Below are 66,368 nucleotides of genomic sequence, written 5' to 3' on the forward strand. Positions count from 1 at the left end.
ACAGCATTGCATTTTAATTTTCTGCTGCCATCTTGTCTAACTTTTTTCCACATGTCAGAAGTAGTGTTCCTAAACATTCAAAAATTGAATACAATATTTTTTAATGATATAAATATTATAAAGAGAATGCATCAAATGCAAATACTCAATTAATTTTACTTGAAGAACTTACTTCACAAACAACAGCATATTTGTTTGGATCTTGTTTTAACCCTATATTTTTAATCCACACTTTCCGTCGTTCAGATTCTTTTGGGAAAGAATTCATTTTCACATTATTTTTCCCCAATCGACTTCGCAACCTTTTACCTTACAGGAAGGCATTTTTCAACCTGAATAATAGTAATAGTAATTTAATATTTCTCGATCTATCTAGTTAAGTGAGGTTAAACCACAGTAAACGAAAAATAAACAACTGATCATCTGTTTACCCCTTCCATATTATAGGTGCGTTCGCGGGTACAGTTGACAAATTGTCGCCGACAATTTCTAACCTCACTTAATATAAATAATACTGTTAATAGATAAATATACAAGGTATATTTACTTTTAATTAATATTAATAACTAATTATCAAGTTATACTAGGTAAATATATCTTGTATATTTATCTATTAACGATATTATTTATATCATTTTAAAGTGCGCATGCGTTTTGCTGCTAATTTGTCGCCGACTAGTCGTCGACAGGCACCCGCGAACGCACTTATCCGGAAATCTGAGCAAAAGATGGCGGAGCCAATCAGCTTTTACAGGTTTGTTCCAACTCGATACAAAACCGTTCTTGAACGGTTACGAGTATGCGCAGTAACGAAAAATGTGTTACTGCGCACAATTATTCGTTATTGCGCATGCGCATAACGATTCAAGAACGGTTTTGTATCGAGTTGGAACAAACCTAATAATGGCAACACTCTTCCAAGACGCACACTGAAAAGCCCCTGAATCCATCCATGTCTAAGGCCACAACAGCTGATCTGACCCTGACATAACCTTATTTTTCAACCACTTGTTTTGTTTGATTTTGATGGAGTTTGTTTAATATTTTACACTTTTCTTTTGCTTTTTAATTAATGTTTTGAAAACTTATATTAGTGTCTATCAGTCAAACTAAAGTAAAGCTTAAAGTATTATACCTACCAATACCATCCCTGGGTATACCAAGAGCCAAAAATGAGTTTACAAAAAGTTGCTGTGGTAAGATATTGTATATTTTATTGATCAAATATATTTTTTAGAATTTAAATGCCAAAAATAAATACATTTACAATTAGATTTTTCTTTTCTATTCCTAAACTGTATCATTATCTAGTTTAATTAAAAAATTCTTTAATTCATTAATGTAGGTGAAAGGTTGAGAGGTCTTCTCACTATTGTTTTTAGTATTCATTATTAACATATTACTCACATACTTATATTCACTGTGAGGCTGTTTCTTATATTCGCTGCCACTATACAGTTACTTTCATATGCATCCAATACGAAAAGAACCCTATTTAATTCCACATGTTATGAACTCCAAAAGGCCTTCAGTGGCACATGGCTCAAGTAGTCTTTTGGCTTCAGTGGTAGTGAATGTGTTTTCTAAGTAAATTTAATGTTTATTATTGTATAAATTTATTAAATCTGAATTTGGAAGTTATCTTAATACATTACCTGAAATGCAATACTTACAATGGTTTTAGTTAACCATGAATATCACTTAAAACCAAAGAGGGTTAGTTAATTTTAACACCTTAAGCACTTTGTGTATAAAATATATACAAAGTAGTCGGGTCCGGGGTGCCGTGTGTATAGATATTATTCACAGGCATAGCTCTATTCTGCCATCCCTATCCAAAACGCTGTATCTTCAGAGAGATCACATTTGAGTAAAATCGGTTTTTGTTTAAATGTCTAGCCGTTGAAAACTATTTAGAATTTTTTTTTGTTTTCTACTTTATATACATAATAAATTTCACAGAATTCATATTTATACATAAGATTTGCAAAAAATATCTTATTTACTCTAAAAACTCATGTTACTGAGTTCTTTCTAAGTACATATATACTCCATAATTTAACTTCTCCCTGCTTAGGAAGAATGCAGTACTGTGTTTGCAATAAGCATTTTCTTATTTTATAATATTCGCACCCTCAGTGCAAGACTGCAGTAACTCAAAATTTTATGAAAATGAAGTAATCATGGAATTCGATTGTAAACATGCATATCTATCCCCTGTAAAACTTTAGTAACTTTCAAATGCTTAATGGGCTAAATATTACAACAACAACAGTTTAACTATTTTGCATTTTTGAACATAAGTTATGTGCAAAACTGTTGTAACTCTAATGTAACACAGTTACAACAGTTTTGCATGGAACATTGCAACGGATTCGATAACAAGCAATTAAAAAAGTAAGATATTTGTTATTTTAATATCTATATCTGTGGTGCTTAATTTTAATATACAGCTCGTCTACGTAATCCATTAACGGCTGAGACAATAAACAAAGATTTTCGAGACCAATCTATTCATGTAAATTGTATGTCCTTTGTGTGATATTATATTTATTTTCCATAAGATGTGTGCGATGTCGTTTGACCATTTATTTGTTAGATTGGATTAAAACCACATAAATTAAGACTAATTATTTACGACCAAAAAGTATTTTTTCTCATGAAAGGAAAAACAGTTATCTTAAAACTTGTGTATTGACAATACTGACAGATCAACAATATCTATTCTCAGAAAACTTGCCAAAGAACAGCCAAAAATTCAAATGGCCAAAAAGAAAGATTTGGTATACTTATGCCATTCGGGTATGATACCAGAAGCCCACCATAGTTTTTATAAAAATATTTTGGCACAAGATGATGTACGAGAAGAGGACAACAACTACGGTAAAACCTGTCAGCAACTATGTTTGCAAATGCTTCATTTCTGAGATAGAGGGTGTTGACATTTTTCTTGTAAACTGACTATACTCCATCTAATTTACTTACCGTTGCACGTCATTCGCGTCATAGCTGGAGACGTCACATGATACCAACACGAAATATTTAGGCGGTAGGTGTGCTCTTTTTTAGAAGCACTTTGCCGAGTACACTGGCGTTACAGCCACTAGGCATAATTTATTATATACGCATAGAAATAATATTTAAAGATTTCTATTACTGTTAACTTAAAGAAATACACAATAATATGTTTCATTTAATTTGTATAAATGGATTATAAAGCGTTTTTATGAAGCACATTTGTTCGGAATACACTGTAACTATAATCGAACGAAGGTGATATTTTGGCATAAATTGGTAACATTTATTTGACAGTTGCGGTGATGACACTTTTTATTTGTTTATATTCTTTACTATAAGTATTTGTTTCACTATATTTTCTGTTTTTATTATGTACTTTAACGTAAGATTCTAACTTAATTCTTGTTTTCTATTTCTAAAGTTTTTATTTATTTACATTGAATATTAATTTGTTTTGCTGTATAATCCACTTCCGCAAATATTGTGTGATGTATTTGATTTAAAATAAATTCAAGAATTTTTTGTAATTGGGCAACAATGTCAACTTAGATCTCTAACGTAAATAATGACGTGCAACAGTAAGTAAATTAGACGGACTGTATTTATTTATTGCTTTAAGGCCATCGGTACATAATTCGCAATTATTTTACGGCTATCCCTACTTTTTCTGTCTTTACACGGCAAATTACGTGTAGTAAAATTCACACTGGTATGGATATGTATACATTACTAGAATGTCATTCTACTTGAAAATGTCATCATTAGTTTAAAGAGATGGCTTTTGAATGTTTTTGGACACCTGTTATTTTTATAATTGCAAATTATCAATTTAGTTAATAAATGTGATAATTTTTTCACTAAGTATGTATTCAGGTGATTGTAATAATTTATATGGACAACAAAAACTAATACTCAATCGAGAAAAGAGGAATAGTGTTTAAGTGATTTTTTAATAATATATTGTTACTATGGAACGCTTACAGTTATTTTGAACATCTTTAACAACAAAATACTTGGATCACAGAATATATTATCCTGATGTATTCTCTGCTTGTATCTTCCACATATAATACACAATTAATAACTTTTTATTAAGTACACGTCTTAAATCAATTATTTATCAAATACACTATATATCAATATTATTTAATCAACAACTCAAAATATTCCCGATGCCATGTCAAATATTTAAAATTGTCACTGATTGTCACTGTCTGACTGACAGTAAGCTGACAATATTCTATTTGAATAGGGCTTTTCATCGATTGTCAGTTGTTTCGAGCTTCTGTCATATGTTGCATAATCTGTGTAGAATATTAATATACACGGATTATACGACATATGACATAATGACTCGAAACAAATGACTGTGAATGAAAAGCCCTATGAGTGCGTTGTATGACAAAGATAGATTTGGAAATATTACCACGGACATTGTGTTCATTTTTTTCGAATCCTGAAAAAACCAATAAATATTTTTGAAAAATTTAAACGCAGAATGAAAGACTATATTATTACCGAGGGCCGAAAGTCCCTTAGAATAAATAAAAAGTTTATTTTGAATGAGATATTTTGAATTAAATATCACACTAAATTTTCTCTTAGTTTTTCACCCCTGTAACTTATTAAAATAAACATTATAGAAGTTCGAAATAACGTAATCTTTCATTCGGCGTTTAAATTTTTCAAAAATACTTATTAGTTTTTTCAGGATTCGAAAAAAATGAATCCCCATTTGAATAGCATTGCAGCCGAAAATACGTACCTATCCTCTTAAAACCGGTTAAGATATGCAAATGAAATTTGGTGGGTTTGTAGATATTGTACATTTTTTGACATACAAGTAAGAATTTAATATTCACCATTGGCGTACATGTTATGTTTGTATGTGCTCCCTAGATTGTAAATATAGTGGTCGATGCTTTTAGAAATAAACTCCTAATTCGTAATTTATACTTTATTCCAGTAATGTAATGTAATGTACACAAATTGTATAATATGCATGACACGATCTCGACAAGTGACAAAATGTCAGCAAGCAAGTGACAGAATGTCAGCGAGTGACATTCTGTGTTCCGTATATATAATCGGAAGGTATAACAGTACATATGGGTTATATGACCCGTAAAAATATGGCTAGTTGTTAAAGTACCTAACTTTTTTATGATCTAATGTACGCGAATGAATCAAAAAACGAAATGTTGAGAAAACATGAAGCTATAGTTGGATTTTAATTTCAATATTTTATAAGTGCTAGAATATTCCACAGGGTGATGCGAACTTTGAGAAAAAAACACAGTTTGATTGGTACACCCGGTATATAATAAAAATTACAGGGTTATTGTTAAAGAATAAATAATATAGGTACTAAAAAATCACTTAAATCGGACAACAGGTTTAGGAAATTCGAGACATCAAAAATGACCCATTTTTAAGGTGTCCGGTTAATTTTGCACCCCAGTGTAGTTCGGTGCTTAACGTGATGCAATAAGAACTTTATAATGTAGACAATTAGGAATGTGGATTGAATATCTTCTTAATACTTCTCTTCCATTACACATCAAATAGTCTAAGAGCTAGTGAACCCTCCGACTAACGGTCGTCCTGTAAGGCTAAAAATTTTTCTAGTGATAATTCATAGCACATCAAGGCTAAAAACCATGACCTGGCAGGCCTCAGCGGTGCACGTGTATCTACCAGGTGAATCGAAAAGTGCAAATTTAGGGGGTAAAATAAACTTTCTCCTGTAAGGTTTAAATTTAAGTATGTGTTTGAGTAAGTCATTTAGAAAAAATGTGTGCAATGACAGGCGATACTGAAGAGCATAAGACCTTGCCAGGCGAGGGGAAAGATTAGGGGTTTTTCCTAAAATTATTCTTTTTGCATCCAACAATTTTTTTTAGGTTTTTTGAATCATTTCAAACAGAAAACGTCTTTAGTGATTTTTCTCTTAAATTAATAGTTTTTGTTATATTTATGAGCTATTGAAAATTGAGAAATCGGCCATTTTTAACCCTAAATCGGTCATTTATCTACAAATTTCAATGTTTCCAAGGTACGTAGATATTCTTTAAACATTGATTGATGAAATCCCGAAGAGTTTTTTGCAATAAAATATCGAAAACCCCCTTTGTTTTTTTAATTGCTTATCAAGCGTGTGCGACACTGTAGTATAAGTGAGGACGTTTGAGTTTGCATAAATTCATTATCTCGAGAATGGGCAAATTTCAAGAGAAATCCTCAGACAGGTCGATTTTTATTTTTGAATTAGGACTTTTTGGCATATATATATAATAATAGTGACGTCATCCATCTGGGCGTGATGACGTAATCGATGATTTTTTTAAATAAGAGTAGGGGTTGTGTGATAGCTCATTTGAAAGGTTATTTAATTCTCTATTTAGTAATATAAACATTAACATAATTATTTATATAGGGTGTACAAAAAAATTTTTCTTCTATTTGTCAAACTTAATCAAAGTTAATTTAATAAAAAAAAATTTTTTGTACACCCTGTATAAATAATTATGTTAATGTTTATACTAGTGAATAGAAAATTCAATAACCTTTCAAATGAGCTATCACACAACCCCTACTCTCATTTAAAAAAATCATCGATTACGTCATCACGCTCAGATGGATGACGTCACTAGTATTATATATATGCCAAAAAGTCCTAATTTAAAAATAAAAATCGACCTGTCTGAGGATTTCTCTTGAAATTTGCCCATTCTCGAGATAATGAATTTATGCAAACTCAAACGTCCTCGCTTATACTACAGTGTCGTACCTGCTTGATTAGCAATTAAAAAAACAAAGGGGTTTTCGATATTTTATTGCAAAAAACTCTTCGGGATTTCATCAATGTTTAAAGAATATCTACGTATCTTGGCAACATTGAAATTTTTAGATAAATGTCCGATTTAGGGTTAAAACTGGCCGATTTCGCAATTTTCAAAACTTTCAATCGCTTATATAACAAAAACTATTAACTTAAGAGAAGAATCACTAAAGACGTTTTCTGTTTGGAATGATTCAAAAACCTAAAAAAAATTTGTTCGATGCAAAAAGAATAATTTTAGGAAAAACCCCTAATCTTTCCCCTCGCCTGGCGAGGTCTTATGCTCTTCAGAATCGCCTGTCATTGTACACATTTCTTCTGAATGACTTACTCAAACACATACTTAAATTTAAACCTTACAGGAGAAAGTTTATTTTACCCCCTAAATTTGCACTTTTCGATTCACCTGGTAGATACACGTGCACCACTGAGGCCTGCCAGGTCATGATTTTTAGCCTTGGTGTGCTATGAATTATCACTAGAAAAATTTCTAGCCTTACAGGACGACCGTTAGTCGGAGGGTTCACTAGCTCTTAGACTTTTGTACTTACCATTAATTCGGATTAATCATTATACATATAACAATTAAAATAAATCAACAATGTCTGATTTCTCTAACCTAGAACAAGGCATTTTTCAAAATTCACATCTTTTACCACTAATAATATACATTTGCAGATATGATTTTTTCTGTACATTTGGTAATGATGATAGTGCTTGGTTGGTGAGAATACATCTCGTACACTTCAGTTGAGTGACAATAACGTAGATAACAGTTTTACGAATTTATTTAAGAACTGACTACTGTACAATTTTACAAATGCGTGACAAAGAACGTGTTTATTCTTCACAGTCTCGAGGCCAGGTCATTATACATAAAAATAAAAATATATGAAAACCGGCTAGTTCGGCATTAGATTTTGGATCTATATGTTGTGACAAAAACATTCCAGGCCCGTCGCAGCGGGATTTAAATAAATATTAAATAAAATATAACAAATTAATTTAAATCGTAAACATGCCCCCCACCTTGAAAGGGAAAGCTTTCAATAAATTAAAGATGAAATTAACCGCAATATATTACAGTCAATAAATAATCACTGTCACCTGGCTACTTCTATTCACTTGGAAGGGGGCAAATGTTCACAACTGCTACACGAACGAGTCCTTTAGCTATTTTAAGTGTGACAACCCTTGAAATGTTGTCAGCCCCTGGATGCAACTGTTCCACACGTCCCAGGGACCACTGGAGACGAGGTGCGTCCTTACTTTTAATTAGGACAAGAGCACCAACCTTGATTTGGAATTGATTCACCTTCCACTTTTGTCTCTGCTGCATCTCCGAAACGTACTCCAAAGACCATCTTCGCCAAAAATGTTGACGGAGTTGCTGAAGATGTTCAAATCTTGATAAACGAAGAGGGTTGACATTAGAAACGTCTACTTCTGGTATGGAATTCATGGACCTCCCAATCAGAAAGTGAGCCGGGGTTATAGGTAAAAGGTCTGAAGGATCGGAGGACATAGGACTTAAAGGGCGTGAATTTAGTATACTTTCCACCTGAGTGAGCACAGTTGAAAAGTCTTCATAAGTTAAATGAGATCCCGTAACGATCCTTTTTAAATGCGATTTCATAGATTTTACTCCCGCCTCCCATATTCCGCCGAAATGAGGGGAATGCGAAGGAATAAATTGCCAATTGATTTCATCATTGCAGCATGATTCCGCGATTTGTTTTTCATTAGATTTGATAAACTTACCGAGATGCTTAAGCTCGTTACGACAACCTACGAAGTTCGTGCCATTATCGGACATCATTTGAACTGGCTTGCCTCTTCTAGCTATAAATCGTCTTAAAGCAGCGAGGAAGCAAGACGTAGTTAAGTCTGTGACCAGTTCCAAGTGTATCGCTTTAGTAGCTAGACAAATAAAAAGACTAACATAAGCCTTGTAAGTACCTGGGTTTCTGCCTTGTCTTGTTTTGAGAGTGAACTGGCCTGCATAGTCCACTCCCGGGATTGCAAACGGAAACGATGGATTTACTCTAGATGCAGGAAGATCTCCCATCATGGGTGTACATTGAGGAGGATTGGCACGAAAACAGCGTATACATTGACGAACAACCTGTTTCGCAATAGATCTACCTGAAATAGGCCAAAAACGTTCACGAACGACGGACAATAAGTGCTGAGGACCGGCATGCAACAACCTTAGATGCTCCGACCGAAAGATCATAGTCGTAACAGGATGATTTGCAGGAAGAAGTATTGGATGTCTTTTATTAAAATCATATTTAGAGTTGCGTAATCTACCACCAACTCTGATTACTCCATCACTATCCAGAAATGGATTTAAAGAAAGAATTTTACTTTTAGAAGACAGCGATTTTCCCTTGGAAAGGTTATGAAGTTCCTTTGGAAATATCTCTGCTTGAACCATCTTTGCAATACATATGACAGAGGCTTGAAGCTGTATGGTGGTGAGAGGATCGGAAACTCTGCATCTTGACCCTGAACTATTTCGGAAGAGACGCAAACAACGAGCAATGACTCTTGTGAGAAACGAGAAATTGCTGTAATTCTGGAATTGAAAGGATTGCACGAAGCTTGTGACCAAAGAATGAGTAACTTTCTTAGTCTCCGGAAGATCTTGCTCAGGCTGAATGATTAGGACCGGCCAACTACTAGGAGATTCCATGAGGAAGGGAGGACCGTGCCACCAAATTTTTGATGACACAAGTCGACTGGGTTCCACACCTCGGGACAATAAATCCGCAGGATTATCCTTGGTACCGACATGTCTCCAAGCGCTAGACGAAGTGCTGGATTGAATTTCAGACACTCTATTAGCCACGAATGTTTTAAGAATATGTGGCGAGGTTCTGATCCACCCTAAGACGATAGTGGAATCTGTCCAAAGAACAATATCATGAAATTGAAGACTGAGCGATTCTGTGACTTTCTTCACGAGCCGTGACAATATCAAGGCTCCACAAAGTTCCAATCGAGGAAGGCTAATTTTTTTTAAAGGAGATACTCTTGTCTTGGCACAAAAGAGACGCACCGATGTATTACCTTGGTGATCAATACTTCGAATATAAATAACGCCACCATATGCAGCTTCGCTAGCATCAGAGAAGCCATGCAGCTTAATAGTTGAAGCATTTGCAATGATAGCATGTCTAGGAATTCTTACATTGTTTAACTGGCAGAGCTGATCCCGAAATGAAAGCCACTTGGTTTGAATGTCTAGAGGTACAGCTTGATCCCACTCCAAGCCTTCCAACCACAGCCGTTGCATTAAAATTTTTACAATGATAATTGTGGCGCTAAGAAGACCAAGAGGATCGAATATATGGGCTATCCCAGAAAGTATAGACCTTTTAGTAGCCGTTCTAGGAAGAACGTCAGAGGATATATGATACTGAAGAAGGTCGGATTTTGGACACCACTGCAGTCCCAGAGTTCTCGTAATTTCAAAAGAACCTAGCGAGAAAGGAAGATCTGAAGGGACCAAAGAATCCTGAATATCTGTAAGAAGTGAAGGGTCGTTCGAAACCCACTTTCGAAGAGGGAAACAACCTTTTGATAATATATGATTAATTTCTTGACAATGTTGAAGAAGCTCTGAGGCTGAATCAGACCCCGTCAGGAGGTCATCCACGTAGAAATCATTTTTAATAATCTTTGCAGCTTGAGGATACTGCTCAGAATTTTCATAAGATAATTGAAGCAGGCATCTTGTAGCAAGAAAGCTGGCAGAGGCAGTGCCGTAAGTTACCGTGTTCAGAGAATAAGTTTGCAAAGGCTCCTGAGGATCCCGTCTCCATAGAATTAGCTGGAGGTTTCGTTGAGAAGGACAAACGAGAATTTGCCGATACATTTTGGCGATGTCAGCAGAAGCCACATAAGTGTGTTGCCTAAATCGAAATAGAATTGATATAAGATCATTTTGGACGACTGGTCCGACCATTTGAAGATCGTTAACTGAAACACCTGAAGTGGTAGGGCAAGAACCATCGAACACTACACGCAGCTGAGTAGTGAGACTATTCTCCTTAAGGACTCCATGGTGTGGAAGATAGAAGTGAGCTGGGTCTGTAGGCTCCTCAACCTTAGACATATGACCCATTGAAATATATTCATCCATAAATAAAACATACATATCCTTCATGATAGGATTATTCTGAAGTTTTCGTTCTAGATTAAATAATCTTTTTCTAGCTCTGCTCCTAGATTCACCCAGAGTATCAGTCGAATTCTTTAATGGAAGACTGACTACAAAACGACCATCCGAATTTCTTTTATGAGTCGATTTAAAGTGTTCCTCGCACTCTATTTCCTCCTTTGAAAGAGGTGGGAGAAGTGGACACTCTTCTATTTCCCAGAATCTTGATAGATGATGACATTCATTCTGCTGTGCGAAATTGCAAGTGACGATTTGATGATCGTACCTTTTGGGCAGTGGGCCAGAAATTACCCAGCCAAATTTGGTTTTTTGTAAAATGGGTTTCTGAGGACCCAATTTGATTTGTCCAACGCACAGAAGATCCCAGAAAAGCTCTACACCTATAAGAAGATCTATGCCGGAAGGAATATTGAAATTTGGATCAGACAAGCGAATATTCGATGGAATAGAGACAGAGTCTACGTCGATCGGAATACTTGGAACATGACCACAAATTGAAGAAGTAACAAGACAGTTTAAGGTTGTCGAAAAAGAAGAATATAACGAATATACTGACAACTTACTCTTGTGCTTTATCCTTGAAGATATTTGAGTGACACCGACCACTGAAATGTCGGCAGGTTCCTTGGAGAGACCCAATTTGGAAACCAGACTATACGTGACAAAATGTGACTGAGAACCACTGTCTAGAAGGGCTCTACAATTATGCTTTACTCCAGACCGATCTGGAATTTGGACTGTGACAGTTGACAGCAGTGCAAACGAATTCTGAACTGCATGACATGACAATGTTTGTGGAGTTTGATTATCCGAAGAAACGGATTGAGTATCATTTGGAGAATTGCTATTTTCTGCATTGACGTGGAGAAGCGTATGATGCTTCTTCCCACATTTCTTGCACTTACCATACTTGCAACTGGTATTTTGATGTCCTATAAATAAACAATTAAAACACGCTCGTACCCTTTTGACCTCATGCATGCGCGCATGCACATCTAAATTTTGAAAAAAAGTACAAGTTGACATTTTATGAGGACCATTACAATGTGGACACAGATCTGAAGAAGCTCCATTATTGATGAATGATTGACTTGTATGAGTTTTGGACCTATGAGATGAAGAATGAGAATGATCTTTGGAACTAGAACCTCCCTTGATAGATCTTGCTTCGAACTTTTCTAAAGTATCAGCTCGATGCTGCAAAAATTTTAGAAGATCGTCGAGAGTAGGCTTTACCGACGTAGGGGCATTACCTCGACTCTCCTTGTCCCAATCTTTGACAGTTTCAGGATCAAGTTTTTCTAGAATTATAAAAATTATTATTGAGTCCCAAGTGCTTACTGGCTCCCCTAAGGATTCTAGAGATCGCAGATTACTAGTTAATCCATCAATTAGATGTTGGAGACACTTAGAACTGTCACGATTAACTACCTTTAGATTAAAAATGGACGTGATGTGATTATGGATTAGTAAAGGCTCATTAGAATACCTGTCACAAAGAAGCTTCCACGCTACTGTAAAATTAGCTGCAGAAACCTTAATAGAATTTATTATCTTTTCAGCTGCCCCCGATAGGGATGATTTTAAATAATGAAATTTCTGAATGTCACTTATATCATTATTTTTAACGATTATTGTATCGAAGCAATCATGATAATCTAACCAGGTTGAATAGTTCCCGCTAAATTGACGCAAATGAAGGGTTGGGAGCTTTATCCCTGAACTGAATGAGCTATTACGATCAGAAACTGAACTTTGATTTGCATTTTCGTTGCTAGATATAATAGGCTTAGGCTGCAGAAGTTCTTTTGCCTTTGCTATAGTAGAAAAATAAACATTTTCAAAATCTTCACGATATTTTATTTCAACTGATACATCATCTACTAACGCGTCTATTTTACCCTGAACAACTTCAAATTCCTCTATTATCGTTTCAGCCCGATCTAATCTGACTGAAAGTTCGGTGACAGGCAAATTATCCGACGACCCCGGTATAGCTATTTTATCAATGTATTTTGCGAAGGTATGGAGACGATTTCTAACAGATTCCCTACTTTTACGCAACTTTTCGGATTCTTTCGTTTCTTTTGATTCCGGCATTTTATTTTAATTAAATGAATGAAATTTATGCTTAATATTAATCCTATTCCGAAATAATTCAAATACTATTAATTAAATGAAAGCAATTTATACCAAAAAAACCGATTCTAATTTTAAAATAATTCAGGTTTCAGTTTATTACAAATATAATTGGCAATCTCATTTAAAAATATAAAGTTCAAATATCATTAAATATAAATTTGAATAAAAACTGGCTCACACAAAGCGAAAGATAACGAAATATTTAGAAATATTGGTTAGAATAGGAATAAATCAATAAAAAGGAAAAACTCACATTTGTACAGCGGCAAACAAAGTTCTTCTAAAACCTGCTCGTTGTTGACGATCGAAGATTTCACTATTTTACCGTGATGATAATATGCCGTCTTGAACTGGCTGACTGAATTTAAGAGTAATAATAAAATTTAAACTGGTAATTTATTATTGACGCTGAATTTCAATAATCTTATGCACTATCCGGCTCGAAGGACCATTGGTTGGTGAGAATACATCTCGTACACTTCAGTTGAGTGACAATAACGTAGATAACAGTTTTACGAATTTATTTAAGAACTGACTACTGTACAATTTTACAAATGCGTGACAAAGAACGTGTTTATTCTTCACAGTCTCGAGGCCAGGTCATTATACATAAAAATAAAAATATATGAAAACCGGCTAGTTCGGCATTAGATTTTGGATCTATATGTTGTGACAAAAACATTCCAGGCCCGTCGCAGCGGGATTTAAATAAATATTAAATAAAATATAACAAATTAATTTAAATCGTAAACAGTGCTTATGCCTTACTATTTGCAAATGACACCTTATGTTAAAAATCTTGTTGTCTCTATCTGTCCAAATTTGATAAAATAAACCAATGTTTCAAAAAGTGGGTAATCCTTCTAAATCTGGCAAAAATTTCAATATCAATTATTATTTAATCATTCTTCGTCTCAACAAAAGTAGTGAAGAAAAGGTAATTAGCAAACCCAAATACTTTAGGAACATTGGCCAACAAAAATTTAGGAATATTGACCACCTACTGATACAAAAATTTACCAAAGTCTCGGTCAGCCCCTACTAGAATATGATTATGTACATCTATTTAACTTTAACACGCTTACTGCCGAATACTCCGAGCGAAGTGTGCCAGCCTCCTTTGGCAAAGCTGACTACTCCGATCATAGTATCAATCACACAATAATTGAAGTAAGGCTCACAGAGTAGTCGGCATTGCCGAAGGAGCCGGCACACTCCTTCGTCAGTCAAGCTGTTAAAAGACTTGCCATGAACAAGATTGAAGTAGCTGAAAGCAGTCTTGTGAGGAGTGTATCAAAGATAAGGAATATCAATAACCCTATCCTCAAAAACAGGAGACAACACTCAAGAACTATCGGAGCTAAGCAAGAAAATAAAATGTATGTGCATCTGATATAAAAAAAATCCATATAAATAACCAACTAAGAAATCATATGGCAGCCTCATGCCAGTGGAGAGACTGTAAAGATTGACATATACAGGGTGTTAGTAAATAATTATGAAAAACTTTAAGGGGTAATTCTACATGAAAAAATAATGACAGTTTGCTCTATAAACGTATGTCCGCAAATGCTTTGTTTCCAAGATACGGGGTGTTGAATTTTTTTTCAAACTGCGAATTTTTATATTGCTCTAAGACCTTTTAAGCTATGAAAATTAAATTTGATGAGTTTCAAGAGGTAGTTATTGCGCATTTTTTGGCAAACAAATAACAATTTTATATTCATCATTGGCACGCCTACGGGTAATGGTCTGAATTTTTTTAAAGAAAAAAATAGTACACCACTGAGATATTTCAAATTAAAAATTATTTTTGTATTCCACGTTTAATTTATGATAAAGAACCGTTCTAGTCTTTTTTTAATATGGTGCACCGTTTTTATGCAAAAACGGTATTTTTCATTTCGTAATACATTATCAAGAACTCTCCACTGTAATAATGCCAAACTAGAACAATAACAGAAAATATTTCTAAAAAGATTTTAACTATACGCAAGGCTACAACAAATGTTCAAAATTACCTCCTTTAAAGGTGACAGAGTAATTTTATTTTCACCATTGGCGCGCGTACGGGTAATGGCCCGAATTTTTTAAAGAAAAAAATAGTACGCACATATGTCAAATTAAAAATCATTTTTGAATTCCTCGTTCAATTTACGACGAAAAATCGTCTTTGTCTTTTTTTGATATGAGGCGCCGTTTTTATACAAAAAATGAAATATCTTAACGTTTACAAAGTATTTGAAATAAGTTTCTATGCATATGGAATCTACCTCGAATAATTTGTAAGCGTTAAGATGTTTTATTTTTTTTTATAAAAACGGCGCCGCATATGAAAAAAAGACAAGAATGATTTTTTTTGTCGTAAATTGAACGAGGAATTCAAAAATGATTTTTAATTTGACATATCTCAGTGGCGTCCTATTTTTTTTCTTAAAAAAATCAGACCATTACCAGTACGGCCGCCAATGGTGAATATAAAATTATTCTGTCACTTTTAAAGGAGGTAATTTTGAACATTTGTTGTAGCTTTGCACCTAGTTAAAATCTTTTTAGTAATATTTTCTGTTATTGTTCTACTTTGGTATTTATTATATTGGAGAGTTCTTGATAATGTATTAAGAAATGAAAAATACGCTCGAAGATGTTTTATTTTTTCGCATAAAAACCGTGTACCATAGGAAAAAATACAAAAAAGACTAGAACGGTTCTTTATCATAAATTTAACGTGGAATACAAAAATAACTTTTAATTTGAAATATCACAGTGGCGTACCATTTTTTTCTTTTAAAAATTCAGACCATTACATGTAGGCGCGCCAATGATGAATATAAAATTGCTATTTGTTTGAAACCCACCAAATGTAATGTTCATACCTCAACCGATCTTAGAGCAATAAAAAAATTGGCAGTTTGAAATAAAAATTTCAACACCCTGTATCTCGGAAACAAAGCATTTGCGGACATACGTTTATAGAGCAAACTGCCATTATTTTTTCATGTAGAATTATCGCTTAAAGTTTTCCATACTTATTTACTAACACCCTGTATGTACTCGTAATACTGGATATGTGATATGTGCAACATGATATGGATCAGGATATTGTGAAGGGCCTAATGACTGATGCAAATCAGCTGTTATCCCTAGCCATAAAAAAATTACAACTATATGCAGTAATTACAGAACCACTGCCCTCATTCCTCATGCAAGCAAAATCCTGCTAAATATAATCAACGAACTCCTAAAGGACTTTCTACTTCCAGAGATAGCAGAAGAACAATCAAATTCATACAGAGACAGGAACATATTGAGCAAATATTGAACACCAGATAGATACTATAAAAAGCGAGGAACACAATATACCAATAGGGCTCTATTTCATAGATTATGCAGAGGCTTTCGATTCAGTAAAATGGGATCCCCTCTGCAGTATAATGATAGGTATAGGAGTGCCTAACTAACTAGTTAACCTAATAAGAAATCTGTATGATAAAAACTCAGCCACAGCACATGGTATACAGTGTGTCAATTTGAAAAGTTGTGAGGGGGACATTTTGTAGACCAGTTTTCAACTAAATTACATCAACCCTATAGGGGGGCGGACACAATTACCTTTTCAAAAATACCACATGCCTTATATTTCTTTCAGTACTTTTGGAAAAATCTTGGACTCAATACTCTAAAAAATTTTGGAGTTCTGAACTCTATACTTAATATCTTTACGGTTTTACTTGATTTTTCCAAAAATACTTAAAAAATACTCTAAACACTTCAACGCCCCAAAAAAAATTCAATTTGGACAATACTCCAAAAAAATGTTTGTAGTTCTGAACTCGATATTTAATTATTAAAATTAATTATAAAAAAATTTAAATTACTGAAAAGAAATATAATGTATGTGGTATTTTTGAAAAGGTAATCGAACGACCTTTAAAATGAGGTATCACTCAACTCCCTTTTCATTAAATATTTTGGGGGTTGTGTCCGCCCCCGCTAGAGGGTTAGTGTAATTTAGTTGAAAACTGGTCTATAAAATGTCCCCCTCACAAATAAATTTGACGTGTTTTTGTATATTTTTTGATTTTCTATAAGGACCAAATTATAGGGGTGGCAACTTTTTAAATTGACACCCTATATAATATTCAATTGCATTTAAAACAAAATACATACTGCATACTATGACCATTACCAGATAACATAATCATAATATATTCTAAAGTACATAATATGGAATTGTTATAAAGAGGCAGAGAAGTCATGAGTTTGACCACACCCAACCAAGGGCTCAAGGAATGAAGATGAGGATCCACAAAGCTTTATTATAAATATATGATAAAACAAACATAACACTAAAACACAACGTTTCTTAGTGTTTATAGAAACTCTCATTCAGAGTCTAAAAATGACAGCTCTACTTTAACATCCTTCTCCTAGTGTGAAAACATATGCTACTATATAGATTATACAGTGGACTCCCTCTATAACGAACACGGATATTACGAGGTTTCTTTTATAACGAGGTACATTAGGTGTCCCTATTGAACTATAACCCTCATAACGAGACATATTTGGTTATAACGAGGAAAAATAAAATCAAAGAATATGTTTCTTTACCTGTTTTTAGTGTAGTAATGGCTATAAATAAATACCCCAACTGCCTGTATATAGAAATGCCCAACATCTGTGTTATTATCGAGGCCAGTGCTGTAATAAACTTTGCCGACTGTAATAAAGTTCTTCCTATTTATCCACCGGTATTGAATATTGTAGGAAATTTACAATTTACGACGGCGCTCATTGTTCAGGTCGACCATCGACACCTAATGAACTACGTAAGAGGCATCAAAACAGTTCAATATTATTGTTGTCTGATATAACGAGATCTGCTTATAACGAGGTAATTAGTCCGCCATTTCAGTTCTCGTTATAGATGGAGTCTACTGTAGTATTCAGACCAAATTTTGTCATCTAGATTTTAAAGAATACTATAAATGCTGCAATAGGAAGAACAAAGATTGCTCTATCTATTAATAAACATTTACTGTTTTCGTTACTTTACTTTTTACATTTATTTTACTTTACTACATATCAAATTGTTAATTTTATTTTTCAATATGATACTTATTTTTTATCATATAAATTTGTACATGATTGACATAAACATTATACTACAGATTCTTACATTTTTTGTAATAACATTATATACTAATATTTTTGTCTGTCAATGAATTCAAATTCAATGAGCTGAGTTTTAAATTTAAAGTATATTACCAACAAAGGTTACGAATTGCTTAATTATTTTATTTTTTTAGGTTACAGGTGGAAACAAAGGCATTGGATACGCTATTGTCAAAGGTCTTTGTGAAAGATTCAATGGCACTGTCTATCTCACTTCCAGGGATGTCAATAGAGGGAAATTAGCTGTAGCCCAGCTAGACAAAGAAAACAATCTAAAACCTGTGTTTCATCAGTTGGATATCAATGACCAAAACAGTGTTGACTCGTTCAGGGATTTCATAAAAAAGGAACATGGAGGTTTAGATTTGTTGATTAATAATGCAGCTATTGCTTTTAAGGTGAATACCTATTAAGAATTTAGTGACACTCTAGAGTCAGAACAATCACTGGTATGACCAGAAATATTAATTAAGTTCTATTCGCTCCGTGCGTGACCATGGTGGGGGTACATGAAACGATGCCAGAGTGAGTAGCGGCGAAATATGACAAGTTTAGCGATTCTTTGTAATGTCATAGTCATTGTTTGTATAATAATATGGTATAACTAGACCCAAACCCAGACATCAAAAGTGAAAGTTATCCTCCAACACCAAATTGTTCTATATGGTCCACTTAATGTTCAGAAATAAGTCACACCATTTGGTTTAAGGGGGGGGAGAGGGGGGAGATATCGGCAAATTCGTAGTTTTTTACGTTTTTCGTCAATATTTCTAAAACTATGCGGTTTAGCATGAATAACCTTCTATACAAAAATGTTCTACATTAAATTTAAAATAAAAAAGGTCCTATGCATAATCCTTCTAAAATGAACGGTTCAAAAGTTACGGGTAGTATAGTATAATTGGTCCAAAAAAAGGCCTAACCCAGACATCGAAAGTAAAAGTTTTCCTTCAACACCAAATTGTTCTATATGGTCCACATATAGTTCAGTAAAAAGTTACACCATTTTGAGCGTATTGTTTGGGAGGGAGATGGGTGAAAAGTCGGTAAATTAGTAGTTTTTTTACGTTTTTCGTCAATATTTCTAAAACTATGCTTTAGCAAAAACAATGTTCTATACAGAAATGTTCTACGTGAAATTTAAAACAAAAAATGTCCTATACGTAGTTGTTATATAAAATCAACGGTTCCAGAGTTACGGAGGGTAAAAAGTGGAGGTTTTCGATACTTTTTATATTCTTTGAGCAATTTATAGAAATTTAATTAACAGGATTGTGTTTTGTAAATAAAATTTGCTATTTCAGTGGCCGATGATATGTTAGTGATAAGCCCTTGAAGAAACGTCAACCTCACCACCCAAAATCATCATCAATTGCCCAGATAATATACGTAAAAAAACTACTAATTTACCGATCTCTCCCCCATCTCCCCCCCAAACCGGACGCTCAAAATGGTGTAACTTTTTACTGAACAATATGTGGACCATATAGAACAATTTGGTGTTGGAGGAAAACTTTTACTTTAGATGTCTGGGTTAGGCCTTTTTTGGACCAATTATACTACAGTATTTCTCATGATCATCTTTCAGTGCGTCACAGTTTTTCGATTTATTTCTAACGCATTAAATTGTATGTGACAGAAAAAAAGGCACGTCGGTGACATTTTTATAACATTTATTCTAGTTATTCTAGTTGTCGATAGATGGCGCCATAATAAAAAAATATTTTTTTTTAATTAGATAATAATATTACAAATATAATCTGTATAATTTATAAGACTATACAAATCAAAGAAAATATCATTTTATAAATGCAAGAAACACTTTTGATTTGTTTTTATTCCAAATTGAAAATAAAATGTGACAACTGTCAGATTTAACTAGAATGTCATGTTAGAATAAATGTCATAAATGTGTATTATCACGGACTTACCCTTTTTCCTATCATTTGTTACGCACTGAGAAATGATCATGAGAACTACTGTATACTACCTCCGTAGCATTGGAACCGTTCATTTTAGAAGGATTATGCATAGGACCTTTTTTATTGCAAATTTAATGTAGAACATTTTTATATAGAAGGTTGTTCATGCTAAACCGCATAGTTTTAGAAATATTGACGAAAAACCTAAATAACTACGAATTTACCGATTTCTCCCCCCTCTCCCCCCCCAAACCCGACGCTCAAAATGGTGTGACTTTTTTCTGAACATTATGTGGACCATATAGAACAATTTGGTGTTGGAGGATAACTTTTACTTTGGATGTCTGGGTTATGCCATTATTTGAATCAATTATATCATATAGTCGGAGAGATATTTTTTATATTTATAGTACTATACAAATGACCTGGCCTCTTGTGACTAATCCAGGTCGTTTCCTGATGGGATTACAGTAGTTTATTACAATATTATTACTTTAAGAATTTTTTCTATTTGACTAATTAACAATAGCCCTAATCTACTACTAATTATGAAAACTACAAATTGTAAACAATTCTAATAAACAATTCTAATGAACAAATAATAACAAATAAACAAAAAATAATAAACAAAAGATAAATTATTATTTTTTTGAACATATAATTTTTATAAAAGTGCTCCCATTTCTCATTCTCAGATAAAATTTCTCACTATTCATCTAAAAATAATCACGAATAATTTTAAGTGCAGGTCCAATCGACTTTATGATATTCTCAATGGTATTTCGGTGAGCCTCAGACCATTGAGTTTTAAAATTTCAGGTTTTTAGTTTAATTTTTTTTTGCTTGATTAATAATTTTTTGATTTTTGATTTATTTTATTTTATTTTATATTTGATATTAATTTTTTATTATATAAATATTTATTTAATTATTCCAATATTTTATTTTATATTTTTATATGTAATTTTAATTTTTTTTTCTGTATAATTTCTTATTCAAATTCATAGAGGTTGGATATTATTTACTTGATTTCTTCTTCGTCTAATATTATATAATTCTAATTGTTTCTTTGATATTATGTCCGCTAAATTATTTAGTGCGGCGGTTCTCAATCTTTTTGAATCATGTACCACCAAAAATACTTTATATAATTTTTGGTACCACCTAACTGAAATCTATCTAGCCAGGTAATCTAATTAACTATAACAGTAGTGCTGATTTTGGTTGTTTATGCGTTTTGTGTACCACCGCAAATAATGAAATGTACCACCAATGGTACATGTACCACAGATTGAGAACCGCTGATTAGTGTATTAAATAATTCTTCATTTTGTATTATATTTTCTATATTTATGCCAACAAGGTCTCTTCTCATTCTTTGTAGTCCTTGTGCATTTGTTTGTCTTTCGCAATTAAATACTATGTGTTCTGGTGTGCCTATTTCTCCACATTCACAATATTCATTGTCTTTTAAGTTAAATCTATGTAGGTATGTAGGGTATGGACCGTGCCCTGTAAGAAAATGTATTAATCCTTTTTTTGGGTTAAAATAATTTGGTATATTATTTAAATTTGGAATAAAATTATAGAGACGTCTTGCTTTAGGGGAATTATCCCATTCGTTTTGCCATTTTCTATTTAATATTTCTTCTAATTCTCTTTTTGTTCTGATTTCTATTCCCATTAATTGTATTATTTTTTCATAATTTTCTTTTCTTTGCCAATATCTACATTCACGTTTTTGTGCTTCCAAGTGCATGGGCATTACACCAGTCAAGACTGTTAAAAGCTGATGTTGCTGTAGTACTGAAGGCTCCTGTCATTCTAACAAGGAAACATCTTTGTGCTTTATTCAGTTTTTCAATATTTGTATTATTTGTTAGTCTGTGTGCCCATACACTTGCACCGTACCCTACAATTGAGGCAAGTATCGTACTCAGGTATACGCGCATATGCTGGAACGGAATTCTATACTCCCTTTGTGCTAGGCTTGCAATGCAATGCATGACTTTCGCTGCCTTCTCACAGACGCTATTTATATGGTTTGTAAAGAGTCTTGGTTCATCGATTATGATACCAAGATATCTAGTTATTTTTGTTCTTTTTATTGCTTTCCCTCTTATTTGTATACTTGGATTTCTTTCAAGTCTTCCCTTTATAAGGCTATATGTTGTTTTTGTTTCTGATATAGTTAGTTTAACTTTTTTCATCCATTCATTTATATTTTCAAGTACTCCATTTGATTTTATTTCTAGTTCCCTTCTTGAATTAGCATCTATGATAAGTAGCAAATCATCCGCATACGCTATGCTCCCTAGAACTTCAGGGTCCACAGCTAACCGTTCCAGCAGTTCTTCTAACATTATGTCCCAAAAAATAGGTCCACACACTGAACCTTGTGGACAACCTTTAGTTATGTCTCGTCTTTTTATCCATTGGACAACTTAAGCTGGCATATCGGTCTTGACAATAGTTTCTGAAACTTCCGTACAAGTTTCTGGGGCAATGCATCTGTCGAAGTCTTTCGAATAATGCCGGCCACCATAAATTGTCAAAAGCTCCAGAAACTCTATAAAGATCATCAAAACATACTTCTTTGTGCTCCCCCCAATTATATTAAAAACTTTATTAATAGCATCTTCTGTTGATTTTCCTTCCCTAAAGCCATATTGATTTGGATGAAGTCCAGTTTCGTGTCTTATTTGATTTAGTCTTTTACAAAGTAATTTTTCATGTAATTTCCCCATTGTGTTTAGTAAGCAAATTTTATTATTATACAGGGTGTAACAAAAATACAGGTCATAAATTAAATCACATATTCTGGGACCAAAAATAGTTCGATTGAACCTAACTTACCTTAGTACAAATATGCACACAAAAAAAGTTGCAGCCCTTTGAAGTTACAAAATGAAAATCGATTTTTTCCGATATATCGAAAACTATTGGAGATTTTTTAATGAAAATGGACATGTGGCATTCTTATGGCATGAACATCCTAAAAAGAAATTATATTGAAATTTGTGCAGCCCATAAAAGATTTATGGGGGTTTTGTTCCCTTAAACCCCCCCAAACTTTTATGTGTGTCCCAATTAAATTATTTTTGTAGTACCATTAGTTAAACACAATGTTTTTAAAACTTTTTTGCCTCTTAGTACTTTTTCGATAAACCAGTTTTAATCGAGATGCGGCTTCTTTTTTAATATGTTTACATAAAAATTTTATGGGGGTTTTGTGCCTTTAAACCCTCCAAATGTTTGTGTACGTTCCAATTAAACTATTATTGCTGTACCATGAGTTAAATAGAGTGTTTTTAAAACTTTTTTGCCTCTTAGTATTTTTCGGATAAGGCACCTTTTATCGAGATGTGGCTTCTTTTTTAATATGGTTCAAAGTATACCTCAAACTGTAATTTATAAATAAATTTTCATATTATTACCAAGTCTCTAAAATCGTACGTAACAGTACACAAATATGTGGTGGATTTGACAAAATATTCAAAATATCTCAAAAAAAACTAACTTTTCGAAAAAGTACTAAGAGGCAAAAAAGTTTTAAAAACATTGTGTTTAACTAATTGTGCCACAATGATACTTTAATTGCAACGTACACAAAAGTTTGGGGGGGTTTAAGGGAACAAAACCCCCATAAAATTTTTATGGGGTATACAAATTTCACTATAATTTTTTTTTCAGATGTTCCTATCATAAGAATGTTACATGTCCGTTTTCAATAAGAAACCTCAAACAGTGTTCGATCTATTGAAAAAAATCGATTTTTATTTTGTAACTTCAAAGGGCTGTAACTTTTTTTAGGTGCACATTTGTACTAAGGTAAGTTAGGTTCAATCGAACTATTTTTGGTCATAGAGTATGTGATTTAATTTATGACCTGTATTTTTGTTACACCCTGTACATATATAATCCCCATTTTACTTAGTCGGAGAGATAGAAGCGGATTTTGTGCGTGATAAGTAATATGAAAAAACTATACGGGGATATGTTGAATTAGTTGTGTACATGACTTTCACCAATTGCCGGAAACCAGAGTGGGGGCCGAGGGTAGTTATAAGGGGTCAAAGTCGCCGTTTTTATTTTTTTTATGACGCTCATGATCGAGAGAGTGCACCAAAATTTGGGAATAAGTAGGTCATGACGTAACTAAGTAAAATCTCCAGAGGTGGCACGCTGCGTGGCCGACAAAGGGGTGGGGCAGGGGTATATACAAAAAATATAAAGGGTTTTTTGCGACGTTCGTGATTGAGAGAGTGCACCAAAATTTGGGAATAAGTAGACCATGACATAACTAAGTAAAATTCTGAGAGCCGGAAACCCGAGGTGGGGGACGAGGGTAGTTATAAGGGGTCAAAGTCGCCGTTTTTATTATTTTTTTGTGACGCTCATGATCGAGCACCAAAATTTGGGAATAAGCAGGTCAAGAGGTAACTAAGTATAATCTCCAGGGGTGGAACGCTGCGTGCCCGATAAAGGGGTGGGGTATGTGTGAATATTAAAAATATAAGGACTTTTTTGCGACGTTCTACATTGAGATAGTGCACCAAAATTTGGGAATAAGTAGACCATGACTTAGCTAAGTAAAATCCCCAGAGCCGGAAACCAGCGTTGGAGATGAGGGTAGTTTTAAGGGGTAAAAGTCGCAGTGTGTATTATTTTCTTTGTTACCTGGCACAAAATTTGTCCCCCACGCAGCGTTCCGCCCATGAAGATTTTACTTAGTAATGTCATGATCTACTTATTCCCAAGTTTTGGTGCACTATCTCCATCACGAACTGCAAAAAAACCCACATATATTTTTATACTCACCCCTGCCTACCACCCCTTTGTACTCCAAGCAGCTTTCCGCCCCTGGAGATTTTACTTAGTTACGTCATGACCTACTTACTCCCAAATTTTGGTGCACTATCTCCATGGTGAGCGCCACAAAAAAAAATAATAAAAACCGCGAATTTTACCCCTTATAGCTACCCTCATCCGCCACTCTGGTTTCGACCTCTGGGGATATTACTTATGTTATGTCATGGTCTACTTATTCCCAAATTTTGGTGCACTATCTCAATCACGAACGTCGCAAAAAACCACTTACATTTTTTTATATTCACCCCTGCCCCACCCCTTTGTCGGCCACGCATTGTTCCACTCCTGAAGATTGTACTTAGTTACTTCATGACCTAGTTATTCCCAAATTTTGGTGCACTATCTCGATCATGAGCGTCTCAAAAAAAATAATAAAAAAAGGGACTTTGACCCCCTTATAACTACCTTCCTTCCCCGTTTCCGGCTCTGGGGATTATACTTAATTATTTCATGGTCTCCTTGTTCCCAAATTTTGGTGCACTATCTCAATCACGAACGTCGCAAAAAGCCCCTTATATTTTTTATATTCACCCCTATCCCCACCCCTTTGTCGGCCACGCAGCGTTGCGCCCCTAGAGATTTTACTTAGGTACGTCATGACCTACTTATTCCCAAATTTTGGTGCACTATCTCGATCATGAGCGTCATAAAAAAAATAATAAACGACTTTGACCCCTTATAACTACCCTCGGCCAAAACTGTGGTTTCCGGCCGTTGGTGAAAATCATGTACACAACTAATTCAACATATCCACGTATAGTTTTTCCATATTACTTATCACGCACAAAATCCGCTCCCAGCTCTTAAACTAATACTATATATAACAAATGTTATCAAAAATGATAAATAAATGTTGCGTAAGTATTTAATTGTGCTAATAATTGCCAAAAAAGTAGGTATAGTATTTTTACTACAAAAGCGATATTACGTAGGTCAAAATTTTTACATGGCAATAATGAAAAGTCACATTCTAATGTTTTGACAGTTCTCTTACACACCAAATAATGTCACTATAAAAATCTCCACATTCATCTTTTTTTTTTGGTATATCGGCCTTCGACGGTAATCCAGTAATCTTATAATCAATTTATAAGACATAACAATTCGCCAAAGAGTTCTAAAAACATAAGTTTTTTTATACATATAAATGCAGACTAAAAATCTAAAAATTAAATAAATGACTAATTAACGCAAGAAAAATAGTCACGAGTGTCAAAATTTCATAAATGTTAATATTGCCAAAATTTCATTATTTAGTGGAGTATACTTGCCTGCAGTTAGGCCAATCACAAACAAACATTACAGTGCGGTAAATTTGAATTACTCCTCCTAGTTTAACTCTTTAATCGGTAATCCCGCCATAAGGCCGGCATTAAAATAATCGAATTATTTTCTCTTCTTGCTCTTACATCGACTACACCGCTTTTCGGCAAGAATAGTGTCGAAAAGTGGTAACGGTTTAAAAGTTGTAGGTTCAGTTACTTGAGAGATAATATATGGTCAACGTGGAAACATGCAAGTGAATCGTACGTAGAAATTATTGCTCTGGAACACGTGTAATCGAACCGTAAAATAAAATAGTTCTAGTTGTCCAATTGATTTCATATTTTTTTTGGTAAGTACTTATAGTGTTTGTTTGATAGTTTACTAGCGTATTTGGTGAAAAATATAAAATTAGTGCTGTTCTTGAGTGTTGAGTGATACCCGCCTTTTGGCCGGCTTGTCGGTGTACGGTAAAATAAGTACTTCGCGTATTTGAATAAAAGTACATATTTGTATTATTTTACTTTTATTATTTATACATTTCTTTCTTTCTATTGTAGAACATGGAAAATAATAGATCTCAAAGACGAAGAAAGTATGGTGCGAAAAGGTATAACAAGCTGACAGACGCGGAAAAAATGACAAAATACGATCTTTCCACAATAACCGATGAACAAATCGACGACATCGTGAACTCTAATCTTGATTCAGATGACGAGATAGTTTACGAAGATGATGATGATAACATAGCCGATCCGGATTATGTGCTTACAGCCGAGAAGGATGAGATCATTTTTTCCTGTTTACCTGAAAATATCATTGATTTGGAGCTCTCCACGAACCTTCCGTTGGAGCTAGGTAATATCACTGATGTTAGTGAAGGTTTAGTGGGTGTTTCAGAACCACATGCAAATATATTTACTTCTGAAATGGCAACATTAACTTTGCCGGAACTTATAATATCAGAAAATACATCACCAGAAGTTCCAACAACTGATCCGCATACTCAAATGGACGTTTCAGTATCACCCGTACCGTTAGCATCAAAAGAACCATTTGCATCAACTTCCACACAACTAGCAACAACCACTAATTTCAAAACCAAAGAAAAGACCCAAATCCCCGTTACCAACTGTAGAAGCTACGGGACCACAAATAGTACCATCAGCGGGGGGGCTTCACTGGCACAGGCATGCTAATCAAACACGAAAAGTCACAATGCAATACTAATTTTTTCTCTTGCTTTGAGTTGACCTCATTGAATCTCATATGGGGCAAAGTGAATTGCGCATTAAAACAATGGATGCAATGAAACGTATCTTTTTACCATTTTCTGGATATGGCTGTCACAAACGCGTTCATTTTATATCAGATCATATAATGCAGATGCTGCTAAAACAGATTTTAAATAATAGTCCTGTCGCCAGGGGGGGTACAACGGCCTCCTTAATTCAGATGGACTTACCCAAGTTTTTTTTATATATTTTGACCCGTAGAATACGAATTTTTTGGGTAACAGTTGATCCGGATGTCGATAAGATTGTTATAGACAAAGAACTTGAGGAATTACATAACAGCGATTTCTCGCAAAACAAAACATCTTTTTGTATTTTTTGGGTCATTTTAAGCAAAAAATATTCCTACAAGTTTTTTCGTAGAATGCATAGTTTTCGAGATAACCGCGGTTGAACTTTCAAAAAATCGAAAAATTGCAATTTATGAACCCGAATAACTTTTGATTAAAAAATAAAGTAGCAATTCTGCTTACGCATTTGAAAGTTTAAGTCAAATTATATCGGTTTTGATTATTTGCATTGCTAAAAATTAATTTTTTTATTGTTAAACTAATCTATAAACACACAGAGTGTTTCCCGTGCCTAATACATACGTTTTAACGCATGCTACGTAGAAATTGCCTCGCTTGCACTTGTAGCTACTCCACCTACTCGTTCGATTTTAAATGAGAAATTATAGAAAACATCACTCACATACCAGGTGTTTATAGCTTTGTTTAACAATAAAATAATAAATTTTTAGCAATGCAAATAATCAAAACCGATATAATTTGACTTAAACTTTCAAATGCGGTAAGCAGAATTGCTACTTTATTTTTTAATCAAAAGTTATTAGGGTTCAAAAATTACAATTTTTCGATTTTTTGAAAGTTCAACCGCGGTTATCTCGAAAACTATGCATTCTACGAAAAAACTTGTAGGAATATTTTTTGCTTAAAATGACCCAAAAAATACAAAAAGATGTTTTGTTTTGCGAGAAATCGCTGTTATGTAATTCCTCAAGTTCTTTGTCTATAACAATCTTATCGACATCCGGATAAACTGTTACCCAAAAAATTCGTATTCTGCGGGTCAAAATATATAAAAAAAACTTGGGTAAGTCCATCTGAATTAAGGAGGCCGTTGTACTCCCCCCTGGCGACAGGACTATAAGGAGTTTCACAAGAAAAAAACATGAGACTATTCCAATTTCGTGTGAAAAGTGCTCAAGCTCTGTGCTCTTCTGTTCAGAAAAGACCCATTGGTCGACATTCAAATTCACCGCTCACTACTAATAGTACTAAAGCTGGTATAAAGGCAACGCATCCTGTTGAAGACGTATGTTACGATGGAGTAGATCATGTTCCTGAATGGATTCCAGGTAGTAAAAAGGCTTGCAAATACTGCAAGAAATCAGAAACACACACTTTCTGCCTGAAATGTCAACTACATGTATGCCATTCCGGTGCCAAGAATTGTTGGAACGACTACTACGTCCGTCGTTAATGTATTTCTTTCATTAGTATTTACATGTTAATTTTTTTTATCAAGTTTATATCAATAACAATTTAAATGTTTTTATAAGCAATAAAAAAGCACTGTCAGCTATGCTGACAAATGTGGCAGTCCTTAAGAGAGCAAATGCTACCCGCGAGCTGCTTGATAACATCAAATGTAGAAAGATGGCCTATTTTGGACACGTAGTAAGGGGAGACCGGTATAATATTCTTCAACTTATTATGATGGGTAAAATCGAAGGACGCAAAGGAATTGGTAGAAAGCAGGCCTCTTGGTTGAAGAATATCCGGGAGTGGACGGGAATAAAGAAAGCAGAACACCTATTTAGAATAGCTCAAGACAGAGACAGTTTCGCCATGTTAATCGCCAACGTCAAGGGGACTTGATAGGGCACGTTAGGAAGAAAAAAGCACTAGTTAATTTTTCCCTGTAGAACGATATACCGGCCGTACGGCCGGAATTCTTCTTTTTCACATTGTGGCTGAGTCAATAACGATATCAAAAAATTAACTTTCCATTCGTGTTTCACTTAGCAAAATTGCCACGAAACCAAAATTTTCAGAAAGTTGAACCCCCTATTTATATTTTGCCGATTAAAGGGTTAAAAACGAGGATAGATTTTTTCCTTGTTGTTCCGTTTGGGGCTGAAAAGATAAATTGTGATGAATTTTTGGAAACGCAATTCTTAATATTATATCCACTTTATACATAAATTGCAAAAGTATCGTTAAAAAACTAATTATTAATAATTTGCAACTTCACAATATGTTTCTATCAAATGCTTAACTTTAAACTGCGGTTGCCAAAAATGTCAGGTAACGACGCTAGGTGTCGCGTCAGTCATGCACGGAGCGAATACTATTTTCATATTGTTGTTTTTTATTCGTAAAACTAGTGATGTAAGAAGAGAAATATTCTGGAGAACGAGAATATTCTCGGCCAGAAAATTCTCAGCGAGAATATTCTCGGGCAGAAAATTATTTTCGTGAATTTTCTATATTGTTTTTGCCAATTCACCTCGTATATTTTTTGCATCCCAAACATTATTATTCTTGAAGCTCAAACACCTACTTGCCGCTCCGCTCATGAAATCCCCGAAAATCTAAGTAGCCGGGGCTGGGAAATCCCATGAATCACTAGCTAGGGTGTTTACAGTGTCAGTATTTATTGTTTTGGTGCTATATTAACGTGCAAATATTTAGAATGGATCGAAGTAAAGCATAATTTACTAAAACACCTAAAACGCTCAGTATACTACTCGCGAAGTCGATCGAAGTTCAGCGAGTACGAGAGTGTAGACAGGTTGTTCATGCGACTTTGCTGCGCCTCGCCTCGGCCTACTTGCATTCTGTGGCGGTTTTTGAGACCAAGTCAAAGGAACCAAAGTCCTTATCGCCCGGCGTGAATGTGTTCCTCACGAAGTAGAACGAGTGTGTAGTGACGGTTACTTCGGACTTCGGTGAACTTTCCCGAAGTAACTTCGCGGGAGTTTGGTGCTCGCTTTAAAAGGAATATATGGAATTACTGTAAAATTAAAAGTGTATAAGGTAAAACAAGTACTTTTGCAAATTTTGTGATAGTCGATACTTGAAAAATGCAACAAGAATGACAAAACATTTAGTAAAATGTGTTAAATGTCCAGTGGGAGCGAGACAATTATTTGAAAAGGATCAACAGAAACATTCATCAACTGCTTTTCAGCCAACACAGTTGTTAGATTCGTCCAATGACGGTAAGCATGCCTTCATCCAGTGCATTGACTGAAAGAAGTTTCAGTACTTATGGTTTTATCCACTCTTCTAAAAGAAACCGGCTTACTGGTGAACGGGCTGATAATGTAACTTCTATTGCTCACAATTTAAAATTGTTAGACGTAGACCAATCCATGACTGAGCTGGCGACTAGTGAAAAACAAAATCCCACAACTTCTCATCAGTACATTGAAATGCATAATGAAGATGACCAGGATGAGCTAATGATAGAAATGGATTCTGAATCTGAGGCCTCATCTTTTTCAGATTAGCTCATCACATCCAGTATTTGCTGTTAAGAAAATTTCATTTTTTTTTGTCAAATAAATTTTGTTTTCTGTAGTTTTTGTATTTTTTTATACAGTGCTAGTCAAAAGTCCGTACCCCCTCGTATCTTTTGAACGGTTATACCTATAATAGTGAAATTTGGAGGGAGGAAATAAGCGAACGTAGGCTTCTTAACTAGTCATGACAGGTGACGTAATAGTGACAGATGACGTTACAGAGCCACTATGACCGATAATTTTAAAGGGGACCTTATGGCAAGTGATACCTCGTTTGAAAGGTATTCAAGATACCTATTCAGTCATACTATTTTTTTTGGGTTTTAGTTGATTTTGGTGAATAAATTAAATAAATGTAATATTGTAGTTTCGCATTTAATTAATAAAAATTCAAATGCTTGTCTATTGTTTTTTTGTCAAAAATGTTGACGTTTTTCAATTTTCTAGTAGTTTTTACGTCAACGTCAACCTTTTTGACAAGTAATCATATGCGGAATTTTGAATTTTTATTAATTAAATGCGAAACTACAATTTTATATTTATTTCATTTATTCATCAAAATTAGCTTAAACCAAACAAAATTAGTATGACTGAATAGGTATTTTAAATACCTTTCAAACGAGGTATTACTTGCCATAAGGTTCCATTTAAAAATATCTGTCGCAGTGGCGCTGTAAAGTCATCTGTCATAATAACGTCACCTGGCATGACTAGTTAAAAAGCTTACGTCCCTTTATTTCCTCCCTCCAAATTTCACTATTATAGGTATATCCGTTAATCCGTTCAAAAGATACGAGGGGGGTACGGACTTTTGACTAGCACTGTATACAGTAAGCACGTAAAGGTTGGAATAAATTCATTTTCTCGAGAATGGACGATTTTGGAAAAAAGTACCGAAACAGGTCAATTTTTATTTTTAAATTACGACTTTTTGGCATATACAGGGTGTCTGCGTAACTAGGAACCATATGGGAAACTTTTTTAATATCAATTTTACGAAAAAAAGTTATTCTTTATAAAGTGCTCTGCATAGTCTAAAACCTAAGGTCCAATCATCAGATATCAAATTTTGTCAACAGTATACGAGGTATGTCAAAAAATATGAATTTCACTCAAGAGCAAACTACCTTTATATTTCAAAATATCAAAAAAATTTATTATGAAAAGTTATTTGTAATTAAAAACCATATTCAAATACCTATGCAATAACAGCCTTCTTCTTGAAAAAAAAATTCTGAAATTTTCCTAAATTACCGATTAAGAACATAATTTTTATTTATTAGACATGTAATAACTCTTTTATTAATAATTTTAGGAAAAAAAGTTATTCTTCATAAAAATCTGTGCAGGGTCTAAACCTCAAGATGCAACCATCAGTTATCCAAGTTTGTTAATTTTATACGAGGTGTGTCAAATAATATGAATTTAGAAAGAATTCTTTCCACACCTCGTATAAAATTAACAAACTTGGATAACTGATGGTTGCATCTTGAGGTTTAGACTATGCACATATTTTTATGAAGAATAACTTTTCTTCCTAAAATTATTAATAAAAGAGTTATTACATGTCTAATAAATAAAAATGATTTCGGAATCGGTAATTTAGGAAAATTTCAGAATTTTTTTTTCAAGTAGAAGGCTGTTATTGCATATTTGAATATGGTTTTTAATTACAAATAACTTTTCATAATACATTTTTTTGCTATTTTGAAATATAAAGGGAGTTTGCTCTTGAGCGAAATTCATATTTTTTGACATACCTCGTATCCTGTTGACAAAATTTGATATCTGATGATTGCATCTTAGGTTTTAGACTATGCAGAGCACTTTATAAAGAATGACTTTTTTTCGTAAAATTGATATTAAAAAAGTTTCCCACATGGTTCCAAGTTACGCAGACACCCTGTATATCATACTAGTGACGTCACCCATCTGGGCGTAATGACGTCATCGATGATTTTTTAATTGGGAATAGGGGTCGTGTGATAGCTCATTTGAAAGGTAATACAATTCTCTATTCATTAATATAACCATTAACATAATTATTTATACAGGGTGTCCAAAAAAAATTGATTAAATTTACTGACATAAAAAGAAGAATGCAAGTAATTTATTTAATTTAAAATACATTTCACTGCTCTCAGAAAACAGAAAAAAATGTTTATTTGAAAAATAATCATTGCTTTTCGCTTAAATTAAATGTTCAAACTGTCAAGAGGAAGGTGGGTGGCTGCTTTAATACTGAATTTAAGCAAAAAAACAATATTTATTTGTCAAATAAACATTTCCTGTTTTCTGATAGGAGTAAAATGTATTTTGAGTTAAATAAATTACACACATTCTTCTTTTTATGTCAATAAATTTATTTCAAAAATGTTTTTTGGACACCCTGTATAAATAATTATTTTAATGTTTTTTTTTCTGAATAGAGAATTGAATTACCTTTCAAATGAGCTATCACACGACTCCTACTCTCATTTAAAAAAATCGTAGATGACGTAATCACGCCCAGATGGGTGACGTCACTAGTATGATATATATGCCAAAAAGTCGCAATTTAAAAATAAACATTGACCTGTTTCTGGATTTTTTTCCAAAATCGTCCATTCCCGAGAAAATTAATTTATTCCAACCTTTACGTGCTCACTGTATAAAGAACACTGTTGTTTCGTCTCATAATTTTGTATATAATTTAATGATTTTTAACACCCTATTTCATCATTAACAATATCCATAAGCGCGTCATAAGGTTCATTCTCAAAAAATTCTCCATATCGAGAATATTCTCGGGACTATTCTCCGATTTTTCATTCTCGAGAATTTTCCAACACTACGTGAAACAGTCACTACTATGAGCACCAATATTCATTAAACTTTATATTGTTTCCATTTTAATTGCATTTTTTAAATTCACTTTCAGTCTGATGCAACCGAACCAGTGGGTGTGCAAGCAAGAGAAACTGTAAGAGTAAATTATTTTGGAACACTTAGAGTTTGTGAAGCTTTGTTTCCTTTGCTGAGAAACAATGCAAAAGTGGTAAATGTATCTAGTTCTGCAGGACATTTATTTAGAATACCGTCTGAAGCTCTTAGACAAGAATTTTCAAAAAGGGATTTGACAGTACCCGAACTTACTAAGCTGATGGAAAGATTTGTGAAGTAAGTTTGCCTACATTCCATAAACTATTCTGTCATATAATTCCCCGTTAAAACCAAACAACTTGCTCTTTTGACTAAATTGCTGCCGGTCATTGTTTTGCAAATGTAGAAGATAATCCCTCAAAAAAGCACCGAAAGATTGCCAAGTTAGTTTGGTGAACTTCTCCTTTTTAATATGTATCACCTTTTGAATGTTTTTTCCTATAAAATGGAATATTTTTTGATCTAAATTAATTTTACGCTGAGTCAGTATTTAGTGAAACTCTACTCGTATAATGAATGGGTTGCATGTGTGAGTCCATACCAGTGTAGTAAAGAAAAGAGAGACGTTCTCACAAACAATTTATTTTACAACTGACGACCGGTTTCACTGTCTACACTTTGCACTGCATCTTCAGGTCCCGGTTAAAGTAAAATTAAATGCTACAAACAACAAAAAACCAGAGTTAGTTAAGTGGTCTGGTTTAAATCAAAAGTTAATGATCAAGCCAATCTCAAAGTACATATATTTATGCATACACATAAATACCCACATGTACGTGCGTATGGTGTGTAACCCTCACACTCACATACATGCACGCATTTATATGTAGTGGTAACAAGAGTATGTCAAGTACAGGATATACACTTACTTTCCGGTACAAGGGAAGAACATAGTAGTATTCAATATCATACTTTTTCTCTGCACTTTGCTAAAGGGAGGGTTGGTAGAGGGATAGATTTGAATGTAATATATTAACAAAACATTGGCAGTATCTTGAGGGGATTAGTAAGAAAACACGACATTAAACCGAGAAACGAAAAATTGTTAGTTATATATAAAGTGATGTTATTTTTAATTAATTGTGTAGATTTTATTTACATAGGATTATTAGATGTTGTTAAGGATGTTCAAGAACTTTAGATGTAAAATTGGGTGTGCAATTTTTAGACAAGATTGGTCGGATATGCAATAGTTGTGATCTGATTGTAAAAATTTGTTTGAAGTATTGAAATTGAAAAATTGAACAATAGTAATTTGATAAAAAAATTTATATTAAAAGTGTCAATCAATAAAATCATTAATAACTAATTCAGAATTAAAGTCAAGTGTATAGATAATGCAGTAGGTAATTTTAAATTTATTGTAATATAAAGTTATAATTATCTGTAGAGCAATGAAACTTTATGAAGTATAACTAAAAAAGTTGAAGAAGTAATATATGAAAAAATTAATAAATGAAAAAATCTTTGATTTATGTTAATATCTGTTGAATTTAATAAACAGTTGAGTAGGTTAAAATTAATTTAAAATTTTAAAAATTTTTTAAAACATTACCTGTTTGAGTTGAATTAGATGGTTTCTTTATAATGATAAAAATTTTTATCAAATTACTATTGTTCAATTTTTCAATTTCAATTCTTCAAACAAATGTTTACAATCAGATCACAACTATTGCATATCCGACCAATCTTGTCTAAAAATTGCACACCCAATTTTACATCTATAAGTTCTTGAACATCCTGAACAACATCTAATAATCCTATATAAATAAAATCTACACAATTAATTAAAAATAACATCACTTTATATATAACTAACAATTTTTCGTTTCTCGGTTTAATGTCGTGTTTTCTTACTAATCCCCTCAAGATCCTGCCAATGTTTTGTTAATACATTACATTCAAATCTATCCCTCTACCAACCCTCCCTTTAGCAAAGTGCAGAGATAAATTATGATATTGAATACTACTACTATGTTCTTCCCTTATACCGGAAAGTAAGTGTATATCTTGTACTTGACATACTTTTGTTACCACTACATATAAATGCGTGCATGTATGTGAGTGTGAGGGTTACACACCATACGCACGTACATGTGGGTATTTATGTGTATGCATAAATATATGTACTTTGAGATTGGCTTGATCATTAACTTTTGATTTAAACCAGACCACTTAATTAACTCTGGTTTTTTGTTGTTTGTAGCATTTAATTTTACTTTAACCGGGACCTGAAGATGCTGTGCAAAGTGTAGACAGCGAAACCGGTCGTCAGTTGTAAAATAAATTGTTTGTGAGAACGTCTCTCTTTTCTTTACTACTCTACTCGTATCTTCAAGATCCCTGACAAACGGTAAGCTATTTTTGATACCTTTCGTGTTCTTTACATTTATTTTCTGTAATTTCGCATATTTGACATTATTATTTTGTCATTTAGTTAGGATCCAATATGGGTCCGATATCAATTCCAATGTAGGTCCGAAGTTAATTGCAATGTTGCTCCGACGTAATCCTAAGGAAATCCAAAGATTGTTCAAGTAAAATCCAAGTGTAAATCTTAAGTTATTACCAATTAGTTCTAAAGTCAACCCAATTTTAGCCTCAAACGTAATTCCAAAGTTAATTTCCTTTATAAAGTGAGAAGGTATCTTTGGCATTCTGATCGATTTAAAATTTTTTATCAGAAGAAATCTGAAACAAACACCTAAAGCTTATTCTCCTTTCTTTATCGAAACATGCGTTGACAGTGGCTTGCACTTGTCTTGAAATGAAAATAGTTACTAATTTTAGAGCAAGCTCGACAAAATACTTTTCCTCCATCCAGCTTTAATCCAAGATATGGCTGAATCCAAGCACTTAATTTACACCTCACGATATAAACAATTTAACGAAGTCACGGGTCTTCTTCTTCTTCTTGTAGTGCCTATCCTTTTCGGATGTTGGAGACCATCATGGCAATCTGTACAAGTCACGGGTAACCTAGTAAAATTACACTATAAATGCTCTTAAAATTTGTCTCAGTATGGCAGAGTGGGGCACATTCGGCCTGCGGGCAGATTCAGCAACTGCAAATAAAATTTTAAATTAGCAGAATTTCGCTTCCATTTTTCGCTATAAATGTGGCAACAATGCATCTGCACTTTAGTTGTTGATATTTCTGCAATAAACAGCGTCCAAATATTTGTTTTGTTGTTAGTGTGTTTTTTCAAGCTAAAGAAAAGTTTAAAAAAAATATTTTATGTAATTTAGATAGTTGCTGTTCACATGTTTTTGTAAAAATTTGCTCACATTAGGTTGAAAATCTCTAGTTTCAGAATATGCATTAACATATCCTCGAACTTAAACCAGAAGGTCACAATAAATTTTTCATGCTTGCAAAATCAGGCGGGGTACTTTCGACCGGCCTAATGGGGTACATTTGGGAGTGGCCCATTGTGTCCCACACTAATTTAGTAGTCGTTTTTTTAGTAGATTTTGAAATAAATAATCGGCCATCTACTTCAAAAAGAGTCGGCACAGTCCTTGATGACTCTGTACAAGATAATAATAAAAAGTCGGGGATCGACAGCGACGAAACAGTTCCGAGCAAAATTCCGGAATATGTAAGACCTTTCCCAATAGTTAAAAAAAGTCAAGATAAAAAAAGAAAAATTAAATCAAACCAAGGAAAATCTAGAATTTATACAGAAACTCCTGAAAACAGCGATTGGAAGAAATAAAAAATGAAAAAAAAAAGAATGTGTGTGTACTATGTACGCACGTAAGAAGATATTCTTCTATTATATAATAGGTAATTTAAACGAAGTAAATATACTTAAAAGGTTATTTGTATTTTATTTAAAAATCAAACTAACTTTCTTATCTACCACTTTCAAAAAATTTTTATTAAAACAACCAAAAATAAAAAAAAATATGAATCGCCCGGGAATTGAACACGCAACCTTCCAATCTCAGTGCTAACGCATTTCTAACTACTCCATCGAGGCACTAGAAATAAATATGTAAGTTTCGGATATAATTACACAACACGGCGACATATAGTGTAAAAATGTTATGCTTACATAATATTTTATTAAACCAAAAACACAAGAATTATAATAAATAATACATTTCCTAAAACCACTAATATATTCTTTTAATGACTTATTTGCACGGTTACAGATACATACATACCTATCTTGAAAGATTAGCAATGAACTACATACTGTCAGTGTGCGCAGGCGCGCGGTAAATGTACAATTTTACCCTCAATCGATTCGCCGCTAAAGAAGAATATCTTCAATAAAAGAAAAAGTGAAATTAGCAAAAGAGGACAGTACTCTAAGAAAGAAGCAAAAAATTTTAACCAATATTAAGAATATAATACCAATATATAAGCAAAGAAAGTAAAAATCCAAAAAATAAAAAAAAAGTTTTTGATTACAGCTCTAGCAGTGAATCGGAATATAGTATTTTTTGTGACGACACGGAGGACAAAGAAGTTTTGAATCCGGCGAGGGACTCATAAAAGACACTTTCATATTAGTAAAATTTGAACTGAAAACAACAGTAGTTTATTATGTTAGAAATGTGATTGAAAGAATATCTGATTCTGAATATTTTGTCAAATATTTGCTGCTCAGGGGAAATTCTAATAAATTTTATTTTCTTCAAATAAAGGACACAGAAACCTGCGAAAAATCAAGTATTCATGCCACATGTAGTGACATTTCACTACAACTTTGAAGGAATTACGGTTAAGTAAATATCTTTGTTAGTTATTAGACATTATTATGTTTTTTTAGTTCATTAGTTCATTTTTGATGTGCTAATTTTCTTACTGTTCCATGTTTTGTATCTTCAAAACAATGTTTGATAACTCTTCCTTTAATAAACAGTTTAACTTGTAAAAATATCGTTTCTAAATACCTTAAAACATTGTGACCCAAAGTTCCCCTTGGCCTGGCTGATTGTGCCCCTGAGGGCACAATCTTTTTTATTTATTAACAAAAAAACTAAAATATATTCAAAAAAATTGTTTTACTGTTTAAATGGACAAAAGTACAAATTTTACTTTTTTGTTTGTAAGTTAAATTAATGAAACATTTTTTGTACTTTTTACCTAAAAACAATAATTATGGGGCCGAATGTGCCCCACTCTCCCCTGCACATATTTATAGTGTTTGACGCGAAAACCGTAAATGAAACCAAATTTTGAAGATTCATTCAGCTACTTATTCCTAAAAGCTTCACCGGCACTTTCACCCCTTTTTGGATTTCGGAAAAACCTGTCCCACTAAAAGATCCTAATTATGTTTTATTTTGCTTGTATATTAAGGTTGTTTTGTTTACTAGTTTACCTAAAACTTTTTATTACAATTACCTATGCAATTTGTTATAAACATAATATGAAAGGGCCTAGCCGGGAAAGATGATGAAAAGTGCCCCCAACTCGATTCGAATTCCATATAGGTCACCGTTTAGCATATATAGTGAAACTAACTTTCTGAAATTTTTAGCCCCCTAGGTGGTCATGTGACCCACCTAGATCCTAATTAAGGTTTTTATGTTTTTATTTCTTATCTCAGCCGCATCAAGAACTAGCGAAAAACTTTAAATATAAAAGTTGTAAGCTTTAAAAATATCTTCCCGAAAATTTTTTTTTAATTATTGGCGGGAAATTTAAATTTTTAAACGATTTTAAAATTTTAAATGAGTATAAAAAATAACTATGACATTCGTTTTCACGAAAAAAATATATAACGTGTATTTTTGCATAATGTTTCACCCAAAATTTTTTCAAATTTTTAAAATTGGTGAAACGCCCCTTTAAAAATAAAAAACCGCATTTTTTGTTTTTTTTTTTCGTTTTTTGATACAATTTTATACATATTTTTCAATAACACCGTCACTGGGGTAGGTAAAAAACTAAAAAATAATTGGGGTTTGCTTAATAAAAATTTTTTGTAACGCCATCCATTTTCAAGATAAAGGGCGTTGAAGAAAACAAAATTTTACACATTTTTTACGATTTTGCCGAAACTACTGGCAACATTGTAATAAAACTTGGCGGGTTTTAAGAGGTAGTTATTGTGCATGTTTTGACATACAATTAAGGATTTGATATTCATCATTGGCGCGCTTAGGGGTAATGGTCTGAACTTTTCAAAGAAAAAAAGATAGTACGCCACTGACATATTTCAAATTAACAATCATTTTTGAATTCCTCGTTCAATTTGCGATAAAAAACTATCTTCTCATTTTTTCATACGAGGCGCCGTTTTGCTGCAAAAAATAAAATATCTTAACGCTTCCAAAGTATTCGAATTAGTTTTTATAATGGATGTGTTTATGTAGATTTAGAAACTACTATAGTAGTATTTTATTTCATAGAAGTTCGAATACTTTGTAAGGGTTAAGATGTTTTATTTTTTGAATAAAAATGGCGCGTCGTATGAAAAAATAGGAAGATAGATTTTTTGTCACAAATTGAACGGGGAATTCAAAAACGATTGTTAATTTGAAATATGTCAGTGGCGTACTATCTTTTTTCTTTAAAAAGTTCAGGCCATTACCCCTATGCGCGCCAATGATAAATATAAAATTCTTAATTGTATGTCAAAAAATGCACAACAACTACCTCTTAAAACTCGCCAAATTTTATTACAATGTTGCTAGTAGTTTCGGCAAAATCGTAAAAAATGTGTAAAATTTTGTTTTCTTCAACGCCCTGTATCTTGAAAATGGATGGCATTACAAAAAATTTTTATTATGCAAACCAAAATTATTTTTCAGTTTTTTACCTATTCTAGTGACGGTGTTACCTTTTTTGAAAAATATGTATAAAATTGTATTAAAAAACTAAAAAAAAAACGAAAAAATTCAGGGTGAAACAGTATGCAAAAATACACGTTATATATTTTTTTTCGCACATAACTTTTTAAATCTTACAACTTTTTTATTTAAAGTTTTTCGCTAGTTCCCGATGCGGCTGAGATAAAAAATAAAAACCTAAAAACCCTAATTAGGCTCTAGGTGGGTCACATGACCACCTAGGGGGCTAAAAATTTCAGAAAGTTAGTTTCACTATATATGCTAAACGGTGACCTATATCTAATTCGAATCGAGTTGGGGGCACTTTTTATCATCTTACCCGCCTAGGCCTTTAATGGAAAATGTGCCAGATCTGCAAAAAATACACTTTGCATATACACTTCTCCAAGAAATTAAAGCACCACCTTAAAAATGGGTCATTTTGATGTCTCGAATTTCCTATCTTCCTTTCGAAACTGTTGTCCGATTTAAGTAATTTTTTTAATATGTTATAGTCTTATTCTTTAACAATACCGCTGTAATAATATTGCTACCAGTCATGTAAATCGTCATTGTATACCGGGTGTAAGTTCGCGTGTCCCTGTAGAATATTCTAGCATTTATAAAATACTGAAATTACAACCCAACTCTAGCCTTATGTTTTCTTAACATTTTGTTTTTTGATTAATTCGCTTAAGTTGGATCATAAAAAAGTTAGGTACTTTAACAACTAGCCTTGTTTTTCATCAATACAGAGTGATTTTAAATAAGTGTGGCAAACTTAAGGGGTATTTGTGCATGAAAAAAATAATGACAGTTTGCTTTATAAACGTATGTCCGCAAATGCTTCGTTTCCGAGATAGGGTATGTTGAAATTTTTCTTACATTCTGACAATTTATTTATTGTTCTAAAACTGGTTAAGATATAAAAATGAAATTTGGTGGGATTTAAGAGGTAGTTATTGTGGATTTTTTGACATACAATTAAGAATTTTATGTTCACCATTGGCGCACATAAGGGTCATATTACCCGAATGCGCGCCAATGGTGAATATTAAATTCCTGATTGTATATAAAAAAAATGCGCAATAACTACTTCTTAAAACCAACAAAATTTCATTCGCATATCTTAACCGGTTTTAGAGCAATAAATAAATAGTCAGTTTGTAAGAAAAATTTCAACATCCCCTAGCTCGGAAACGAAGCATTTGCGGACATACAGTTGAATCCGCGAGTCTTTACCCGTGCGTCATCATTTAAAGCATACGAAATAAGTTGGAAATTTACTAAACGCAACGGCACGTGGATATTATTCCGATCACGGGTTATAGTATAAAATTTGACGTTATCAAATAAATAGAATGTCAAATTTAAGTTTTGCTTTAAAATTTTGGTGCATAATTACAGCTACATTTGAAGTAGCTTAATAAATTATTTTATTATCATTGATTAATAAATAAATAAACAATTTATAAAAAAATTCGATAACATATTTTCTTTTTGTTATTTTATTCACTTTGGCGGAACCTTAAACACAAGCATTCAACTGTGTCAACAATGAGGTTAGCTTTGTACCATAGAAAAAAGTGTTGTGTGATTGGGTAGAATGCGATCTTACCCTTCCAAAAATATGTCACGTATTTCAGCACCTGGTTAATTGGAAGGATACTACAAATCTGGCCTCCACATAAGTGGTATGTAGCTTCGACATGATAGGTGTGAAATTTTAAACGTTCTTGTTGTTGATTGGATAGGAAGGGTAATTAGCCTCCATGCTAGGTACATCATAGCCTCCATACGGTACTTCCAATATTTAATATTATTTTATTCAAGTGGACAATAAAGGTAAAACACAAACAACTTTTGTTTCTTAATTATTTATTTATACAATAATGTGACATTTTACATAGAAATATGAGTATTTAATTTGGATTAAATATATGTTTACTTGTTGAATTTTTCCACCGTCTGCACACAACAGCTGATCGGCCATTAGACCTAACAACAAAACGCGAAATAAAATGTGTATTTTAAAACTGTTGGATAAACAGTAGGGACCTACAATCAGAAAATCTCTACCTTACAATCAGAAAAACTTTAAAAAGGTTCTCGATTACAAAATAACAAAAATATCAAAAAACACGAATGAATATCTTTTTATGGTGACACAAACAAACTACAAAACACACGCGTCCTCTCGAAAATCCCGTACAATACAAAATCTAGTCAGTGCCAGGCCAGATTTGTCAAAGTCATGTTCCACCAATCACGATGCCGACATCAGCGCCTCTGTAAAATTGGAAGGAAACTAAATACCATTACATTTTTTTACTAGAGTGCGCGGGGCATGCTTTGTACGTTGTCAAAATTTATCGTAAAATAACAAACTTATTACAAAATTTTTTAACTCCAATATAAAATTAGTTGTGAAAACAACTATTTGTATACTATAAAAAACTTCAAAATGCAAAAATTCGACAAAATAACAGCAAAAAATTCAACAAACTGACAGCCACAAAAGTAAACAAACCAAAACGTCAGAAATTGTACTTAAAATATGTGAAGACATCCCCAATCGTCTTTCTTTGTACCTATCTCTTTTCAATGCACTGAGTCTAAATCGTTCATAAAAATAACATGTGTCTCTGCTTAATAACAGGCGGCAGCTGGTTTGTCATTAATTTCATGCGTGGAAGAGAATGATGCTAAATAAAAAGTATGTGTTTTATCTCGCCAGGTATTAATGACGCTCGGGTAAAGACTCGCGGACTCAACTGTACGTTTATAAAGCAAACTGTTATTATTTTTTTATGCAGAATTGTCCCGTAAAGTTTGCCATACTTATTTAAAAACACCCTTATTGACGACAAACAAGGCTAGTTGTTAAAGTTCCTAACTTTTTTATTGTCCAACATAAGCGAATGAATAAAAAAATAGAATGTTAAGAAAACATGAGGCTATCGTTGAGTTTTAATTTCAGTATTTTATAAATGCTAGAATATTCCACAGGGTCATGCGAACTTTGAGAAAAAACCAGTCTGATTGGTACACCCGGTATACAATGACAATTTACCTATCTATTGACAATATTATTACAGCGATAATGTTAAAGAATAAGGTATCAAAAAAATCACTTAAATCGGACAATAGGTTTAGGAAATTCGAGACATTAAAAATGAATAATTTTTAAGGTGGTGCGTTAATTTCTTGGAGAAGTGTATTTCGGTCTCTAGTCAACACTTAATTACTCACGTAAATTTTACTATAGTGTTCTTATAGGTAGTCATAAGTCATAAGAATTGTGATGACGCATGTGAAATTGCAATATTTAAATATTTTATTTTCTTTTAGATCAGCTGAAAACGACAAGACAGTGGAAGAAGGTTGGGGAGGTTCCACGTATGTAGTGTCAAAAGTTGGCGTATCGGCATTAACAAACATTCAACAGCGACTATTCGATGAAGAAAAGCCTAATCGTAACATATCCATCAATTCAGTTCATCCTGGATATGTAAAAACAGATATGACGTCTCAAAAAGGAGTTTTATCCATTGAAGATGGAGCAAAAAGTACGTTGTTTGCTGCATTGGATGCTAACTTAAAAGGAAAATATATTTGGCAGGATTGTAAAGTCGTTGATTGGTATACTGATAGTGTACCACGAAAATAAGTCAATAAAAATTTAACACATACCTCCTGTTTGTAAATTATTTATACCCAAAACCTAAAACAATTGTAGTTTTCTACTTGCACATTTCAACATAATGCGTAACTTATTAGATTGACTTGGTTGTTCCGAATGAACGGTAAAGAACAATACTGACTTCATTTTAAACTTGTCAGAATCATTGCATTGCAGGTGTTACGATATTTTTACTATACGTGAATAATAAGGCGAATAAATACATCTTAGACTTGTTTAAAATCAAATTATGCGGCCAATTCTCCAAAAGAAAATTTCAGCGTGCCTTCAAAACTTAACTTTATATTTCCCCCAAGGCAATTTACAAATCGTTCCTCAAAAAAAACAGCTTAACACGGGAGCAGTCGCGCCGTTGGAAAAAAATCTAACATTTTATCCTTTTTCGTGATAACTTAATGAAAAATTTTGCAACATAACTTTCCACTCGAAGTGCCTCGAGGAAGGGTGTAGTAATGCCTATGTTAATTTTTTTTTTGGAATTTATGGCTTTGGTGGGAACCAATTGTGAGAAATAATATTTCTAACATAACAAGTTACTCACACAAGGGCACTCTTTTGTCTAGAAGCTGAGAAATTGGCTTCAAAGGCGGAGGAACTATGATATTAGTGAACGGCATAAGGATGCAGAAGGCAAGGAGAAACCACTGCATTAAAGACTTCTTGCAAGTATCTCTAGTACAATTATCATGGTGATAAAAAACTTATGACTACTGATCATGAAAATCGGATTTCAAGATCCGGCAGAAAAGGTAAATCTAGTTCAGACCGTGAGGCCTTCCAGGTCGTCAACAAGAAAAATCCCTACGAACCAGAATACATTCTAGATGATAGATCTCTAAGAGTTTTGCGAGCAGCCGTAAAGATAGGTACATGGAACGTTAGAACAATGTACGAAGAGGGAAAAATCTATAATGCCATTCAAGAAATGGAAAGACTCTCGATTAGTATTATGGGAATAAGCGAAATGCGTTGGACAGATACGGGACACCGAGTTATCAAAGACCACAAAATATTCTACTCAGGAAATCTTAAAAACGAACATGTAAATGGAGTGGGCCTAATTATTAATGCTACAATCGCTAACTGTGTCAATCACTTTGTACCTGTGTCAGAAAGAATGCTCTTAGTTCAGCTAAACACAACTCCCATAAAAACAAATATTCAAGTGTACGCTCCTACAGCGGACGCCCCAGAAGAAATTATAGAAGAATTTTACAGTGACCTTACTAATATTGTCTAAAGGATTCGGAAAAACGAAATACTACTAATAATGGGCGACTTTAATGCCAAAGTTGGCAAAGGACAAAGTGGAAATTTAGTAGGATCCTTTGGGCTAGGAGAACGTAACGAACGTGGAGACCGTTTGATTGAATTTGCAACTGAAGAACAGCTCGTAGTCACAAACACCTTCTATGATCTTCCTCCAAGACGACTGTATACGTGGAAATCTCCTCAGGATACTCCAGATTACACAGTAAGAAATCAAATGGACTATATCCTTGTCAACAAACGATTTAGAAACTTATAACATCTGTAAAAACGTACCCGGGATCCGACATAAAATCGGATCACAATCCACTTGTCGCCAAAATGAAACTTAGTTTAAAGAAAATTCAAAGACCAAAAATTCGGAAATACGATATTAATCAACTGAAAAATAAAACAGTAAAAGGAAAGGTACAAAAACGCCTAAAAGAAGAAACGTGGGTTCATACAGAAATTGATAACACAGAGTTAGAACTAGAAAAGATACACAAAGTAAGTCAAGAAATATCAGAGAAATACTTGAGACCTGAAAGAACAAAGAATGGATGACAGAGGAGATTCTATGTACGATGGAAGACAGAAGAAAAGCTAAAGATAATAAGAATAACTACAACAAAATAGATAACGAAATTAAAAGGGCTATTAAAATAGCAAAAGAAAATTGGTTAAGCTCGAAATGTACAGAGATAGAGTTATTAGAACAAAAACATGATTGGTTTAATCTCCATAAAAAAATCAAAGAAGCTGCAGGCTTATGTAAACACAAGAACACTGGATTTCTGACAGATAATCAGAGAAACATAGTACAGTGGAACCCCGATAAGTCGGCCTCCGATAACCCGGAAGTCCGGCTAACCCGAACCGATTTTCATCAGACAAAACAAACATTTTTTCACTTTGACCATGTTTTTTACCAAGAAATAAACAATACTGTATACAACTGTACGTAATTTAGATATATTGTGCATATTTTATGTATTTCATGTTTTTGCAATTATAATGGAGTAATCTGTAAGTATACCGTGTTTTATTAATTTTTACCATATTCTCCGGCTAACTCGGATTTTCGATAAATCGGATCGGCCGCAGTCTCGATTAATCCGACTTATCAAGGTTCCACTGTATTGGAAATAGAACAGAAAAGGGATATTTGGATTAAATACGTGGAAAAAACTTTTCAAGATATACGAAGTAACACTGGCATCACAACAAACACCAACTACGAAAACGGACCTCCACTTCTAGTTGAAGAAGTAACGTATGCCATCAAAAGTACCAAAGATGGTAAAGCAGTAGGCCCTGATCATTTTCATTCCGAATTCTTAAAGCTTATGGACTACGACGGCATAAAATGGTTGACAAATATATTTAACAAAATATATGACACACGCATAATTCCCCAAAAATCGCTAGAATCAACTTTTATAAATCTTCCAAAAAAACCCAATGCGAGAAAGTGCGAAGACTATAGAATTATAAGCCTTATGAGCCATTTACTTAAAACATTTCTAAAGGTCATTCACTAACGAATATATACAAAGTGCGAGGAACAACTAACAAGAACACAATTCCAATTTCGTGATGCTCTGGGAACACGGGAGGCCCTTTTTGCTGTGCAAATGCTATTTCAGAGATGCAGGGATGTAAATTGTGATATATACGTATGCTTTAGCATTTGACAGAGTAAAACATGACAAATTATTAACTCTAATGCAAGAAATTGGAATTGACAACAAAGATCTAAGAATTATCAGAAACATTTATTACAATCAAACGGCAAAAATTAAAATAGAAGACCAGTTAACTGATAAAATTGCAATAGAACGAGGAGTACGACAGGGCTGTATTTTATCTCCACCAGGGCTGCTTTATCCATTAGGCAATATAGGCAGTTGCCTAGGGCGGCACATTATGAGAGGGTGGCAAAAATACTGTACAAAAAAATATTTTTATTTAAAAATTATAGATCTGGGTTCTGTCATTAAAGATTATAAAGCTCTTTCAAATTACTTTACCGCAAGGAAACCAAAAAAATTGTGCCCATATAAAACATATAAAGAAATAAGAAACAGAAAAACAAAAATTCAATTTGACGAGGGGGCCGATGATGAACCAAACTTTTCGGCTAGTGATGAGATGAAGATCCACACATTCTATATTATAATCGACACTCTGATAAGAGACCTGAATAGACGTTTGGAATTTTATCGACTTATTTATCAACGTTTTCGTGTTATTAACATATTTGTCAAAATTAAGCAATGAAGAAATTATTAAAGAAGCTGAAAATCTGATACAAAATAAAGACGACCAAGATACATCATTCATACATGAATGCATTCACTCAAAGGGTGATTTGGATACCACAATAAAATCACCAATTGACATACTTATCTTACTATTTAAAAAAGAAGAGTTGGTGCAGTCACTGAAGGAGGATATGAGATACTACCTCCGATTTCGTTGAACCTCGGTCAATTTGCATGAAAATTGGTGAGTGGTTAGAGGATATCTCAAGGAACAAAGGTGGCATGGTGCCAACTTGCGCTTTTACCCTAGGAGTGGATTATTGTATTAAAAATAATCCCAAAATTCGATAAAGAGACAAAGAATTTGTTATATAAAGTTATTAAAATAATTCAAAACTTTTTGAGTGACTCAAGATCAAAGATTTTCATTTTTCTTGAGAAAAATGCATGTTTTTAACCGATTTTTCATAAATAACTCAAAAACTATAAGATTTTACAAAAAAGTTATTACCAAAATTGAAGCTAATAAAAAAATTAAATAAACTCCTTAATGGAAAAACCTTTTAATGTTAACTAAAAGTGAGTTAAAGGTAATTGAATGTATATTTTTTTCGGCGAGTACCCAAATCTAAGTATTCACGCTTAAATAACAGGAAAATGATGCATTTTATAACACAACCTTATCAAACATTTGTCAAAGTACTTAGTAATATCTATCAAATGAGCCACCGAACAAGTTGATAGCATTAAAATTTATGCAGAAAATATTTTTCATAATTTATATTTTAAAATTTTTTCCAAAAAAGTTATTGTTTTTTTTTAATAACTCCGTTAATTTTTACGATATCAGGTTTGACTAAAAACCATTTGAAAGTTCATATTAATGGTTATTAAATTACGTTGAATTTAATCTTTTAAACCCCTTACTTTTTTAAAAATAAAAGGTTAAATGGCCCCGGTTACATGGTTCTCGCAGCCAAATTTAAGCTTTAATCGTTTCTATCTCGGTTATTTTTTACCCTACAAAAATAGTAAAAAGGTAAAATATTTGATACAGAAAAAACTAAAATTTGGTTATACATATATCACTTTTTACATATATTGAGTATTTTTGGAGTATCAAAGATTACGATAATTTTAGAATTTCTGATTTTTTAAAATTATAACTGTTTTTCAAAAATGTGCATTCTAAACCTTCAAAATTATTGAAATAATTACTTATGCTAATATAAAAAAATTCTTCTAAGGATTACTATAAATTTTAATTTTTGTGGAAATGGCGTACTTATGTTTTATTTTTCACTTCTTCCTATAAAGTTCTAAAGGGTTCTCTTATTTTCATCATAACTTGCTTAATTGTGATGCTATTAACTTCTACTGGAGCTCATTTGATAGGTGCTCCGAAGTACTTTGACAAGTGTTTAGAAGGTATATTTTATAAAATGCATCGTTTTCCCGTTATTTTAGCTTGAATACTTAGATTTGAGTACTCATTAAAAAAAATATACATTCAATTACCCATAACACACTTTAAATTAACATTAGTTTAGTTCTTTAAGTGAGGAGAGTATTCAGCTTTTTTATTATCTTCAATTTTGGTAATAATAACTTTTTTGTAAAAGTTTACAATTTTTGAGTTATACGTGAAAAACAGCTTTAAAACATGCATTTTTTTAAGAAAAACTAAAATCTTTGATCTTTAATAACTCATAAAGTATTGATTTATATTAATAACTTTGTATAACAAATTTTGCTTTGAATTTGTCTCTCTATCGATTTATGGTATTATTTAAAAAATAATAATTTTACCACCACGGTAAAAGCGCAAGTTGGCATCATGTCCCCTTTGCTCCTTTAGGTATCCTCTAACTACTCACCAATTTTCATGAAAATCGATGGAGGTTCTAAAAACTTCAGACTGCACTAAGTGGATTGAAAGATATTTTCCCTAATTTTGACATTGCTTTATTCATTTCTATAAATATTCATTTTATACAGTGAGCACGTAAAGGTTGGAATAAATTCGTTTTCTCGAGAATGGATGATTTTGGAAAAAAATCCCGAAACAGGTCCATTTTTATTTTTAAATTACGACTTTTTGGCATATATATCATATTAGTGACGTCACCCATCTGGGCGTGATGACGTCATCGATGATTTTTTTAAATAGGAATAGGGGTCGTGTGATAGCTTATTTGAAAGGTAATTTAATTATATATTCAGTAATATAAACATTTACATAATTAGACAAGGTGTCTAAAAGAAATGTTTTTTTAATTAAATTTATTAACATAAAAAGAAGAATGCATGTAATTTTTTTAGTCAAAAATACATTTTACTGCTCTCAGAAAACAGAAAAAAATGTTTATTTGAAAAATAATCATTGCTTTTCGCTTAAATTAAATGTTCAAACTGTCAAGAGGAAGGTGAGTGGCGACTTTAATATTGAATTTAGGCAAAAAACAATATTTACTTGTTAAATAAACATTATTTCTTGTTTTATGATAGCACTAAAATGTATTTTGAGTTAAATAAATTACACACATTCTTCTTTTTATGTCAATAAATTTAAATAAAAAAATATTTTTTGGACACCGTGTATAAGTAATTATACTAATGTGTATATTACTGAATAGATAATTGTATTACCTTTCAAATGAGCTATCACACGACCCCTGTTCTCATTTAAAAAAATCATCGATTACGTCATCACGCCCAGATGGGTGACGTCACTAGTATGATTCATATTCCAAAAAGTCGCAATTTAAAAATAAAAATTGACCTGTTTCGGGATTTTTTTTCCAAAATCGTCCGTTCTCGAGAAAATGAATTTATTCCAACCTTTACGTGCTCACTGTATAATATATTCATTATTATACATTTGCAGCATTCAGCTTTCCGCTGAAAGGTTATTTTCGAAAATGTCAAGAATTAAAAATAATTTCCCATCAAGTATGACGCAAGAACGTAACAATTTATCGATTTTGTCCAGAGAAAAATTTATTTTTGAAAAGTCTTTTTTTGAAAAGAAGTCTCTGATGTGATCGAACTGGAATGACAATTTTTTCTGTTATAGGTATAATATAAAGTTTATATTATAAACATCGTAGTTTAAATCCATTTTTAGTGTATTCTTATTTAAATAAAAATTTCTGCAATTTTTTTTGGCAAAAATGGTACATGTTTGAAGGGCTACTAGAGAATTGCCTAGGGCGTCAATTGACCTAAACGCGGCCCTGATCTCCACTACTATTCAATATTTACTCTGAATGGATATTTAAGGAAGCTTTAGACGGTTGTCCGAAGGGAGTATTAATAAATGGTGAATGGTTGAATAACATTAGATATGCAGATGACACCATAGTTTTCGCCGATAAGCTGAATGATTTACAGATATTAACAAATCGTATAACAGAAGTCAGCAACAGATATGGACTAGCTCTTAACATAAAGAAGACCAAATTTATGACAATTAGTAAAAAACCAATATTAAACGCTCAACTTACAGTCAACCAACAGAATATCGAGAGAGTTGAGCAATATACATATCTGGGTACGAATTTAAATAGCCAATGGGACCACTCGACAGAAATTAAACAGCGAATAATAAAAGCGAAAGCAGCATACGTTAGAATGAGACCCATTTTCAACAGTCGAGACATATCATTGAAAACAAAATACCGTCTGTTGAAAAGCTATATATTCACAGTTCTGCTTTACGGAATGGAAGCGTGGACACTAACTGTTGCATCTATGAATCGGCTCGAGCTTTCGAAATGTGGTGTTATAGGCGCATCTTACGTATATCCTGGGTTGACCGAATTACTAATGTGGAAGTCCTGCGTAGAATGGGGAAAGAGTGTGAAATTCTCATAACCATCAAAACAAAAAAATTAGAATATCTAGGACATGTAATGAGAAACCAAGAACGTTACGGCCTTCTCCAACTGATTCTCCAAGGGAAGGTAAATGGTAAAAGAGGACCGGGAAGAAGACGCATTTCCTGGCTTCAAAATTTACGAAAGTGGTATAACACCACTACCACTGAACTGTTCCGCGCTGCGGTAAACAAAGTCAAGATAGCCATGATGATCGCCAACATCCGGAACGGATAGGCACTTTAAGAAGAAGAACATAAAAATAAATAAAAATGCTATAAACTAAAAATTTGTTGTAAATTCGTATTGTTAGATAAAATTTAACGCGCTACCGATTACGTGATAGAAAAGAGCGCGACTGTTCCCGGGCGGGATAAGGATTAATTGCAGTTAATATGTTAGCTTGATTGGAATTTCCTATGTATTTTATACGATTAATAATTCCAGTCGTTCCAGAAAAAACTTTAGAACAAAACATATTCAGAAAGAATCTATAAACAATAAATTGTTTTACTTAGTCTCTCTGTTCCTCGGGTTAATAGGATTTTCTGTGCATATTTTTGGAAAAGTTTAATCAGCTTTCTAATGAGTATGTATAACCACTAACCACTCCACAAACTATACCGGAATAATACATCTGGAAGAGCAGAATGGTTTTAGACTGAGACGCTCATGTTTTGATGATATATTCACTTTAAAGTTTCTAATTGAAACAAGCAGGGTAGAACGAGGAAGTGCAGTGTATGTACCTAACATCTATAGACATACAAAATTAATACGATGCAGTCCGGCTAGGTAAGTTGTAGTAATTCAAAATTTCGGCAACAGTAATAAGTATGTCCTAGCAATTAGAAAACTATATGAGGATAGTAGTAGTTCAGTCAAAGTCGGAAACAGTATTTCTCAAGAATTCTGTATAAAAATAGAGTTAAATTATAGGTATTCATTAGCACCGAGTGTCGTGACATGAGAATTCCCGTAGATGATACCTTGTACAGTTAACTCTTTGCAGATGATCGGTAGATGAGACGACAGCTGTTACATATTTAGAAAATTACACGAGAAATACTTAAAATGGAACCTTACAATAGCTACAAACAAAATTAATTACATGTTCGTTCGTTTAACACTTGGGCGTCACTCTCACAGCAAACGGAAAAAAAGCAACCAAGATATCACAAATAAAATTCGGCAAGGTAAAAATAAATATGCCAACTAAACTCGTTGCTGAACGATAAAACAAAAATTCGAATACAACAAAAATAATGCTATACAAAGTAATTTTTGAAAGCATCACTACTTATGATGGAGAAACTTGGGAGCTAAGCAATAAGGGAAAAATAAATTATTGTCTCTTGGATTTTAGCGGAGATGTCTCATCTTGAAATTAGTTGTGTGTCCGAACGATGTGTCGATGAGGAAATAAAAGAATAGCAACGTTCCAAACTGCCGAAAAAATTACTGAATCCACCTCAATTGAGCCAGCGTGTAAACAAATTAGGTTTAACGAATGATTTAAGCAAGGTAAGAATTCAGCTTTATAGGCCAATCAAGTTAGGTTTTTTCTAGACATAACGGAAAAGACGAGGTTTGACAGTTGAAATGTGTAGTATGAGATATTACAAAAAGACTACCATCTTGGGATTCATCAATTTTTTAGTGGAACATTTTTTAAATAAACAATCAAAACGTCAAAGTTAGTTTTTTGCTCATAACTTAAAAACTTGTTTATTTAGAAATTTGACGTCAACAGATAACTTTTTCAGAAAAAAAAGTTACATCGAATGAGATACGCTAAATGAAAATCGGTTAATAAACAAAAAAGTTATTGCAAAACGGAAGACAAAATCACTGTTTTTGAATATTATTAATAACAATTTTATTGTTTATTAGAATATGTTTTAATATAACTAAAATTGAGGGCATTATGGTGTTTGAATGGTGTGCAAAAAATGGTCCAGATCTGTTAAATAGTTTTCGCAAAATTGAATTTGTTTATAAAATTTTTTGAAAAACGAGCTAATTTTTGAGGCTGGTCCAGTTAATATGGCTGAATGTATCTCAATAATCCGGGGCTCATTTCCTTCGTTAAGATGTATACTAACAGCGTATGAAAAAAAAGTGAAAAAAAATTACATATACGTACACAAAATTATTTGTTAATAAATAGCAGTTTTTAAGCTTTTAAACAATTACAATAATTTCGTAGAAATTAGATCAAATTAAATGGCAATAAAAAATACGGAAAGTTGGTTAAAATACACAACTTGTAAAAAAAAAATTAGGTCGTACGACCCTAGGGGTCTGAGATAGCCCCTTTTTTTGAAAATATCACTGTTACGTTAATTAACAACACTAAGATCTGAAATTAACCAATATTTTATAAGAAAAGTCAAAGTTTTTAGCAAGAGAGAATGTTAAAAATTGTTTAAACAGTAGTGTTATAAACAAAAAGAATTTTGCGTTCCGACTAAAGTAAAAAATAGCGGGCGTAGTCGACTGACTGAATAGTGGGCGCGGTTGGCGACCGGCAGCAACTCCTAAAATTACGTTATACCGACCACAAAAATCAACTTTAAAGTGAATAACAAATTTTCATCATTCCTTATGTTTTCGAGGTCTCCGAATCCGAATATGGACTTTATTTTTTTCTAGAATTAGTGGAACATGTTCAAAAATCAAATTTTATGCCAAAATGCGATAAATCAATTTTGATGATTTTTCAATTTTAACTCACTGTATTTTTGGTCGCTGTAAATATTTCCTTTTGAAAATTTTACTGTGCTATCTTTGAAGCATTTAGATAACAATGAGATTTGTCCGAAATGATTAAACACATTAAAAGAGAAGTTGTTAATTTTTAAACATTTTGTCGTCAGATTTCGTTAGTTTCATGCTTACTTAAAAAAGTTGAGTGACAAACTTTTTAGTTTATAATTTTAACTAACACAGAAATAAAATATAATTCATGAAGAAGTTTTCCAAAAAAATTTAATTTAAAATATGCAATAGGAAAAATGTTATGTGACTTTATAGACGAGCGGCACACTGGCACACCCCAAAAAAAGCTTATTTCTCGAGATACTGATACTAATTTTGGTAATAGGTACTTTATATTTTTGATGGTGCTGAAAACGAAAATTAGGGTTGTTTTGAATTTTACGTGGGGGACCATTATCAAAATCGCAACTTTACCCTAAAAATAAAAATCACGTTTTTTGCGTTTAACTTGCTACAACTCAGTTCCATTTTAATATTTTTTCTGAAATTTTTATAGTATATATTTCTCACCATTCTGAAGACAATGGGACCTGCTTCAATATTTCTGTCTTGCTATAAAGAAAGTTATAAATTGTTTGAAGTAAAAGGTGCAGATTCTTGAACTGCAAAGTTTAATCGCAAAAGTTGAGTGACAAAATTTGAAATTTAGCTGTTTAATTAATTTTATGTTAAAATCTAGAGTACAGAGAACAAAATGTTTTATAGAAAAAAGGTGGTGTAACTTTTAATTTTAAGAAAAACGTGATTTCATTTTTTTTTATTTTTAGGGTAAAATTTCGATTTTGACAATGTTTCCCCATCTAAAATTCAAAATAAAACTCATTTTCATTTTCAGCACCATCAAAAACATAAAGTAAGACCAAAATTAGCCATTCACCACAGTGTGGTTGATATCTCGAGAAATGAGCGTTTTTTTTTTTGGAGTACCACTCGTCTATAAGGTCGCGTAACTTTTTTTCTGTTCCATATTTTGACTTGAAATTTTCCAGAAAACTTCTTCAGGACCTATGTTTTAATGCTGCGTTGATTAAAATTATAAACTAAACAGTTTGTTACCCAACTTTTATAAGTTAACAGAAAACTAATGAAAAAATTGTTTAAACAATTTTCCGGCCGCGGTAGCTCTTGGTACCCTTTGGATTTGTTATAAGGACCTTTTTTTTGAGTAAGTTTGTGGAAAAAATAAGAATCGGAATAATTTACCTAACGGGGTCGACGATACAGCCTGGACTACACACGGATTCAAAATAGAGAATAAAAAATGGCCTATACCTACCAATCGGGCTCTACTGTACCAAGTTCACTATTTTTTTTGTCTATGGTACCACATTAAAATAATAAAGTTTATCTTATTTTCATTGCAAAATTGTACAAAACAAAGCAGCTAATGGGATGTATAAACCTTTTTTAAGTGGCCTTTTTATTGTCATTTTTTAAATTTATTTATTTAAAATATAATTTTACTAAATAAATGTGCAAGATAATAATATTCATAAAATGCAAGTTTCTACCAAAATATATAAATATAATATTAAGCTTCAAATCCGGTATACTGTCAATGTTAAAAATGGGCTGCACCGGTCTAGCGCTAGCGAATGGTAGTCCGCGAATTTATTCTCATTCGGCTACGCCCAATATTTTTTTTTTACTTTAGTCGCAACGCAAAATACTTTTTGTTTATAACACTAACCTTTTAACAATTTTTAACATTTTTTCTTGCTAAAAACTTTGATAAAAACTTGGACTTTTCTTATAAAATATTGGTTAATTTCAGATCTTAGTGTTGTTAATTAACGTAACAGTGATTTTTTCAAAAAAAGGGGCATTTTTTCAAAACAACCCTAATTTTCGTTTTCAGCACCATCAAAAATATAAAGTATTACCAAAATTAGTATCAGTATCTCGAGAAATAAGCTTTTTTTGGGGTGTGCCAGTGTGCCGCTCGTCTATAAAGTCACATAACATTTTTCTTATTGCATATTTTAAATTTCACACATCTTATGGAAAATATAATGTCACTCAAATTCAATAAAATTTATACGATTAGATTCGTTTTAAATTAACGATCAATTCTTATGATTGCACCAACTCTTAATTATGATTAATTACTGCGCAAATTGCAATTAAAGTTTATCGAAATCACATTTTTGGAGTCCATAAAATGTTAGCTACAATCATTATTGCTCTGAGTGCTATTCATAACAGCTTAAATCCCGCTGGGCCTAAGCGGATTAGTGAAACTAATCCGCTGATTTATGGAGTACCGAAAATCTGGGTATTTTAAAATATTTTTCTCTCTCTAACTTATGTACCTACCCATTTGATTTCAGATTTATTTATATCAATTTCTGCTCTTATTTTTGAAAATAGAGAGTTGGCGCAATGATAAGATTTGATCGTTAATTTAAAACGAATCTATTGGTATAAATTTTATTGAATTTGAGTGACATTATATTTTCCATAAGATGTGTGCGATGTCCTTTTTTTTGGAAAACTTCTTCATGAATTATATTTTATTTCTGTGTTAGTTAAAATTTTAAACTTAAAAGTTTGTCACTCAACTTTTTTAAGTAAGCATGAAACTAACGAAATCTGACGACAAAATGTTTAAAAATTAACAACTTCTCTTTTAATGTGCTTAATCATTTTGGACAAATCTCATTGTTATCTAAATGCTTCAAAGATAGCACAGTAAAATTTTCAAAAGGAAATATTTACAGCGACCAAAAATACAGTGAGTTAAAATTGAAAAATCATCAAAATTGATTTATCGCATTTTGGCATAAAATTTGATTTTTCACTAATTCTAGAAAAAAATAAACTCCATATTCGGATTTGGAGACCTCGAAAACATAAGGAATGACGAAAATTTGTGATTCCCTTTAAAGTTGATTTTTGTGGTCGGTATAACCGTTGATTGAGGTATTGGTATAACCCATATCAATATTTCAATCAACGGTATAACGTAATTTTAGGAGTTGCTGCCGGTCGTCAACCGCGTGCACTATTCAGTCAGTCGACTACGCCCGCTATTTTTTACTTTAGTCGGAATGCAAAATACTTTTTTTTATAACACTACTGTTTAAACAATTTTTAACATTTTTTCTTGCTAAAAACTTTGTTAAAAACTTTGACTTTTCTTATAAAATATTGGTTAATTTCAGATCTTAGTGTTGTTAATTAACGTAACAGTGATTTTTTCAAAAAAAGGGCCTATCTCAGACCCCAAGGGTCGTACGACCTAAATTTTTTTTTAGAAGTTGTGTACTTTAACCAGCTTTCCGTACTTTTTATTGCCATTTAATTTGATCTAATTTCTACGAAATTACTGTAATTGTTTATAAGCTTAAAAACTGCTATTTATTAACAAATAATTTTGTGTACGTATATGTAATTTTTTTTTTACTTTTTTTTCATAGGCTGTTAGTATACATCTTAACGAAGGAAGTGAGCTCCGAATTATTGAGATACATTCAGCTATATTAACTGGACTAGCCTCAGAAATTAGCTCGTTTTTCAAAAAAATTTATAAACAAATTCAATTTTGCGGAAACTATTAAACAGATCTGGACCATTTTTTGCACACCATTCAAACACCATAATGCCCTCAAGTTTAGGTATATTGAAACATATTCTAATAAACAATAAAATTGTTATTAACAATATTAAAAAACAATGATTTTGTCGTCTGTTTTGCAATAACTTTTTTGTTTATTAACCGATTTTCATTTAGCGTATCTCATTCGATGTATCTTTTTATTCTAAAAAAGTTACCTGTGAACGTCAAATCTCTAAATAAACAAGTTTTTAAGTTATGAGCACAAAACTAAGTTTGACGTTTTGATTGTTTATTTAAAAATTGTTCCACTAAAAAATTGATGAATCCCAAGATGGTAGCCGTTTTGTAATATCTCATACTACACATTTCAACAGTCAAACCTCGTCTTTTCAATTATGTCGAAAAACGGCTTATTTCTTACTAACTTGATTGGTCTATTAGGGTTTATTTCTTGAATTCTTTGCTAACTCCTGAATACTTTCTAGTCCTGTCGCCAGGGGGGGTACAACGGTCTTCTTAATTCAGATGGACTTACCCAAGTTTTTTTTATGTATTTTGACCCGTAGAACACGAATTTTTTGGGTAACAGTTGGTCCGGATGTCGATAAGATTGTTATAACCAAAGAAGTTGAGGAATTACATAACAGCGATTTCTCGCAAAACAAAACATTTTTTTGTATTTTTTGGGTCATTCTAACCAAAAAATGTTCCTAGAAGTTTTTTCGTAGGATGCATAGTTTTCGAGATAAACGCGGTTGAACTTTCAAAAAATCGAAAAATTGCAATTTTTGAACCCGAATAACGTTTGAATAAAAAATAAAATAGCAATTCTGCTTACCGCCTTTAAAAGTTTAAGTCAAATTATATCTGTTTTGAATATTTGCATTGCTAAAAATTTATTTTTTGATTGTTAAAAAAAGCTATAAGCACATAGTGTTTCCCGTGCCTAATACATGCGTTTTAATGCATGCTACTTAGAAATAGCCCCGCTTGCACTTTTACCTCCTCTACGTACTCGTTCGATTTTAAATGAGAAATCATTGAAACACTTTTGAAACATCACTCAAGCACTAGGTGTTTATAGCTTTGTTTTAACAATAAAATAATACATTTTTAGCAATACAAATAATTAAAACCGATATAATTTGACTTGAACTTTCAAATGCGGTAAGCAGAATTGCTATTTTATTTTTTAATCAAAAGTTTTTCGGGTTCAAAAATTCCAATTTTTCGATTTTTTGAAAGTTTAACCGCGTTTCTCTCGAAAACTATGCATCTTACGAAAAAATTTGTAGGAACATTTTTTGGTTAGAATGGCCCAAAAAATACAAAAAAATGTTTTGTTTTGCGAGAAATCGCTGTTATGTGATTCCTCAACTTCTTGGTTTATAACAATCTTATCGACATCCGGATCAACTGTTACCCAAAAAATTCGTGTTCTACAGGTCAAAATACATAAAAAAAACTTGGATAAGTCCATCTGAATACAGGAGGCCGTTGTACCCCCCCCCCCTATCGACAGGACTATTCCGGCCATAACAGCAGCATTATCATATATGCTTAGTCTCTACAGTTGCTTATATCTAGGCCACCTGCTTGAATCGTGTCCAAAATCATCTTTAAAATTCCTTCAGCAGTTTTGTCTTAGTTTCAAAATGAAATCTATAAAAGATTCCATTACTTTTACTTCCTGATTTTCAATTACTACGTACCTATCTTAATACCTGACTTGTTTGATCTTTATGAGAAAGATCTGTAGTGCTGTCGAATATAATAATTGAGTAATACTTAGCCTTTTTTATTTGTCCGATGATATGTTGGCGAACATTATTGCCCAAAATAGCAATAAATTCGTTTTGTATTTGTGGTGATTGAGTGGTATAAGTGATTGAAATTTTGCTACACCTTTTAGAACTTACAAGATGTTCACGAGGTACAGGATCGTATTTTGTAAATGAACCAATTCTAAAAAGTTTCCTATATTGGTACTGGTGTCGTTTTCTATATATCCACGTAAAGCCAAATTTTGTTTGGCAAGAAATCTTATAATATCAAACCTTCTGGATCAGAGTTTCCTGCCATTTCTTTATTTCTTTTGTCACTATGTCTTGCTCTTTTTTGTCAATAGTCTGTCCTTCTTGAAGTCTGCTCTCCAAGTCCTTCCATTTGCAATAATTTTGGACGTGTAGTGCACTTGATTCGTGACTTAAAACCTTGGGATTTAATTTCCACCAAGTATTAAATCCATCAGATGAACAAAATTTAGATCCATTCGGTGTATTTACGTTCTCAAATAAACGACAACAAAAGCAAAAAATGATGCTTTAGCTTTAGATGGAGAATAAGCCATCCAAGTACGTAAAACTTTTTCACCCTTAGTCAATGTACGGTAAAACCATTCCTTAGTAAACCAAATAGCACAATAAAAACATTTTAGTTTTATTTAAGGTTTTATTGTGGTAAATAAGAAGATAATGGTTTTAAAGTTACCTTGTAGATATACTGCCAGAACTTTAAAACTGTTAAGCATTTGTCACTAGTTTTAAAGTATCTATTAAGAGTATTAAATAAGACTAATTAGTCTTAATAGATAATTTGTCTTATTGTAGTTTTAAAATGGTTTATTCTTAGTTCACTTTAAAACTAATCAGTTTTATGAAGAACTTCCGGACTGTTTGGTTTTATTAGATTCTAGTTTGTTACCTTTTAGTTTTATTACAGTTTTAAACATTCTCCTAATATGACCAATAAAACCTATTATTAAAACTACTTGATCTCAAGACTATTATGTCAGTAAAACATATGCCTTAAAACTATTTATTTAATTTTATTTAAAGTTGCTTTCTTAAAAGCAATTAGTAGGCTATGTTAAAACCAAACGCTCTTAAGTGAATCAATTTGGTTATCGTACAGACTATACTATGCTTCTTGTTAGAAACAATAAAACTAAACTCATCCCCTTTTGTTTCATATCCAAAATGGTCGGCAATTTGTTTTAGAGCGAAACAGTGGTGTAGTTTGTTGTAAAAAGTGGAAGTACAGTTAGTATGGAAGAAATAAGTGACAAGTACTTAAAATATAAACGAACTGGTCATTCTAAAAGAAAAATACAACATACAAAGCACTAAGACGCCTCGATTTTAGGTCAGATTCACATTAAAACCGAGTGGCATTATTGACAGCAGCATTAAAACTAAACGGTTTTAATTCCAAGGCAACCTTGCTTTTATGTAGGATATATATGCTCTTGGAAAGGTATAAAATAAAACCATTTGATCTTAACAATTCCCTGTCGATAGGCCAAATAGTTTTATTTGAATTTCGGCCATATTGCTTTCTGGTGATGCTGAAAGCCATGATAGATTACGATTAAGGCTTACATAAAAATTATAAATAAGCGTCTTAAAGACATAACTTCGATTTATTTTAACATTAAAACATTAAAATTGTAGATAAAATTATTTTTCTTTCAAATTAATATTTTTCGGATTTAAATTTCTTTATTATTTTTATTTTTTAATCACCAAAAGTCACAAATTTTAGGGCGCGTGAGTTATTTAGACCTATTTTAACATTATCAATAAAGTTGGGTGCACAAGTATTTTTCTACCTTGACAGTCCGAAATAACCAAGTACTTTTTATTATTTTATGGTTACAAATACGTATCTACCTATCATAACACATGTAAAAATTTGTTGGCCTATGTGGAGTATATTATATGCGTTTAAAGAATCATTTAATATGGTAAATTGTCTTTAAAAGTCTCCACTTAAGAAACCTTTTTAAGTTTGCTATAAAACTGCCTGCTCTTAAAGTGTCTTTTAACATGGTTTTAAAAGCACATTCACAGCAGCTTTAAAACCAGTTGCTTAAGAAAACAAAGTTTTAAGGTTTTTATTTTTAATTTTATTGACCTCTTTCAGAGTGGGCCCTTTTATGCTGAAAGCGGTTTTATTGCAACCTTAAGGTTTACTTAAAAACCAAATGGTTTTAATTTTAGTTTTATTCCACAGTTTTAAAGCGTCCTTAAAAGACTGAATAAACCCGTTCGGTGCTACTTGGGAAGCCGTGTTGTCTCTCCGTTTGATTTTAAAGATTCCGTGTTCAATCGGTCCGAATTTGTAGTTGCGATAAAAATATAAAATGGTTCAAATATTTACAAATTTTTTTTTATTATTTATTGTTAAATTTTGCCGTCCCTGCCGCCCCCACTACGCTACGCCACTGATTTAGAGTTATAGGAGAATTAATCTGTTTTTGTCGATCGGAGAGCTCAGTGCGACTAGCGGCTGACCCGTACTTCACTTCGACTTGAGGTATGTGAGTTCAAGCCCAGCCAGGCCATCGTAAAAACAAAAAAGGCTAACGCGTCAGTATAAAATTCTAAATATGAATCTGGCGCTTAGACTGGAATATGCGGGCATCTTATCGGCCTATGAGGGAGCAGTACGGCAAGGGATAAGGGCTTGCGGCTCGGTGATACTCCCCCATAGATCCGAGGATCTACCGGAAGGGCGTTGACGCCTAAAATACCGGTATATATATAATCTGTTTTTTATTAGGGGAAAGTGGTACACAGTGATACATAGTTCACAGTGAAACACCGAAATTTATTTTTAAATTTGACGCCCTCGTAAAGTGCATTTGTGAAATTTACAGTTGCCCAGTAGAGTTGAATGTTGTTGTGAGAGTTCGCGTGCTTGAAATAAGTTTTGCGAATAGTAATTGGATTTGACGTTTTTTCAAGTTATGTAGTAACTTCATAACAGTAGGTGACATGTATTTTTTTATTTATTAACAGCCGATTTCAAGCATTCTTACTATTAAAATGGCATTTTACCTATGTAATAATATAACCTAAAACACAATTTGTCAGATAACGACTCGCATAGCCAAATTTTAAATTTTATTGTGTGATTAGGTCATTGGTACACACTGAAACAGTGTTATGTGGTACACAGTGATACGTGTTTCATCGTGTACCGTAATATAATAAATTATTACCAACAATTTGGTATTTTGGTATTTCAGATGGTTAGAAAGCAAACGCCTGTATTTATGTAATGAATGCCCAAGTAGCAATTTGTCGACGCGACAACGTTGTCTACCGCGTGGCAACGTTTTGTTACAACGTTGTTATTGCCTAGAAGACGACCCAATTCTGCACTAATCTGGTTGACGATTTTTGAGTTGTCTTGACGTTGCCTAGGCAACCTTAAGCGTTGCATAAGGCAACTGAAGCGACTATAAAAAGCACCTGCGTGCAATGTTTGCTCAAAGAGTCGGACTGGTTATGTTTTTTTACCGATATAAAAAGTAATAAACTATTTTGACATCATATTAGGTATTTAAATTTATATAAATACATAAATAAGGACTTATAAACAAAATTACCTGATGTGAAATTTATAAACGCATCTCAGATTACCGTCAAATATGGATATTCCACCTTTAAAAAACACACGCGCTCATTTTTTATGACCTTTTTAACAAAAAATATGCAAATTTAAAAAAATCTAATTTGAATATAAAAGCCAGAATTTATATTAAAGATGTTTTGTATAAATTTAATGTATTGATGGTGCTTTTAAAGGTATTAGAAATTTTTTTATATTTTGTGTTTTTATTTTCTTTACATCCCAAAAAACCAAAATGGTGCATTAAACAATATTACCAATATTACTTAAAATATACCTTATTACCAACCCTAGACGGATGAGAAAACCGAGAAGTCCAATCGCCGACCAAACACGGCCTGGCCGACTATCCCAACCACTTTAGAACGCACCCTCTTATTGGATGACAGAGGTCATGTGACCAGTGCAATGAAGTGCATCATTCTCCTTAACAGCGTTGCCACATTTAGTAGATATCTACTGTTTTGGTATATTTTTGATATTATTTAAAAAATTCTAGTAGGCAATGTTTTTTATTAGATGTTTGGTATATTTCAACATTTTGTTATCACTAAAATAAAATTTGCTTTTTAATAGTATTTACCCCATTTCTAAATTAATTTTCAGACATTTTGTTACAATTTCCCAATGTTATTACCGAAAATAAGATTCAGGACGTAGATGATGATAGTAGATGATGCCACAAAGTTGGTATTAGAGGAAAATTATTCTCTACGCAGAGCAGCCGAGAGATATTATATTAGTTTTGTAACTTTACGACGATTTGTTCTAAAAAATGCAATAATCTGGCTATTACAAATTTAATAATATGAACTTTGGATCGTTAGATGTTCGATAAGAGTTTTACGTGGTCAAAACCTTTTCTTAAGACACTAGATATAATATGTTTCACTGTGTACCGATTCTGGTACACAGTGAATCAATTTTCGGTATTTTTTGTTTAAGTTATATCTTTTTTCATTATGTGAATTTTTAGCGAATTTCGTTCTTAGAATGTTAAGAAAGAGTTAGTGTAACATACTGCTTTGAACATTTTGAATTTAATTCAAAAATAAATTTTTTGAACTCAAAAACCATTTTTTTGTTTCACTGTGTACCAATATCCCCTACTTTAGATTTTGGAGCCGAGAATTTATATCCAGCTCTTGATGACCAGTTATGTATTTTATTTACTATATTTGAAGCAAATAGTCCAGAAAGCCACTGCGCATCCGCTAGGAAAAATATTCTGATTCGGATTTTTTGCACAATCTTACTCAAAAATTACTCCTTTTAACAAATTTGCATGTTGCCAGGACCAAAAGGTGGTCAAACATTTTTTAAACGTTTTTTTCCTAAAATTATTTTTTTTGCATGGAAAAAGTTTTTTTTAGAATTTTTGGATCATTCCAAACAGAAAAGGTCTTTAGTGACTTTTCTCTAAAAATGATAGTTTTTGACATATAAGCGATTAAAAATTGAAAAATTGCGAAATCGGCCATTTTTAACCCTCAAAAACTATGTGAAACACTGAAAATCTGAATATTGCCAAGGTAGGTAGATATTCTTTAAACATCGATTGATGAAATCCCGAGGAGTTTTTTGCAATACAATATGACGCGACAGTATGGTGCAAATGAAAGGAATAAATTCGTTATTTCGTAAACCGGCGACTTTAAGGAAAAATCCCGAAACAGGTCGATTTTTATTTTTAAGTTATGATATTGTGGCATATATGGTATACTAGTGACGTCATCCATCTGGACGTGATGACGTAATCGATGATTTTTTTAAATGAGAATAGGGGTCGTGTGCTAGCTCATTTGAAAGGTTCTTCAATTCTCTATTCAGTAATATAAACATTTACATAATTATTTATACAGGGTGTCCAAAAAATGTTTATTAAATTAAATTATTTGACAAAAAAAGAAGTAGAAGGACACCCTGTATAAATAATTATGTAAATGTTTACGTTACTGAATAGAGAATTGAAGAACCTTTCAAATGAGCTACCACACGACCCCTATTCTCATTTAAAACAATCATCGATTACGTCATCACGCCCAGACGGATGACGTCACTAGTATACCATATATGCCACAATATCATAACTTAAAAATAAAAATCGACCTGTTTCGGGATTTTTCCTTAAAGTCGCCGGTTTACGAAATAACGAATTTATTCCTTTCATTTGCACCATACTGTCGGTGGAAAATAGTGTCGCGCACGCTTGATTAGCAATTAAAAAACAAAGGAGTTTTGAATATTGTATTGCAAAAAACTCTTCGGGATTTCATCAATCGATGTTTAAACAATATCTACCTACCTTGGCAACATTCAAATTTTCAGTTTTTCACATAGTTTTTCAGGGTTAAAAATGGCCGATTTCGCAATTTTTCAATTTTTAATCGCTTATATGTCAAAAACTATCACTTTTAAAGAAAAGTCACTAAAGACCTTTTCTGTTTCGAATGATCCAAAAAACCTAAAAAAACTTTTTTCCATGCAAAAAAACTAATTTTAGGAAAAAAACAAGAAAAAAACGTTTAAAAAATTTTTGACCACCTTT

General features: G+C 32.7%; 1 protein-coding gene across 1 annotated transcript; it reads left to right on the top strand.

Moving 5' to 3' along the window:
* The first annotated feature begins 945 nt into the window (after nt 1-945).
* LOC126885219 (carbonyl reductase [NADPH] 1-like) lies at nt 946-44,658 on the top strand. Its single transcript, XM_050651672.1, has 4 exons — nt 946-1,196; nt 18,503-18,766; nt 34,173-34,411; nt 44,318-44,658. The coding sequence occupies exons 1-4, from the start codon at nt 1,173-1,175 to the stop codon at nt 44,634-44,636; spliced, it is 846 nt and encodes a 281-aa protein (XP_050507629.1). The 5' UTR covers nt 946-1,172; the 3' UTR covers nt 44,637-44,658.
* The last annotated feature ends 21,710 nt before the right edge of the window (nt 44,659-66,368 follow it).

This window comes from Diabrotica virgifera, chromosome 5 (genome assembly GCF_917563875.1).
Source record: "Diabrotica virgifera virgifera chromosome 5, PGI_DIABVI_V3a".
Taxonomy (NCBI): domain Eukaryota; kingdom Metazoa; phylum Arthropoda; class Insecta; order Coleoptera; family Chrysomelidae; genus Diabrotica; species Diabrotica virgifera.

Excerpts from the sequence above, each read along its gene's own strand:
- LOC126885219 (XM_050651672.1), top strand. The coding sequence starts at position 1,173 with ATGAGTTTACAAAAAGTTGCTGTG. Across the intron at positions 18,767-34,172 it reads ATGCAGCTATTGCTTTTAAG|TCTGATGCAACCGAACCAGT; the intron begins GTGAATACCTAT and ends ATTCACTTTCAG. Across the intron at positions 34,412-44,317 it reads CTGATGGAAAGATTTGTGAA|ATCAGCTGAAAACGACAAGA; the intron begins GTAAGTTTGCCT and ends ATTTTCTTTTAG.